Source organism: Natrix helvetica (genome assembly GCF_964273705.1).
Source record: "Natrix helvetica genome assembly, chromosome: 3".
Taxonomy (NCBI): domain Eukaryota; kingdom Metazoa; phylum Chordata; class Lepidosauria; order Squamata; family Natricidae; genus Natrix; species Natrix helvetica.
Genome location: NC_138549.1, coordinates 67172096 through 67244184, shown reverse-complemented (window position 1 = coordinate 67244184; position 72089 = coordinate 67172096).

The window sequence follows — 72089 nt, the reverse complement described above, 5'->3', positions numbered from 1 at the left end:
AAGGTTTAATAGAGCAAACTATCTTACAGCTTGCATTTCATTCATTTTATTTTCTGTGATCTTCACTCATAATGGGACAAAATACTCCCATGTCACTCTGGTAAAGTCCTTAAGTTGTCTGAAAACTACATTCCTCTGATCTAAGTAGATTATTTAGAAGGCTGACTTACCAAGCAGGCATGCATAGGAGTCTACTACCAGTATAAATATATACTTATAGTAGATTATTATGTATGCCTGCCCTGCATAGAAATAGATCGTACAATGTAAGCAAGTTGACACATCACAGTAAGTCACAGTTTTTAAAATCAAACTTGTCCAAGTAGAAAATGTCTAAGCCACAATGCACTAACCTAAAAACCAAGTACATGGCAGCATGAGTCAGATTGTACAATCAGAACTCTTTTTTTCTCTTACAACAGTGGTAGAGGAGTTGCTGCTATTCAACAGTGTGGGAGGTTATGGGCCATATTAGATCTAGTAGCTTCTCCCAAGACAAGATTTGCCTTCTTAAAAATAAAGGGAAAACCTGTATTAGTCATGCAGTGACTTCTCTTACATATTTCAGCTTTCTCGTGTTATTAAACTAGGTTTTTTTTTTAAAAAAGCAGTGAATGATAGTACTTCTGACTTTGTTCTACTTCTCAATTATCATATTTAAAAAATTCCCATACCCATAACACTCCATAGTACAGCCTTTCCTGATCTGCTGCCCAGGAAATGCCTCGTATGTAGCTAATACCTAAAATCTAGATGAAATATTTTCAAGATTATTTATGATTTGCAAATATGTTTCCCATTTTAGTGATAAAATTTCTCAAAGGTTGTCAAAACAGACAATGATGGAAAAGACTAAACTGTGCAAATCTAACACAAGTACATGAACACTAGCCATGACATTGTTACTTTGCTACTTGGGTGATGATAATAATTTATGCTTCTCAGAATCTAACCTGAACATAGCCTGAACATCTTACTTGGTAGATTTCTTTTCTCCTCTTAGAAAGGTAAAGGACATTCCAAAATACATATTGAGATTATTTTACCTCCTCAAAAGGTAAGTAAAATTCTAGGGACAGACTGACCAGGATTTAGTCACCTTTGAAGCAGAGATCACTGAGGATCTAATCCACTTTTTAAAAAATGCCTTCACATACATGTGCAGAGTTTAATTGAGGACAATCAGCACACTTGCATACTGTATAACAGATGTGCCACCAGATTCCCAGGGACAGAGAGACCCACAGAAAGAAAGAGAGCTTTAAAATATGAGAGCAGGGTCAAATAAACCTCATTCTCATTTTCCATTTTAAGACTGTAAGCAAATAGTCATGGTTTCAATTCTAGCCACCTTTCTTTATTTTCTCCCTCTACTTTTTTGCTTTGTTTCTGATTTTTTAAAAAACCTGTAGATCTCAAAAGTTTGCAGATCATTTTTTATTATCTTTAGGTTAGCCTGAAAGAATTGCTCTAATTTTGGAATTCTTATTAGAATGAATAAGGCTAGTTTGTTTTCAAGAATGCTGAATTTAGCTCTTTGATGACAAGGTTCGCTTTTTGAGAGGGAGATAATTTTATATCACTTTGGACTTTCTTTTCTTTTCTTTATATTTTTTATTTAAAAGCATACAAAATACACTCACAGAGAACTTAGACATACACTACATTTACACAATACAGTACAAACAGGAACTTCCTGTTCTTTCTCATAGGAATTTCAAATTGATACAATTCTCCTTATGTTATTTCCCCTTCTAATATATTTCATTTGCATTTCACCAGTTTTAACCCTCCTATTTTATTCATCTATCTGCTATATTGGGTGATTACCTCTAATAAATTCAAACTCTCTTGAGTGTATGTGTATGTGTATGTATGTATGAATGCATGCATCGCAGAACACAAGAACGCAGTAAGAAAAAAGGAAAAAAACTCCTCCCTTTTCCAGCACCTTAAAGCTACAGGACATGAAATTAATTTTGAAGGAACCAGGTTAATGTCCAAAACTGAACACTGCAACAAGAGAATAATTATGGAAGCTATTGAAATAGAGAAACACCCCCACAACATGAATAAATGTGATGATACCTCCTGCCTACCAGACATCTGGAAACCAACCAACAAACGAGAACCACCCACCACCCAGGCCATTATAACACGAAACAACAACGGACACATAGCCAGCACCAATCAGCACCAATCTACCAATCATGACACAACCACACAACCAATCATTCCACTTACTGAAACAAAGCCAGCACTCCACACACCTCCACCAAGATTTATAGAAAGACAGCAGCTCCGACCACGCTTTAAGCCCAAAACTCAACCTGAAGATGGCGAGTGAGACCTCGCCGAAACATTGCTAAGACACTCTCAGTCTTACATGGGAAAAGACCCGAATACAACAAGACCAGCATGTGTGTGTGTGTGTGTGTGTGTGTGTGTGTGTGTGTTGATTCTCCTTAACTTCTATTTTTGGACTTTGTTGACTTTATTTTCTAAAGGGCTATTCTTCAAGCCAATAGATAAAGAGTTGGCTTCTGTTGACATTTGCTCTGAAATTAAGTTCATTTAGAACTTTAGAGAACCTTCTGAAATAAGTTCCAAAAAACAATATTCCCCATCATTTTCATTAGGGGTTTTCATTACTACTAGAGCACAATCCTAAAATAGATCATGTTAGTTAAACCTCCCAAAATCTCCCAACCACTCCCACTCGTCTCTAGCAGTTGACATAGATTACTGGGTCCTGTCCACTTTGCAGGTTCTGCTTCTCCTTCATCACCCCAAAACAGCCAATCTCTATACTAGTGTAAAGGACTATTTAAGAGAGAACTATGTAACATTCTTCTAAACAAAAAAAGAAGTCTTACTCTGAAGTAAGACCCATGGACTTCTTAGCAAAAAGCTAAGCTAACCTTAATCCTAACATAACTTTTGAGTATGAATTTTTTTTTAAACTACCAAATACAGCTCACTTGATAGAAGATAGTTTTACTATCATCAGTGGTGAAATAACTGTGGTTCACAAACAAAATAAAAAGTATTCCAATACTACTGAACTGGTGAGGCTAAATAACATTTTGTATATTTTATTGAGATACACAATTTAAAAATCAACTGACAACTCACCTTTTTTCCCCCAATTATCAAAAGTAGCAACTAATTAAAGGTAGTTTTTGACTTATGACCATAACACAGCTTGGCCAGTACAGGTGTAAAACAGAATGGTTGTAAAGCAGATCGCCCATGTGACCAATCTGATTTCATGGGGCTTTTTCGTCGCAGTCGTAAAGCAAATGCTACAATCATAAAGGAAAACCTATTGCTAACTATCAGCCATTTTTGCTGAACACCAGAAGTGCATGCTGGTTTCAAATAAAAACATTGTAAAATGTATTCACTTCTGTAAGGAAACACTAGCCCATGAAAAGTTTAGATATACAAAAATGGCAAGTTTTAAACCAGCAAGATTTTCTTTTTCATCTTGATTTCTTTCAGCTTAGCCTCAAACCAAAGACATCATTTGGGAAAGGTATGCATATTTAAAATGTTTACCAAACCATTTTATTCTTGCCTGTTTTATTAAAATCTGTAGATATCTTTTAAAGCAAGAGATCTGAGAATAGATAAACCAAAGGCATATTAACAATTATATATCAAAAGCTTCTGAGAATGGTTGCTAGCCCTTTTGACCAGGTCTAAATGGGACACTAAGGAAGGTCCTGGAAGATCACCAAGAACTACCAGAGCATCAAAAAACCCATGAAGTCACAGGAGTCATGTTCAATTCAAGGAAGCATTTAGCTGTGTTTTATTTTTCAGTAATCCTAAAGGATCTTGCTTAAAAAATAAATTACCTTCTTATATCAGTTGTTACACAGTTATTTTACCAAAGAATTCAGCAGCTTGCAAGCATTAAATAGTTCACCAACAAACAAAAATCAGCATATATCTTCCCCGACATAGTGCCCATTAATAGCTGGGAATTACAGAAACGGAAATCCAATGGACATGGAGCAATAGGTTGGGGAAAGCTAATGATCATTCTGCCTACAAGTTTTAGTTTATATTCTCCATGAAGAAAATAAGGAGTTCAGATAGCAACTAGAAACTGGACATGCCAAACAGTAACAGGACAAATTAACAGTGACCAATTTTTCACCTAAAACATAACTATAAAGGTAAAGGTTCCCCTCGCACATATGTGCTAGTCGTTCCCGACTCTAGGGGGTGGTACTCATCTCCATTTCAAAGCCAGCACTGTCCGAAGACGTTTCCGTGGTCATGTGGCTGGCATGACTAAATGCCAAAGGCGCACGGAACGCTGTTACCTTCCCACCAAAGGTTGTTCCTATTTTTCTAATTTATTAACAATAAATTATAACTGTCTGCTTTATTTTATTTACACGTGTAAAACTGGTTTTGTATAAATGGGTTTCAGTTTATGATCACAATTGGGACTAGAATTTCAATAAGTGAATCCAGCTTATCCCATTAACCTTCCTTATCAGAAGCCAGCTGGGAAGGTCATTAATCACATGATGATGCTACTATTGCAAATACATGCTGGTTGCCAAGCGCCCAAATTTTGATCAGGTGACCATGGGAATGCAAAGTTCATAAGTGCAAGGACTGGCTGTAAATCACTTTTTTTCAGTGCTATTGTAACTTCGAATGGTCACTAAACATATGGTTGTATGTTGAGGACTACCTGTATTTATAAACTAAGATGAGATGTCTTGCTAGCACAGTTCCATTACGCAGCAGAATCTTTCAGGTTTATATTTAATTTTAATGACTGTCATGTTTCAATAACTATTATGTTTTGTATTAAAACAGATTAGAAGCTGTTTGGTAATGTTTCTTCCACCTGATTCTCAGAACCAGAACTGAGTCTGGCAGAATATGTATGTGCCAAGCATAATCTAGAGAAGCTTTCCCTAACCTGAGACCTTCCCCTGAAATTGGCCTTCAATTCTCATCATTCAGAGACCCCCAAATATGTGAGCTGGGATTCAGTACACCTAATGATGCCAGGTAAGGAAAGCTGTTTTAAAGCATTGGTCCTCAGTTGTCAGGTTAAGATGAAACCCACTACTTGTAACCCAAGAGAACTCATAATATTGACATCATCACCTCATAGATGTAAGGGAGAAGAGTTATATGTGGTGTTCAAGCAGATTCTGAGAAATCTATTCATCTTGGGGCAGTCTTGCCCAATCCAGCACATTCCAGATGCACTGTGTTAGATATCCACACAAGCTGCTGTGGTTTCCACTCCAATCCTCCATTTAGGTGGGAGTCTAGGTTTAACCTATTGGTTGAGAGGTCTGACAGCTCCCTATAAAAGGAGAGCTGTCAGACCTCACAGTTGCTGGATTGTACATACTTGTCTGTGAATAAAGAGCTGTTGTTATCTTGATCCTGAGTCTGTCCTCTCATTGCCCTGATCTAACACACTGAAATTGCAATTCCCACCATTCCCCAGCTAGCTTGTCAATTGGGGAATCCTAGAAGTTACACCCTTAACATTCCTGGAAAGTGTCTGGGTGGAAGGCTGCTTTGGAGTGTAGCCATTTTCAAAATGCAATCTTCATTACCTCATGATGCTCTCCAATATAACATGAGTCATTTGGCAACCCTCAATTGAAAAGGCTGGCACATCCACATTTTTCTTCACCTCCACAAATGAAACGGTTTGAGAGAGAGCAACTGTTTCCCAGCAGTTTGGCAAAAGCTTTTACTCTACAAGCTGCCCTGCCTAACTTGAGATTGTTACCGGTGGCAATGGCTCCAAAGAGCAGGCCTGGATTAATAATTCAGCACATGGATTCCATTTGGTAGCCATGGAAACCAGCTCTCTGACATCCAGTTGAGAAAAGGGGAAAGGGGAAGAGGCAGTGGAGAATGCACAGCTGTACACTCAAACATACATGGGGTATTAGGCTTCTCAAACTCTCTTTCTATAGAGCTTAATTCATAATAGCACTTAAAGCATTTGCATATCCCTCATTATTACCACTGCAGTCATCACATTCAAAACTTTAATCCTACCTCCCTACTGTCATTAAAAAAAAACTAAATCTGGAAAGGGGCACCCTGCTCCCTCTCTAGAAATTTGATTGTTTGGGAAAAGAAAAAGCTTCCAAGCTGTAATATATAATCTCCATTCCTTAAGGTTACATCTTTGTTTCAGAATATATATTTAATATGTGTGGTTCCTAATGATTATGGAGATTGTCTAATGCTTTTTTAAGCCATCTTGAAAACACCTGTGGGAAAAATGCAGCATATTATTACTAGTAAATACACACACACACACACACACACACACACACACAAACAAATAGCAGTCAACTATTTGTGTTGTTCCACGCCACCTTTCTCTGTTTGGAAACTAAGCTGACCTGGGCAATTTTGTGGGTCAGTTTTGGTCTGTTTTCAAAATAATATGGTGGTGAAGATATGCTTGCGGTATAAAGAGCTCTTATAGAAAAAGACTGCTTCCCCAAGAATATAACTGGAAAAACTGTACTGCAATCATTTGATAAAGCAACTAATTTCATCAGTTTTATTAATTATTACTTACTGAAATTCTTTCCCCACAAAACCATCAGCTTTTTCATTACGTTCAATACCTCCCCCACCCCCTCTCTCTCACCAGATCTTTTCCAAGTAGTCTATACCTCCACCCATGCATCCATGGTCATCTGTGAATCAGAAATGATAAGTCCTAATTAGACATCCTTAGCATCTTAGCATCGCTGGAACTTTTTTTAAAAAAATGGATAGCCATTTTTCCAGGATGATATAAAGGCTGCTGCCTTGGATAGGAGGCTGGAGTAGAAGATCCCTTCCAGCCCAATAATTCTCTGACTCTATGATTTTAGGTGTCTCCCACTCATTTGGTTCCTATTTCTTGCATTTTATTTCAGGTGTGGATGCACCCATTGCCCCTTTTGGATCCCTTACAATAGATCCCAACAGCTTCATTTACATCAGAAGTACCCATCCTCAAAAGCTTTGGGCTAAAGTCATTGCAGATATAGACAATAAATTGTTAAAACACTCAAAAGAAAAAGCTATGAAGTATGTGGGAAGTAATCATATCACATTAAACCAATTACCTACATGCACTTTTAATTCAGTATAAATCAAATTCAGTTTTTATTTTGGCCTCAGCCATTAGAGGCCTCCCTTGCTTTGATAAATAACAGAATAACAGAGTTGGGAGAGACTTTGGAGGTCTTCTAGTTCAAAGTCTTGCTCAAGCAGGAGAGCCTATACCAGGGGTTCCTGCCAGTTCTTACCTCTTCTATAAAAGAGGTTCCACAAATCTACCGTGCCATTTACAACCGGTTCCAGCTCCCTCCCCCCCCGCCCGTCCCCACCACGCTTGCCCTGCCCACCGCTCACTGATTGGCTGGCTCACCAATCGCCCCGGCCACCTCTAAGAGTCCTATCTAAACCTTAAAGTCTTAAAGCGATCAAATTTGAACATCCCTGAGGGGGGATTTCTAAAGAGTTAGGGGTGCAAGGGTCTTGTAACTTGACAGCTTTAAGACTTGCACACTTCAATGCCAGAGTTCCTGAGCCAATATGACTAGAGGAAGAATTCTGGGAGTTGAAGTCCACAAGTCTTAAAGCTGTCAGGCTTGAACACCCCTGAGAGTTTTTTTTTCTAAAGGGTTAGGGGTGCAAGGGACTTGTAACTTGACAGCTTTAAAACTTGCATGCTTCAAACGCCAGAGTTTCTGAGCCAACATTTTGGTTGCTAAGCAAGAGCGTTGTTAAGTGAGTTTCACCACATTTTACAAGTTGGCCACGCCCATCCAGTCACATGACTGCCAAGCTACTCCCACTCAGTCACATGGCTGGCAAGCCACTCCCACAAAGCAGGCCACACCTACGGAAGAGGTTCTAAAAACTTTTGAAACCCACCACTATCCTATACCCATGATAGTGAACCTATGGCACGCATGTCACAGGTGGCATGTGGAGCCATATCTGAGGGCACACAAGGCATTGCCCTATGTCAGCTCCAGAGCGCATGCATGCACTGGCCAGCTGATTTTTGGCCATCTGGAAGGATGGGGAGGCCATTTGCACCCTCCCCAGGCTTCAGGAAAGCCTCCAGAGCCTGTGGATGGCGAAAAATGGGACCAACGGGCCTACCGGAAGTTCAGAAATGAACTGGGCCATTTTTCGCCTTCTCCAGGCTTCAGGAAAGCCTCCTGTGTTTGTGTATATCTTCCAGCATAACTCTGGAACTCCTCGAGCAATTTCAACCAAACTTGGTACACAGATGACTTACTCTCTGGAAACAAATACTGTGGGAGTAAGACACCCCTAACACCCCTCTGTGTGTGTGTGAGAGAGAGAGAGTGTGTGTGTGTGTGTGTGTCCATCCATGTGTTTGTATTCCAGCATAACTCTGGAACGCCTGGGCCACTAAAATGAAAAGGACTGAATTATATCTATAATGTCAAGTCACAGTACTTTTGGCAGTGATAGTGTGCATTTTGGATTCAAGTTCTGTTAAGATTCAGACTGTTGTTCCTTAAAATGGCTTCTACTGTACAGCACAGTGGAGTTGCCATGGTAATGGCTTCGAAGTACTCCACAAGGGGCCTCCCTCTAATGCAGGATTGGGACAAATACATACCCAGGCTACACCGGGTTATCAGCTAGTTGATGATAAAATTGTAAGGCTCCTAAACCACTTTCTAGAGCAGTGTTTCTCAACCTCAGCGGCTTTACGACGGACAGATTTCAACTCCCAGAATTTCCCACCCAACATTTTAGGAGCTGAAATCCACACATGTTAAAAGTCCGCGATTGAGAAACACTGTTCTAGAGCAGCAGCCCCCAACCTTTTGGGCACCAGGGACCAGTTCTGTGGAGAGAAGTTTTTCTGCAGACCAGAGGTTGTGTGGTTTTGTGTGCTGCCTGCATCCCGCGGATGAGGCTTCGCTTGCTTGTGCAGCCCGGTTTCTGACATGCCATGGACCAGTGCCAGTCTATAGCCCGAGGATTGGGACCCCTATTCTAGAGAATATTTTAACCATAGAAAATTCCATTCTTTCTGAGATGGTAATGATGTGAGGTTAATTTTAAAAAGATCCAGAAGAAGGGGCCAATTATAGGTTTATAGATCTAGAAAGTATCAAAATTATAAGACAGATTACTTTCCAGAGATGCCTCCCCAATGCAGGAAATGATTTTGTGAAGAAAATGTATTGAGCAAATGAGCGAAATTCAAATCCCTATTCAAATCAAGGAACTCTTTTCTCCAGTTCTGGGACAATGAGCACAGAATAAAAACCCTTCTTTACCTTGCATCCAATGTACCTTTTTCTCTAGTTTTAAAAATTGAATCATTCTGTTTTATTCTATCTTCCCATGTCACACAGGGTAGTCTCTGCTACAAAAAAATGGAAAAATAATGATAATTTGTGCTGCCTTGAGGATACAGACAGACAAACAGATAAAAACAATGAGAGTTTTAGTAGAATAGATTATTTATTAAATCTGATTGCATTAGATATGATTGTACACACACATACATATATAAAATCATAAATAATTTATATACTGCTAAAACACATTATCTTATATATTCAGGTAACCATGTAATAATGTAATCTTCAGACAATCAAGATCGCTTTTCACAGGTATTTAATATTGCATAGCTGTTTCAACTGCTTTTTAGAGTTATGTGATCAATGAAAGGGCAACTTACTAATGTAATTCTTGCTCTCCTTTGGAATTGTCCTCTTATCCTGTTTTATTTTGTTTAATTTCTGTTATTTTGGCTTTTGCTATGCATGTAAGATTTCAAAATGGAGTATATCGCAAATAAACATCGTAAGTATATTGAATACAGGTACATATCTGCCACTTTATCTCTCTACCTATTAGAATCATCTTCCTACTTATAAGAAACATCTCTATTTCACCTACACATCTTTTAATACTTATACCTCAAAACATTGGAGTCCACACTCGATGAAAACATACTTGGATCTTTAAGGCATTGTTCAGAATTTCAACTTCATAGGGGAGGAGATAAGGCCTTTCTTTCTAAGAAAGAAAACAGAAACATGCATAGAAGGAAAGGCAGCCAAATGAAACGAGGGATAGGATTTGGGGTTTTTTACATAGGCATTTAATTATTGTGCAAGTGTTGGGATTTCAGCAGGAACCGGAGGTTAACGGATGCTGCAGCTGCTTCATTTCCTTCATTTCCAGTTGTGACAGACTCTGTAGCATTGGTCTCCTGTTGCATCCCATCCTTCCAGCTGAGACAGAGGCATAATCTGGAGTGGAAGAGAAAAAGAGAGTTCAAACTTCCATCTGTGCTTTTGGCTATTATGTTTTAAAAGGAAATAGCAATGTTCCATCTCTTTCTCTCTCTACTCTGGTGAAACCTTTGAACCTATATGAATTTCTCTCTTTGCCCCTTCCCGGCCTTTCTATTCTCACAGCCCATTTCTCTCCTCCAACCCTGAAAAGATCCTTTGTTGTTCATCCCAACCGTGCTGTACATCATCCACCAAAGCATCCAAATCTCCTTCACATTTATTCTTTTTTTTAATCTGCTTTTGTTTATTTATTTCCAGCATTTTTCAGGGACAAAGCAATGCTTTGGATGTTACCATGGTTACCAAAAGTGGCAAGGGGGATTGAACTCTTGGGTTTTGCTACTGAGAAGATGGCCTTTGCCTCTGTGCATTCCTCTGATCCAAACATCACTAGATTGTGTCAAATTTCTACTGGTGCTTTTAAAAGAAAGTAAAAGTGTGTGTGTTGGGGGGGGGGGAGATTGGCAAGCAGGTTCAGCGAGCAAACATGGCTTCCTCTATGTGGAATTAGACAAACCTGCTACTTGTCCACATCATTAAGACTATGGACGTGGAAGCCCAACATACAAAACGTGACCACCAAACAGTCGGAAAGGGCAGGAATGAAAGCAGAATGACAGGCTGCTGATTGCAGCATGTAATTGAGCAGGAAATTATAGCAAGGGGGGAAACAAAAGTGAATTTATCAAGGATAAATGTGTCACAGGAGCCTTCTCTGAGTCAAAAAAACAAAAACTCATGAGTGTGATTTTCACTAGAGCTTCCCAACCCACCGTGGTCCCCGTGTTAATCAGGCTCTCTCACCATCAATGGCTATTTATATTCCTTTGGCAGATGAGAAGATACACATCCATTGCCTTTAAGGAGATAGACATGGGGTTATATCTACTTCGGAACATTGGGAGTTGCTGTGTTGTTCCCCTTCGAATACTAACTGAAAGCCCTTTTAGTGCTCTACTGAGAATGACTTCCTTATTATAACTTTGTGCAAAAGTTCAAGCACTGGATATACAGTAGTGGTGCTTTGGGTTCTCCAGGAAATTCTCCTGCAATTAGCCAGAGGTGGAAACAGATACATCAAGGTTTTCACAGTAGTCATCTTTTTAAGCAATAAAATCTAAGGGGGAGAGCCAGAAACAAGATAGGAAGAAAGGTGTTTCAGATAGATTCTACAGGATAAATAGAATGGATGGATGGATGGATGGATGGATGGATGGATGGATGGATGGATGAAACAGATAGATTTGACAGCCAGCCAGACAAGAGATAGAGATAGAGATAGAGATGATAGAGATAGAGATAGAGATAGAGATAGAGATAGAGATAGAGATAGAGATAGAGATAGAGATAGAGATAGAGATAGAGAGAGAGAGAGAGAGAGAGAGAGAGAGAGAGAGAGAGAGAGAGAGAGAGATGTATTCTACCTTACTTCTACACTTGCTTTGCTTTTGTGCAAATGTTTTACATGGACATATTCAAAGTTTTTCTCTCAAAAAAAAAACTTTTTTGAAGGTCTAGATGGGGCACCAGTTTGCACATGTGGAGTGGCTGTGGATTGGTGGCAGGAGCAAGAGATGGGGGCATAAAAGGACCCATATAATTAAGATCTTGTTTAAATGAGATCAGCCAGAAAAATCTTCAGCCAACATTTTACTAATTTCTAAAGCCTGATCGGTCCCATCCCCCCCTTCTTAAACAATTTCATCATGGGCTTCTTTTCCATATCCAAAATAATTGAAGGCACTTCCTTCTCCATGCTCTCTCTAAACACTGGTGCAAATACAGATATCCAAGAATTAGCACACTATCAATAAAATACTACTTCTGATTCTTTTCCCTAAACACAAGATGCTGCTTAACATCTGGCAAGCATCTTAGGAAACATCTGTCATGCATTACATGGTCAAATACCTCTGGAAAGCCGGGTGTCAAATTACACTGAAGTCCAGATCAAAATGTCATGTGGAAATGAGAACCATGCTAAAGTGACCCATAGCATCTGGTCAGATAATTCTTTACCACATCACTAGTGATATCCTCAATGAAGCAACATAGAGTGTTTACATGACAAAACATCATCAAGTTCAAAACTGCATCACACTCCTTTTAAATTGGAACAGCTGAAGAGAAATGTAAACCCCCTTCAATATGGGTTAGGAATGAGAGCACAACATAATGAGGACATGATCTTTCAGGAATGATGATGATGATGATTATGATGATGATGATTGTCCATTGTTTTCAAAGAGGACCTTGATATCTAACAAGTTGTGGGATGTCCACGGTGTGTCCACAGGTGGCTGGTAAGGTCTATATGGGCACGGAATGTTCTGCCACATGTTGGGCAGACATGTGTGGACCCCACTATTGAGGCATTTTCAGCTCTGGCTTTGTGGAGTGCTTGCTTCTCTTGTGCTATGGATGTCCTTCTGTCTTCAAATGTCTGGTAGCCTTGGTGGATCAATGTGCGCCATGTCGATCGATCTTGTGCCAGGGTTTCCCAGGAGGTGGTGTCGATATCCAGAGACTTGAGAGAGGCTTTCAGCGTGTCTTTGTATTGCTTCCTTTGTCCCCCATGCAATCGCTTTCCTTGAGACAGCTCACCATAGAGGAGCTATTTGTGGATGTGGTGGTCTGGCATCCTTGCAACGTGGCCTGCCCAGTATGTCTGGCCTTTAATCAATAAGGTGAAGGCAGGCCTAATCTGGAGAGGACTTTTGTGACTGGCACCTTGTCCTGCCACTGGATCCTCAGAAATCTGCGAAGGCAGGTTGTGTGGAAGTGGTTCAATTGCCTGGCGTGCCTTCTGTATACAGTCCAAGTTTCACTGGCATACATCATGGTAGTTAGCACTACTTCTTAGTAGACTTTGAGCTTTGCAGCAAGGCTTATTCCATGGTGATCCCACATGTTGATCAGTAGTCCACTAAATGCAGAGCTTGCCTTGGCGATTCTGCAGTTGACCTCGATGACAATTGTCACTGCCCAGGAAAGGCTGCGAAGGTATGTAAATTGGTCCACTGCTTGCAACATTTATCCCTTCACTGTGGTGATGGGCTCTTGGTGTTGGGCATTCGGAGCTGGTTGGTGCATCACTTCAGTCTTCTTTGTGTTGATGAGGAGGCCCAAGTTGTCACATGCTACTGTGAATTTGTTCACACTGGCTTGCATTTCCTGCTCTGATCCAGCATTCAATCGTCAGCAAAAAGGAGGTCTTGTAGTACAGTCTCCTTTATCTTGGTGACAGCCTGGAGTCTTCGCAGGTTGAACAGTTTCCCATTGGTCTTATATCTCAGGCTGACTCCCAAGCAACTGTTCTGGAAGGCGTCTGACAATATGGCTGAAAACATTATGCGAACAGGGTCGGTGTGAGCACACACCCTTGCTTGACATCATTTGTGACAGGAAAGGCTTCTGAACCTTCTCTGAGAATATTTAGTTTACAAATTTACATGTAACCATTAAGGAATGTGAGGGTACACATTATGTCACACATTGCAGTGGTACCAGTGAAAAAACTCAATTTTAATATTTTCCCCCTTTGGGTTATGTTACAATAACAGAAAATAACATTTTGAATAGAAGGTGGTAGACAGAGTACCAAATCTGAAGGCCTACCATATTTCAACTGAAAAATTTGGGATGATCTTTGGTAATGATTATTTGCTATCAAGTCAATGTTAGTGTTCCAAGTAATACTATCAATGAAAGAAGACTCTAAGATTTAAAGTTCCTCAAAGTTCCATTTTATTAGAGATGTCAAATTAGCACTTCTGGGAAACCCCAAATCTGAGCGCTCTGGGGTTTCCCCACCCAAAATAAATCAAAGATCCATCCCCTGCATCCACAAGTCCATAACATGGTCCAATCAATTCACCATCCCAACTGAAGACAACCCCCAGTCACTCACATCCAGGTGCAGGCCAAATGTCCTTGACTTCCAGAGAAAGGAATGTTGTTATGGCTAATCCTACACCACTCCTTGTAATCCCCTCCTCCCATTTTTCCAGGCACTAAATGTGGCAGAACTGAAGCTCCAACAGAAAAGATGGCTTCCAGGGCTGACAGCCATTTTTGACTCCTAGAGACCATGAATTTTCACCATAACATAATTGCTGATGGTTGTCTGTCTGTCTGTCTGTCTTTCTTTCTTTCTTTCTTTCTCTTTTTCTTTCTTTCTTTCTCTTTCTTTCTTTCTTTCTTTCTTTCCTTTCCTTTCTAAAATTAGTTCCTTTTCCATAGAATTGGATATTTACCTAGTGTATCTGAAATACAATAATTTGAGCCTGATTATTTCTGCTTTGAGTAAGATGATCCATTGGTTTTCTTGGTGTTCCACTGTATTCTCAGGAGTCTTCTCCAATACCAAGGTTCAAAGGCATCAATATTCATCCTTTCTGCTTCTTTAAAATCAACTTTGATACACTGTCACAGAGAATACCATGGCTTGCCCAGTTCCTATCCTTGTATATATAAATATATTACAACATTTGAATATGTTTTCCAAAGCCCTCGTGGCTACTCTACTAGGTGATAGCCTGCAGCATTTTGGCTTTTTTTTTTACTGCTTATTCCTTTAGTGTTGATGGTTGATCCTAAAAAGCAGAATTTATCCATCAATTCAACATCTTCTTTGGGAAAGATGATCTTTAGATGACAATAAAGAGCTTTTTGTATCCATTTGGTGTTGTCATTTGAATTTTTACAGTTCAGACAGACAGCATACCAGAAATACTTCGTTTTGCTTTTTCTGACTCTTTTAAGAGACACTTCTGAGGACTAGTACCACAAATAAAGAGAAAAAAAACCTTTATTGAGGGGAGACAGAAAATATCCAGAGACAAGTAGAGAAATTGGGTGGGTGGTAGTTGATTTTTATTTTTAAAAATGTATATAATAAGTCTGAATATTTGGTAATTTAATAAATACCAAGGCTGAGCACTGTTTCCCTTTTAACAACTCTACAATAACTCCATGTTTGCCTTCCTAAATAGCATGAAGATGTAATACAAAATGGTTATCTAAGATGGTTTGGATTCCATCATAACAGAATTTGTGAATGTTAAGATGAAATATGAGTGGATTTTTTGCTTTACCTTTTTACTGATCACTTGTCTGATACGCAGACAATAAAATATTGTCACTCTGAATCATGGCATCAAAAAAGATCAGACTATTTCCAGAACAATCCAGGTCATTTTATGTCCTCAGATCAGATCAGATCACAGCAGATCAGATTGTTTCTTCCTTTACCAATGACTTTATGTCCAACTGTCTGAAGGTTTGTTTGAGCTTCCTCTGACTGTTTTTTCTTTGCTTCTTTTACATTCCAGTAAACAGAATATGAACAACTGATTTGACATCCAGCCATGAGTCCCTTATGCTTACAACTTCCTCCAACATGATGCCTGCTAGATGTGTTAGAACAACCACTGACAGAATGCTTAGGCAGTGTGATTGTTATGTGCAATGCTGGGAATCTGAGTGTTATAATTCTAATAAATCTGGAGGGCATTAGATACTGGAGAAGGTTAACCTGGGGCTAAGAGCTGAATTTCATGTTCACCAACAAAGAAGCACTCTTGTTTGGAAAAGTGGGAATTAACATTAATAAGATGTTGCAAATAAGATTAAGAGCAAAGATCTTAAACAGCAGCAATTAGCATGAATGTCCCTGACATCTGAAGATGTTGGAAATAGCATGGAAAATGATGAAAGTTGGAGATAGCAAAGTTATCTTAAAGCAAAACTAGAATGAGGATTATGTTTCTCAAAAGTAGCAAGTACACCCTGTTTGCTCCCATTGCAGGAAAAACAAACAGAAACAATGGAACACATATTCATTAAAAGATATATCAGAGGTGTATAAAGTATAAGCAAAGGGCCAAGGGGGAGGGGGTTGTTTTTTCCTGAAAGATGGATGATTAAATGAACATGACTGAAAGATGAGTATGGAGTGAAATGGAGAAACTATGAATACAATTGGAAGATAGGGACAGAAAGCTAAAAGGGAGGAGAAATCAGCTTTGTTTGCTAACAACATAAAAGAGGTTGTTAAAGAGCAAGTAAGCAAAATTAACCTCATTCACTGCATAGTTCCAAATTTAAAATCCACAATCTGAAAATCCAAGAATTCTGGAGGAAAAAGGATTACTTATATGAACTTTACAATTGTCAAATAGGAGGCATTTGAAAGGCTACATTACAATCAGGATTACAGTAATAAAAACAAAGGTGTGTATTCTTCAGACAGTTATTTGATAATGTAAATACTCCTTGAGTCAGGCTCAACACCTGGTAATTTCATGGACTCTTCCATCTGGATTTTTGTGCCGTTGCCATCTTCCCAGATGTCTTTTTCTCCCACTCTAGCTCCTGCACCCAACCATGATTTTTTTCGCTCTTTCCCTTCTTCTTGACTCATTCATTCTTCTTTCATTCATTTGTTTTGCAATTCAGTCTTCATTCATTTGGCCTCTCTGTGCAGACAAATCATTTCAATGTAACTCTTGTGGTTTGTCACTCACTTTTGCATTCAGTCCACATTCATTCAATAACCATTCATTCTTGATCCTCTCTTTTCTTATTTTGCCACGTATTTATAAAGTATCACCATTTCACTTGCATCTACATGTTACTAAAACTCTTGTGTCTGTGTGATTGTTTGTAACTTTCAGCTGGGCTAAACAGTACATCAAGGATGATGATTTTTCAACCAAGGTACCTCAATTGGGCTAGATTACAAATATCAGGACCCATTACTCCCCTGGGGATGGATATTGGGGAAATTGTGGCTGTTTTAACAGTGACACATGGCTGCTGCTTCAGCGCCACCATGCTGCCACAGTTCAACCATAGTCGTGTGATCCTCATTTCCAAAGCTGCCTGACAATTTCTCACAAGTCAGTGGGGAAGCTGACATGCATCTTTTAAAAAAATTAAAGCATGCTTTTCTCTTTAATTGTAAAACCAAAACAATAGCAAACTATCTGAGGTCATTCTGTTTCTCTGTTAAGATAAGGAAACAGGTCTGAAAGACAGAAAATTTCCATGATGATGCGCTCCAACAGGACCCAGAAAGCGTGGAAGAATAAACCTTTGGTCCCAGTGACTGACTCAGATTGGATCCTGCATGACCCAATAAGTCACGGATTGTCTATTTCTTTCTATATTTCCCCTGGCAAGCCTGACTCTCTTTCTAATTAAATTATGTTGCTTGATTGTAACCTTTTATGCACAAGCTTCTTTTTTGTCCTTCAAAAGAATATAGAATTTTGTGCCTCTTCCATGACTCATAAATGTATTGTATTATAGAATATAGTCATTCCTATTTCATTTGATATTACTGAATTTTTAAAAAAACCACATCCTTAGATAGCCATACTGAACTAATATAAAACATAATTATGTATTTATCAAAAATACATTGCCTGCTTTTCTGATATATATTTCTTATACGTTATTAACAGCAAATAACACTAAAGCAGCAGAAACATAATACATCACAGTTCAGTTAAATCATTTTATAAGCACAATGTGTCTAAGTTATTAATATTATAATTGGTTCTAATAAGCCCTCTCCTTGTAGAATTTATTTCAAATGGCTGTACTGTATTATTTAAAAGTGTATTTTAAATAATATTGTATCTTTTATTCATACTTTTAATTATTTTTGTCAGCATCTTGGAATATTTCTTAGTAGAAAAATGGAATAAAATATTAATAATATTAATAACGGTATTACTGTGATGGAAGTGTTATTATATACCAAACTGTGCATAATCATACAGTATTAACTAGATAAATCCCTGCTCTAATGAGCTTCTGTGGTAGATATTGACAGAAAGGAGAGGGTAATAAGAAAAGAGCCAGGGGAAAGGACAGTTTGATGTTTAAACTAGTTCTAGATTGGGCATCCTAAAAGCTATGTGTAACTTGTGTTTATCTCTGTCTCTGAGGGTGGGGCAGGGGTGGGCTTCAAAATTTTCAGCAATGGGTTCTCTGCTCGGCTGCTGGGTGGGTGTAGCCTAGTTGGCCTCCTGCACCATGGGGTGGAGGGTGTTTTCACCTTCCCCCAGCACCGGAGCCTTTCCTCTAGCCTCTGGGAGAGTGAAAACTGCCACTTCCGGTCTCTGGAGGCCTTCCGGGAGGTCCATTTTTCTACCTCCCCGAGCCTCCATGCAGGCCCTGAACTTACCTCACATCCAAAATGGGTCACTTGGAGACTCCTGGGAAGGGCATGGTGGGCAGGGCCAGCCAGGGATCGGATTTGGAGGTTCTCCAAACAGGCCATAACCTTAGTTATGGGTTCTCCCAAACATAGGTGAACCCATAGCAGCCCACCCCCGGGGTAGGGATGTGATCAACCCCTAGGCACCTACATATATATTTTCCAGAATCATAAGACTACAAAAGAAGTGGACAGTAGTTTGCTTCTCCTATGAGAGCTCCAGTGTTGGAGATGATGGAAGGCTGAGAGTCCACTGGATATTGTCTCCCTGTTCCTTGAGAAGCTTCGAGAGAAAAGATTACCCAAGCTCCAAGACTGTGTAATTATTTCCCTCCTCAGTGGAGGCAGTGGAAGGCAGTGGAGGCAATTAAAGAAAAGGAAAACCTTATTCAAAAAAAACCAACCCTGATTGCCGTCCATCAATTTCTAATTCTTGTTAAAAACTTTTTCAGGAACCTCTTTGCAGAACATGAACAGAATGGCCATTGCTCAAGGCCAAGTATTTCATTTTCATTTCATTTTATTAAATTTATAAGTCGCTCCCTCTCGCTAAGAGACTCGGGGCGGCGTACAATCAAAAAACGTATTACATATTACATGTTACATGTATGTTACATGGCTAGATCAAAGGGTCCAGACAGAACCATTATCAAAACACCATGCCTTCTGCATCCAAAGCTGAGAAATGATGGCCAGCAGTGTTACCGTATAAGGGTGGGAGCAAGACATATAGGATTTAAATCCTCTGATACAATCTGATATAAATATAGATTCGTTTCTAGATCTTGCATTTGCTGAACTTCTTCATGAATTAGGGATTCCTTGCTATATGCCATAAAAGACTATTGTCTGTCTAAGAAGTGTTTTTAAGTCTTGCTCTGCTATTCCTGAGTGTAGATATCAGTTTCAAGACCAACTTATATTTTCATGCTCAGGGCAAGCTGTGACAAATTGAGGGCACTTTCTATCACTTCAGGATCTACCCTTGATCCATTTATTCTCACCACATTGGTTTCTAGGAGGTATGTCTACTTACCTCTGGTTCTATTACAGTAGTAATGAACTCAGTTTTTCTTTGAAATGCCCTTTCAAGCTTTGTGCAGAAAACCTGTTGCTATGGTAAGAGAAAATCTTGTCTGGCCTTGTTTCCTGACCTCAAGTCAGCAACTGCTCTCTCCCTTCTCCTACTCAAGGCCAGGGAGGTTGAGGAACATTTTCTTGGAGCTTTCAATATCACTTACTGCATGTTAGGAAGCTGCCTCCCTTAGCACCTTCACTGCAATTGCATGACCCATATACAGTTATGGTCACTGCTATTGTGAAAAATATCTAGTTGCAAAATTGTCAAAATGGTATCATTGAAGCTGGGGGTGGGATGGTATTACTTCTCAGCCTATGGTAGTTTTAGGGGGAGCACCGCTGACTGAATGGAGTCTTTTGACTAGCTAGAGAAAGAATATGGGTTAGAAGTATTGAGTTATCTGCAAGCAATATATATATGACATGATAGCAGTGTCCCAATATCTCAGGGGTTGCCCCAAAGAAGAAAGAGTCAAGATATTTTCCAAAGCACCTGAGGGCAGGACAAGAAGCAATGGGTGGAAACTAATCAAGGAGAGAATTCAAACCAGATCTAAGGAGAAATTAGAAACCTCCAAGGTCCTGTTCAACTCTGTTATTCTATTCTACACTACTCTACTCTAGTCTAGTCTAGTCTAATATATTAACAATTACAGAGACAGGCATGGATCAATAATGAAAGTGATTCTGAGTCACTTTTAATTGTTCTGTGTAGGATTGGGAGGTGGAAATTCTGGTGATGTTAAAGGTGGGAAAGAGTCTACAGGTAATTCCTGACTTACAATAGTTCATTAAGCCACCTCTCAGTTACAATGGTACTAAAAAAAGTGACATGATCATTTTTCACACTTATGATCATTGCAGCATCCTCATGGTCACACGATTTACATTCAGATGCTTGACATTCATATTTATGACAGGTCCCAGGGTCATAAAGCTATACGTTTTCCCAAAGCTATAAAATTCAGCAATGTAGAAAATATACAAGAAAATGACAGTAGGTTCAATCACACTGCATCCCAAATTCTACATTGAATACCATTACTTTAAATTTTAAACTTCTTCACAGTTTAATTATTAAAGTAAAAAAGGCATTGTCAGACTGATAACGCTGCTAATAATGAAGCCGCTGGGTGAGATCATCCGTGGTTTTGGGGTTGAGTACCACCTGTACGCTGATGATACTCAGCTGTACATTTCAACCCCAAACCACCCCAACGAGGCTGTCGAAGTGATGTCCCGGTGTTTGGAAGCCGTCGGGGTCTGGATGGGGGACAACAGACTCAAACTCAACCCCTCCAAGACCGAGTGGCTGTGGCTACCGGCACCTCAGTTCAGCCAGCTGACACCATCGCTGGCCATAGGGGGCGAACAACTGTCCCCTGTGGAACGGGCGCGCAATTTGGGCGTCCTCCTTGATGCCCGGCTGTCAATGGAGGACCATGTGGCAGCCGTGGCAAGGGGGGCGTTCCACCAGGTCCGCCTGGTGCGCCAATTGCGCCCCCTACTGGACCGGAGTGCCCTGCGCACGGTCACTCATGCGCTGGTGACGTCTCGCCTGGACTACTGCAATGCCCTCTACATGGGGCTTCCCTTGGGACGCATCCGAAGACTGCAGCTAGTCCAGAACGCAGCCGTGCGGGTCATCATGGGGAGTACACGATACTCCCACGTAACACCTCTCCTGCGCGAGCTGCACTGGCTGCCTGTGGCCTTTCGGGTGCGTTTCAAGGTATTGATTACCATCTTTAAAGCACTCCATGGCATAGGACCTAGTTATCTGCAGGATCGCATCCTACCACACACGTCCCTACGACCAATCCGCTCACACAGGGAGGGACTCCTCCTGGTGCCGTCTGCTAGGCAATGCCAGCGGGCGACACCTAGGAGTAGGTCCTTCTCTGTGATGGGCCCAACCCTCTGGAATGACCTCCCCCCCGACATCAGAACCACCACCGACCTCCGCTCCTTCCGTCAAAAATTAAAGACTCACCTGTTTCAATTAGCTGGCCTGGCACTCTCTTAGTTTTGCCTCCCGGGGATATATTTTAACTGGGTTTGGGTATTTTAATTGGGGATGTTTTTTAGGGTTTCCATAGCATATTTATTTCTTGTACAGTCTCATCTCCTCCACCTAAATGTTTAGTATTCAATTGTTTTATATTATTTATACTGTTATTCATGTATTTTATCTGTATTTTATCTGACTGTACACCGCCCCGAGTCCCTTTTTGGGACAGGGGGCAGTTTAGGAATCTAAAGAAATAAATAAATAATAAATAAATAAATAATGTCACTTCTGATAAATAATCTGCAGTGTTAGCATCTTCATTCAACCACATCAAATTTAGTTGAAAACCAAAGTCCGCTCGGTGCCAATTTTCAGTATTATTTTGGAACCACAGAACTAATCAAGCAGTTGGATTGGTGTTTTAAATTCTTAACAAATATAGGGAAGGCATGTTGAAAGAGTTGAAAGCCCCTTCACACCACCTCGTATGACCATAGCCCATTCCATCAATTAGTTTAGGCCACTTTAATCCCATTTACCATTGGGAAAGCAATGCTTATTCATAATTAGCATATGGCTCCCAAACATCGGAAAGCTGGCCTAGGAAAGTTTTTAAAAGCATCCTGGAAAAAGGTGGTGGGAAATTGTATCTGTACTGCTGTCCCAAAAAGTAATCAATATGTCTGTAAAATCACCAACAGTTGTGCTCAGTCTCAAGGAGATGTTCTCTTTACTTATACTTATTCTCTTGTTTTTCACCAAGGAACTTGGCCCAGTTTGGGCAGTGAATCTCACTGAACATTCTTCTATCCCTTGTTGACCTACTTCCTTTTGTTATAATCATCTTTTATGGACTTCTGAATCATTTTATGACATAATTATTTAATGATGATGGGTCTGATTATGGCTTGGGTGGAGTTGCTGGAGTCCAACGTAATTGGTTATATTTAGTATCTTGATAGTTACTTACATGAAAAAGTGGAAAGGAATCTCTTTTCCAGACACACATACCAAAGGAGAAGTCACATGGTTGGGTGGTAGCGATGGGGTTGAAGACTGAATTCTATGAGAGTGGTTAACGGAGCTATGATTAGCATGAAGTATTTGTATTTATTGATTTGTCAAACATGTACAAGGTAGCAGGTATTAATATCCACATGGACATGAACGAAAGGAATGAATACAAATAAATGGGGACAGTAGGACAAGGATGATAGGATGTGAGGAGACCTAATAACATTTCTTTAAGAATTGACAGGCAATCAGAGTATTCTCCCTACATCCCAAGAGTATGATCAATAGGTAGATTTTTTTACATAGAGAAATTCAAACTTGAAGAGTTAAGATTTCCTGACCATGAGAGGTATTAAGCAATGAACAGCAAGCCTTCATGGATGTTTCATTACCAGAGGCTTTTAAATAAAGATTGGACAACAATTTGCCTGGAACAGTCTGTCAATTACTCCCCTGGCCTGGAGGTTGGATTCGAAGACCTTCAGTGAGCCTTCCAATCCTACGATCCTATGAATTATTTTCTTAAAGTTTTTTCTCCATAAATTAAATAAGTTGCTTCTCTATATATATTATCAAAATAAATATTGCCCAGAACTGCTCTAAAACTGTTGGATCTGGGCAACGAGAGAACAGACTGCGGACACGAAGTGACTTAACAGCTCTTTATTAGTAGTAGTAGTGATCCAGCTTACTCTGTGGTCGGAGGGTTCCCCTTTTATAGGGATCGGGTACGCCCCTCGACCAATCAGAACGATACCTGTTTCCCGCTGTAGCAGCGGACCAGAGAGGAGACTTCCTACGATATATGCTAATATCTAACACCCCTCCCCTCTTAGACGGAACATTGCGGTTGGTTATGTAGTCCTTAAGGTATGTTGGAGTTTGCCTTACTCGAGCGGAGCGTCGCAGTTCGGGTTGGTCAGGAGTAGTTGCAGGATCAGTTGCTTTCTTTCCTTCGAGTTCTGGTGTTTTCAGACTTTCGTTGCTTGGGCGTTTGGGGGTCTGCTCGCTTACGTTGCTTGGGGGTTGTTCTGTTTCGCGCTCGACCTCTTGCTCTGTCCTGGGCTCGCAGGTGTCGTAGTTCTCTGTGTTGGGCCTCTCGAGTGGCTGACTTTGCATTGGTAGGTAGCTCTCGTCCTCGGCTCGTAGGTCTGAGTGCGCCAGGCGACCCCGAAGTTGATCGATGTGCCTCTTCCAATTCCGCCCATCTTCCAGTTCTAACAGATACGATCGTGGACCCGTGATGCCAATGACCGTTGCCGGCATCCACAATGTTCCCCCTGCATAGTTGTGGGCGTATACCGAATCCCCTATGCTGAAACTCCGAATTTTGCTTGTGGAGTCTGGGGGTGCTGTGGCAGAGTAGTTGGGGTGAAGACGGTCCAGGTGAGACCGTAGACGGCGGCCCATGAGCATTTCAGCGGGGCTCCTTCCCGTCGTTGCACTGGGGGTAATGTGCTGAATGAGGAGGTAATGGTCTATGCGTGTTTGCCAATCACCTGGACCCATCCTAGCGAGGGCCTCTTTTGCGGATCGCACCATTCTCTCTGCCTGTCCGTTTGATGCCGGATGGAATGGCGCGACGAGGGCATGCCGAATTCCCTGACCTGCTAAAAACGTTTCGAAATGCATGGCCGTGAATTGGGGCCCATTATCGGAGACCAGGAGGTCGGGCAGGCCATGAGTGGCGAAAAGTCGCCATAGAACTTTAATGACTGCCTCTGCCATGGTTGAAGTCATTAGGACTACTTCTAGCCATTTGGAATATGCATCCACAACTATAAGGAAAGTCTGACCTTGAACTGGCCCTGCGAAGTCGGCTTTTCCCATTCCGTGGCGGGCGCTTCCGGGGGTGCTGGTCTCGATTCTTGGCATGGATCGCAAGTGGCCACCCACTCCTCTATCTCTTTGTCCATGTTTGGCCACCAAACGTAACTTCTCGCTAAAGCCTTCATCCTAACGATCCCCGGATGCCCAACATGTAATGCATCTAACACATTTTTACGTAAAGCATAAGGAATAACAACTCGATCCCCCCACAATAAACAACCTTGTAACACTGAGAGTTCGTCCCGTTTTGACCAAAACACTTTGAATTCTGGGCCCACGTTTCCCTTCGGCCACCCCCTCCAAACCCAAGTTTGAACTTGCTTTATTAAACTGTCTTTAGAGGAGAACCTTGCAACGTCGCAGGAAGAAACCGGTCCAGAGTTCAAACAGTCAATGAGCAACACCGGTACTTCGGGAGTGGGGTCTGGCAAAAGGTCCGGTAGTGGGCAACGGCTGAGTGCGTCTGCGTGTCCTAGAGTGGAGCCCGGTCGATGAATTAACTTGTAGGAGTACGCAGCCAGGAAAACAGTCCACCTGGTCATGCGCGGAGAGAGGGAGACTGGGGTGGAGCGGTTTCCCGCCAAAAGTCCCAACAGCAGTTTGTGATCAGTAATTAGTTCAAAATCGCGGCCGTAGAGGTATTCATGGAAACGTTTTACTCCAGCTACCGCAGCTAACGCTTCCCTGTCCATCTGGCTATAGTTCCTCTCGGCCGATGAAAGAGTTCTAGAGTAGAAAGCGATGGGTGCTTCTTTTCCGTCTGGCATCCTGTGGCTAAGGACTGCGCCGACTCCAAAGGGTGATGCGTCGCAGGTCAATACTAGCGGTAGTGTCTGGCTGTATTGGACTAACAGCGAGTCAGTGGTGAGCAGGCGCTTTACCCCGGCAAAAGCTGCTGCTTCGGATCGTCCCCATCTCCATGGCGCGTTTCGCTGGAGTAGTCGATGTAACGGCTCAGCAACAGTCGCCTTCTGTCTCAGAAAAACGCTGTAGAAGTTAAGTAGTCCGAGGAAGGCCTGCAGCTCGGTCTGGTTACGTGGTGTGGGGGCGTCCTGGATCGCCTTAATTTTCTTTGAAGTGGGGTGTATTCCCTGACCATCGATTCTATATCCCAGGAATTCTACGCTAGGCACGTTAATTTGGCATTTTTCTTTTTTAAGGCGGAGACCCTTCTCTCTGATTCTGGCCAAAACAGTTCTGACTCTTTTATTTAATTGCTCCTCGTTTGCAGCGGACACCAAGATGTCGTCGAAATAGGGGACGACTCCCGGTATCCCTTGCAACAGCCGTTCCATGACGCTCTGGAACAAACCTGGAGCAATGCTCACACCGAATTGCAGCCGGTTGCATTTGAATGCCCCTCTATGCGTCACTATAGTTTGGGCCTCCGCTGTGGCGCTGTCCACGGGCAATTGCTGGTAAGCTTGTGCCATGTCTAACTTTGCAAATATCTTTCCTGGCCCCAACGAGTGCAATAAGTGCTGAACTACTGGCACAGGATATGCGCTTTGTTGTAGTGCGACATTAATTGTGCATTTATAGTCCGCGCAGATGCGGACTGACCCATCTGGCTTAACTGGGGTCACAATGGGCGTTTCCCAGCGCGCGTGATCCACCGGCTCAAGGATTCCTTGTTCCACTAGCTTATCTATTTCCTTATCTATTTTTGGGCGGAGTGCAAAAGGCACTCATCTCGGTTTAAATCGGATTGGCGCCACTTTGGGGTCTAAGTTGAATGAGATTGGTTTACCCACATACTTACCAAGACCGGGGCTGAACACATCCTCGAACTCCTTAAAGATCTGCTCAGCGCTGCTGTTCTCCACGCTGTTGATCCCGGTGACTTCCAGCCTCAAGGCTTCAAACCAATCTAGTCCTAGAAGGTTCTGTAATGGTGCGGTGGCGACGGTCACGGGCAGCTGGGCTACGATGTCCTTGAAACGGATCTGGAATGTGCCCTGGCCCACGATGGGGACTTGGTTCCCCTGGTAGTCTCGCAGCAGGATGTCTGGAACACGTAGTTGGCTCTTTTTGAGGCTAGGGATAGCCTGTTTCATGGATGCCCATGAAATGATCGTCAGGGACGATCCTGTGTCAACTTCTAGCTCGCAAGGTGAGCCCTCCAAGAGGACTGTGACTTTCAGCTTTTTTGGCCGCTTGGTGCGGACCTGACTTATCGTGGTGAGATACGTTCGCAACTCCTCTCTCTGGGTCAACTCTATCTCAGCATCTGTATCCTGAAAATACTCTCGTCGAGCGTCTTGATAGAACGCTCTTTCAGCTCTTTGTGTGTAATCTCTCTGGGGATACGCCCGCTCAGCTCTTTGGGAATTTTCTCTCTGGGTAAACACTTGTGGATTTCTCTCTGGGCGCCCTTTTTGATTTCGCCAAGCCCCTGGGTTGGGCTTCTGTTGGCGGTACATGGGTGGCTGCCTTGAGGCAGGGACTTCGCTCCGGCACACTTGTGCGATGTGCCCAAGTTTGTTGCAGTGCGAACAAACAACGTTCCTGAACCTACAGGTAGACCGGGGGTGATTCCCTCCGCAGCTTGCGCAGGGCGGCAAACGGAATCCGGGTCTCCCCCCAGGTCTCACGTCACTGCTCTTCATCAGGTGACTTTCCTCGAGCTCGGGATCCTCGAAATCTGGAATGGTGTCCTCGTAGTGGACTCTGGTGTGTCTTGGCGCTGGCTGGCCTGTGTTGAATCCGCGTTGAATTGTCTCCGCTGATCTGTCTGCTGCTTCTGAAGCTCTTGCTTCGTCGAGTACAATCTGTAGGCTTAAATTGGTTTTGGCTAACAGCCGTTTTTGTAGGGAAATGTCTCTCAGCCCGCTAACGAGTCGATCCATAATCTGCTCATCCAGGTCTCTGAATCCACAATGTGTGGCTGCTTTTCGTAGAGCTGCAACGTACTGGTTGATAGATTCTCCCACCTTCTGGTTCCTCGTGTTGAATGCTTGGCGGCAAACATGGCGGGAAGGTTTTGGCACGTAATGAGTCTGTAGAGCCTGTTGCAACGCCGTCCATGATACTGCCTGTATTGGAGTAGGCGCGGTGAGGTCTCTGGCCGTGTTGAAGACTTCTTTTCCGCAGTAGCCGAGGAAGATGTTTTTCTTCCGGGCGTCGGTGATCCCCGTGTATTCGTTCGCTTCGAGAAAACACTCGAAACGAATCATGAAGGCTTCCCATTCGTCGTTCGCTGGGTCGAATGGAGCGGGGGGAGTGTGCATCGCCATCTTCTCTCGTTTGAATTTGCCGCGCTTTGGTGACCTGAGATGGCTGCCGGAATTTCTGCCGAATTCCTAGGCTGGATCAAATCCGGAGATTCTGGAGGTAGCGTTCTTCATCCTATCTGTCTCTCGATCCCACCTTCGTCGCCAATGTTGGATCTGGGCAACGAGAGAACAGACTGCGGACACGAAGTGACTTAACAGCTCTTTATTAGTAGTAGTAGTGATCCAGCTTACTCTGTGGTCGGAGGGTTCCCCTTTTATAGGGATCGGGTACGCCCCTCGACCAATCAGAACGATACCTGTTTCCCGCTGTAGCAGCGGACCAGAGAGGAGACTTCCTACGATATATGCTAATATCTAACAAAAACAAAACAAGTAAGTTGCCTTGAACTCTTATTGCTAAGAATATAAATATTTTTTTTTAAAGTTGATAAATAGTGAGAAGACATAAAAGCAGTCTTCTAATGATTTATTGTAGATGTCCCTACTTTTTAAAATAAAAACAAGACAGAGACTGGGTGCAACTTTCAGTTAATCAGCTATGTGGGGTTATTACCCTAAAGCAACAGAATGTTGACAATCCTACTTTTCAACAAAGAAAGCAGAAGAAAATAAATTTTCCCATTAGTGAGCTAATTAACACATACATTTTTTTAAAATGTCTTTTTATTTTATAACTTCTAAACAACTCAACAATGAAAGAATATCTGCCAGATTCTTCTTTGGATATTTATTATTTAATAGGAAATTAGCACTGGCATAGCATTGATCTTCGGGGATCACTTATCTTTGATCAAGAACACTGCTCTTATGATGTCCTATGCATGAAGATAGACTGCAGGACAAGCAGAAAATGCTAAATACTGAAAACATTTGTTCAGTATTATCCATGATATGTTTTATGTGTTGTTTATTTTTGTTGTTTTTAATTAGAAAGATGTCTTAGTCTTTGGTGTACTACTTGTAAAGTGTGGTAGGAAGGAAGGAATGGAGGGAGGGAGGGAGGGAGCTGTTCAAGGGCTAAGTACATCTATAAAAGGGAGGGGGAAATGAAAAAATGAGATAGGAACAATCTTAAAAAGTGTTTTGTTATTTAGCTAGGTTTTCTGCTATTGCTGAGTTCAATATCATGATGTGTTTGTGGGCATACAAATGATAACATGATACAAGCACGTTTTGTTTTGTTTTAAATAAAAAAAGAAGAGTGGGGAACTATTTTATTTTCAAAATTAGCCCAAAGTTTACATGAGTTTGTTTTGCAAAACTAGGCATTTTTGCATAAGGACTTATTGCCCTCCCTCTTCAGCACCATATCACTGCTGCCTGACACCCCACCAAGCAAGCTGTTACTTAACATCAACTGAAGTGATACTTACACTTCATACTATCCTGTAAATTTCAGCTCAAAATGTGGCAATAACAAAACAAACTGAGATCATTTGAGCAAATGTCCCAAATTTTCTTCTCTGACAACAATTGCAATGCCCCTCAATGGCACATATTTTATCCCATTGAGTTCCTGTTGCTCAATCCCTAGCTCTTACCCACCCAGGAATTCAAAACCTTGCAATATTACGAGTAGATAAATGGTTACCAGTTTGGTGGGGCGGGGAACCCAGCTGCATTCATGTGTGCAGAGAGTAGAGGCAAGCACTGGACTGGCCGGATGTGAGGCATCATAATACGAGATGAGGTAAAGCAAGACTGGCGGAGAGGCCTGGAAGACCTGCAACCTGAGCACAGCTGGTTAATTGGTGTAAAGCTAGTTGGCCCCCTGTGGCTCACCCAAGGATAGGTACACAAGTTCTGAACAGAATGAACTGGCAATCTAGGCCGTCAGGACTGCATTGTGTCTAGCTTGCAGATTTCCCTGACTGTGTATGCCATATGCTAAATAAATACACATTTAATTACTTTTGTTTTTATTAACCACACTCACAACAGACTGTCACATTCTTTAAAGCAATTTTTCATTTTTATAAGTTTTATAGGACATTCAAACCAGTGGTGGGATATAATTTATATTTTTTAATTTTTATTTATTTACAAACATGCAAAATACACACACACAAAACTTAGACGTACAACACATTTACACAATACGATATGAACAGGAACTTCCTGTTCTTTCTAATAGCAATTATCAATCGATACTGTTCTCCTTATATTATTTCCCCTTCTAGTATATTTCATTTGCATTTCACCATTCTTAACCCTCTTATTTTACTCATCTGTCTGCTATATTGGCTGATTACCTTTAGTAAATTTAAACCTCTTGGATGCATATATATGTGTTAATCAGAGGCAGGTTCCTACTGGTTCGCACCGGTTCGGTAGAGCCGGTTCGTCAAATCTACCGAACCAATTAGAAGAGGTTCCACCAGTGGACCCGGAAGTAGGTTCCACCGTTGGACTCGGAAGTAAGTTCCGGAATGCCTGCCCCAGCCCTGTCACTCACTCGCCCTGCCCGTTCAGTCACAGCTCACTCGCTCCCCCACCCGTCCACACTAAACTAGCCCAGCCAGCCAATCAGTGAGCGGGCTGGAGTCGACCCACCCACTTCTAATACCCATTTAAAAGTGCGGTGGGTCCTCACTTCATTTCATTTTGTTGTGTTTCGCTTTGCCTTCCAGCAGCTTGTTGCTTCCCTCAGGTAAGCAACTAAGCGCAAGGAGGGGCAGCAGGGGCGGCGGGAGGCTAGCTTACGCCAGTTCGCAGCTTTCACGAGGGAAGGCCTTCAGGCCTTGCCTCGCGAAAGCTGCGAGCTGCTGAAAGGATGTGGGGGGCGGCGGTGAGGCGGTGAGGGGGTGCGGCAACAGCGGCTCACAGCTTTCGCCATGTGGCTGAAAGGAGGTAGGCGGCGGCAGCAAGGGTGAGCTGTCATGCGGCGGGGGCAGCGGCGGGGGCAGCGGGAGCGGCGGGGGTGGCAGCGGGAGGCAAACTTACACCAGCTCGCGGGTTTTGCGAGGGAAGGCCTTTAGGCATACGTCGCATGGCCCAAAGAGGGTTTCTTGCTACACCCCCCAGGCCAACCCATCTCCAGCCTCTCCTAGCTGACCTGGTTGTCCCTTATCCCTTCAGTCCAGCTTACCTGCTGCCTCGTCTCCTGCCTGCTCCCTGCAGCATCCATCGCATTGGAGAACTGCTGATTCTGCCAGCTGGTAAGTGACCCGGGTTTTTTCTTTTATTCTTTTAATGTTTTTTAAAAGAATATTTTATTTATTGTGCATAGATTTTTTTTAATTGTTTTACTTAAAAGTATTGAGTAGAGAATATTTTTAAATGGTTTAGTTCAATTTATTGTGTGTAGATTCTTTTTTTAAATTGTCTTAGACTATTTAAAAAAGATTCTATCAAAAATAAATTAAAATAAACTATTTTTAAAAATTCTATACTCAATACTTTTAAATGTATTGTGTATAAAATATTTTAAAATGGTTTTATTGTAATTTATTGTATGGAATATTTTTAATGGTTTCATTTTAAATTATTGTGTGCAGAATACTTTGAAATGGTTTCGTTTTAAATTATTGTGTGTGGAATACTTTGAAATGGTTTCATTTTAAATTATTGTGTGTGGAATCTTATTTGAAATTGTGTTAGACTATTTTTAAAAAATATTCTATCAACAATAAATTAAAATAAACCATTTAAAAATATTCTATACTCAATACATTTAAAAGTATTGTGGATAGAATATTTTAAAATGGTTTTATTGTAATTTATTTTGTATAGAATATTTTTAATGGTTTTATTTTAATTTATTGTGTGTAGAATATCTTTTTTTTAATTATTTTAGGAAATTTTTGTTACTGTTTGTAGAATATGTTTATTACAAGAAATGTTATTCCTTTTTGCAAATGGTTTATTTGTGATGCAATATGTTGCTTTTAAGTGTGCAGGTTGGTGCATGGTTTATGTGTCTCAAGGTGGCTGCTTTTCTATGGGCAGGCCAGGTTGGTGCAAGGCAGCTTTGCCAGATTTTGTGTGTTTCTGTGTGATACCTGGTTGTTTAGGTAATTGTGAACTGGTTGCTTGTTCTGTGAGCTTCCTGGCACTGTCCTTTATAATTTCCCACAATACCTTGATGGTTTTTATTCCAGTGGCTTTGTCTTTCCTGTCCTTAGGGTTAGGGGAAAAAATGGTTTCATCTGCAGTCTTTTGGGGGGAAATTGTTATTTTTTGGTGTTTTCCTGGCACTGTCACAGTTTGTGGGTGTGTAATGCCCCGCAGTTATCTACACATTAATAATGATCAAGTACTAATAATATTTCCTTATACATTTTAGCGACCTTTCCTTACATAATTGGTGTTTTCTTTCATACTTTTAGATTTCTAATTTCTGTTTCTGTTAGTTAGCAATTGCTAAAACAAATCCCACGTGAAAAAGTATTCAAAGCCTTTTTGATTTTAATTGTCAATTTATTTATTCCTGCACATTCTAATATTAATTCATTTTCATATCTCTGTTTTTCCATTGTTGTGCAAACACAATTCCAGCAGCTGCTAACATGTGTAAAATTAAATATGTATTGTATTCCCTCTCAAATAGCCAACAAAATATTTCTGGTTTTAAATCCATATCTTGCTTTACCATTGCTTCTAACCACTAACTCTTGAATAGTTACTTGGACTGACCTAAGTACTGAACCTAATTCATATATTCCTGTTTATTTGAACTGAGACTAAATTTCAGAAAAAGAAATCTGTATTGCTCTGTGAATCTACCTATGGCATTCATTCTTGATCTAACTTCTTGATGAAAGACTATATCTTTCCTGTTTGTTGGGGGACATCCTTCCTGAAAAGTTTGTACATTTTGGGGTGAAAACAGAGGTCCCTTCTGTTACCAGTAGTGTAGTCCTCAGCTTACAACCACAATTGAGTCCAATATTGTTTTATTTCTTCTGCAGTTAGTATTATTTAACAGGATGAAGAGACAACAGAGTATGACTGCTAGGACAGTCATATTTCCTATGTAAGTAGCTGTTTTATTGTTTTGTATGCTTGTTTTATCCTTAATATAGTAGTGCAAGCAATTAAAGTTTTTCTTTCTGTATCTCTTTGTGCAGGCCATTCATTGGAGCAAGGTGGTCAGTGGATGACTTCAACACACAAAAGGACAGTAACCTTCCTTTTCTATTATTTTGTGTGCTTGTTTCATCCTAATGCAGTGCATGCGATTAAAGTTTTCCTTTCTGTGTCTCTTCTTTGTGCAGGTTATTGGAGCAAGGTGGTGAGGTGGTGGTGTGCAGAAGACCGGCAAGGCAGTAATCTTCCCTCTGTAAGTAGCTGTCTTTATTGTTTTGTGTGCTTGTTTCATCCTAATGCAGTCAATGCAATGGAAGAGTTCATTTCTGTGTCTCTTCTTTGTTCAGGCCATTCATTGGAGTCAGTGATACTGAAGACTGGCAAGGACAGTCATCTTTCTTCTGTAAGTAGCTCTTTTATTGTTTTGTGTACTTATTTTAATCTTATTTTGGTTTATCCATTTGGGGCAAATAATTCAGTGACATCGTCTTGGCCACTCCACCCGGTCACATGGGCGCCAAGCCACTCCCACAAAGCAGGCCACACCTACAGAAGAGGTTCTAAAAAAAATTGAAACCCACCACTGGTATTAATTCTCCTTAACTACTATTTTTGGGTTTTATTGGCTTTATCCATTTTGGCACAATCCATCACCTTTCTTATTATTATTATTTCATCTTTCTTATTATTTCATCTTCGCTTGGAATTAATTTGTTTTTCCTTTTTTGAGCGAAGGCAATCCTCGCCACCGTAATTATATGTAAAATTAAATACTGGATTTCTTTTTTATATTTTGCAGTCATTATCAGGTTTCCAATCTATTTTGGCTCCTATTATTGCCTCTAGCCAATTTTTGATCCTTTTCCCAAAAAAAATTAGCCTTCTCACAAGTCATAAGTGGTAAGATGTTCTGTGCATTGATTCACATTTTTGGAAGGTATTTGCTGAGATTTCAGCTAACCTTGTTGGTGCCAGGTGCCATCTATAAAACATTCTGTACTGGTTTTTCCTTGTATGCAACTGATAGTGTCATTTTTAAGTTTGTTCCCCAAAATTTTTCCCATTTGTCTAATTCAATATTATAGCCAAAGTTCTGTGCCCATTTTATCAATTTGTTCTTTCACGATTTCTTCTTCCAGTTTATACTTCAGGAGAAATTTATATATTCTCCCTATCATCTTTCTATCTCAGCTTTGAATTATTTTATCCAATTAGTGTGGTTCCATTTCGATGCCATTTAATTTAGTATCATTATTGTGTTTAGTTTTGATTTGCAAGTAGGTTAGCCAGTCAACTTTCATGTTTTGTTCTGCCAATTCTTCAATTGTTTTTAAATTTCCCTGTCGGTTAATTAAGTCTCTGTATCTTAGCATTTTGTTCATATCTAAAATTTGGATGGATCGTCCTTTCTGTTGGGGAAATCCCCTTTCGGCCACACAGCATACTCCAGCTCGCGACTTTCACGAGGGAAGGCTGGCATACGCTAGCCTCCCTCCCTCCACCCGCCACTGCTGCTCCCTCTCTTTCGTCCATGTGGCGTACGCCAGCTCGTGGTTTTCACGAGGGAAGCTGGCGTACACTGCATGGACGAAAGAGGAGGGCAGCGGCGGCAGCGGGAGTGAGGCTAGCATATGCCAGCTCACGCTCCCTCCCACCGGCGCTGCCTCCCACCCCCTTTCGTCCATGTGGCATATACCCCCTCATGAAAGCCACGAGCTGGAGTACGCTAGCCTCCTGCTGCCGCCACTGCACACCCCCTTTTGGCCATGCAGCGTACACCATCCTCCTGCTGCCGTCGCCGCCCCCCTCGTGCTTAGTTGCTTACCTGAGGGAAGCAGCAAGCTGCTGGAAGGCGAAGCGAAATGAAGGGAGGACCTGATCAGCAAGCACAATGCGACAGCTGCTCAGGATGTTGGGCATTAGCACCGTACTTTTAAACAGGTGTTAGAGGTGGGCGGGTTGACTCCAGCCCACTCACTGATTGGCTGAACTCCAGCCAATCAGTGAGTGGTGGTCTGGGCTAGTTTAATGCTGATGGGCGGGGGAGCAAGCGAACTGCGACGAAACAGGAGGGGTGAGTGAGCGACAGGCTGGGGCAGGCATTCTGGAACTTACTTCTGGGTCCACCGGTGGAACCTCTTCTACCCGGTACGGTAGATTTGACGAACCTCTTCTACCGAACCAGTTAGAACCGGCAGGAACCCACCTCTGAACTGTTTACTATGTTCTATAGTTCTATGTGCTGAGGCAACTACAATTTCTGATTTTATCTGTGTCAGTTATATAGATGCAAGAATGCCAGTTTTTCTTCTTTATGATTGCTATAGCAGCTACAGTATGGAGGGAGGTAAGGAGAAAGTAAATACTATTTTTTTAAAAAAAATAAAAGATCTGAGGAGCTGAGATCTAAGAAAATAAATGAAAGATTAGAATCCAAATAAAACTAGCAAGCAAGAAAGCAAGAAAAGCCCACTCAAATATTAGAAATAGCTATATTTTCTTTCCACGTTAATAAAGCGATTTTGCTTCTGTTGATATAAAAGATATGCAACCATTTCCCCCCTGCTATTCTCCTTCTTATTAAAGTGCTATTGGAAAATATTAGAACATTTTCAAGGCTCCTTCTCTTGCCTGCAATATAGCTATGCACACATGAGGTTGGGTTAGAGAAGGGGGAAAAGATCCAAAGATTTTTTGAAACGTTTCTTCTATTGAAGGAAATACTGAGGCGTGAACTTTTGCTTCAGCATCTGACAGAAACTTCTAAAGCTTTTCCCTTTAACAGTTTCATTAGGGATCTCAGAGTTTGCTTGAAAAAACGTACCACCAATTTAAGAACCATAAAGGCCATAATCGGATCCTGTTGGGCAGCAAAGGTTGCAGAGAAATTATCCATCCTGGGAAATCACACACAATGTTCAAAATTAACTGTATCATTGTAAAAAGTCCAAAGACCATGAATTTTGTATATTGGCCAAGTTTATTCCTCATTCCACTTTCTGGAGACAATTGCTGCTATTCTTCTGTTTGATCAGAAGTTCTATGCAGGTAATCCTTGACTTATGACTACAATTGGGGTCGGAACTTCATCACTAAGAGATGCGGTTGTTAAATGAGTCATCAGGTATGGCACCTGATTTAATAACCTTTTTTGCCAGGGTCATTAAGCAAATCATGCTGTGTTTAAGTGAGTCTGGCTTCACTTTTACTTCGCTACTTGGAAGCCACGTGGGAAGGTCACAATTGGTGATTGCATGACCCTGGAAGCTGGAAATATCATAAATACAGCCAAGAGCCCAACTTATGATCATGTGACCTTGGGAATGCTGTGATGGTCATAAGTGTGAGGACTGGTCATAAGTCACTTATTTCAGTGCTGCTGTGATTTTGAACAGTTGCTAAATGAATGGTCATAAATCTAGAACTACCTGTAGTACAATGCAGGCCTATAATTACAATCACCCCATTCTGAGTGGAACATGGTGAAAATTGTGGTCCACAATACTGAGAGGAATGACACTGGGGGCTGATGTAGCCTTCTTCTTACATGTCCAGGCAATTCAAAAGCTTGGCTCAAAGGCAGAATAGAGGTTCTATCATTTCAGCTAATGGTACCAAAAAACCATATTACCTCAGAAAAATTTCTGACAGGAACCTGAAGTCCAAAAGAGTCATCATTTCACTGTAAAAGAAGGCAAACCTAGCCTTGGGGATAAGGAAAAATTGAGGAAAACATTTAAACATTACTCTGTCCTGAGAAAGAGAAAAGTATGAGAAAGAAAGTCATTTTTTTATTTGGTTTTGTATAAGCTGGGACACAGAGGAACTCTGACAGGCTTTCGAGGTTCTGTTATTATATCCTCTAACAATAATGTAGCATTCCTGGAATCTTTGCTATGCCTCTTTTCTTCACTGTGTCTACCTTGAAGCTTTGACATCAATCCTGAAAAACTGTCAGAGCCAGATCTACATTGCTTTAAAATTCCTAGTCTGGTGTTCTTCAGATAGGTCTAGATAGATATATTAGATATTCTATTCTAGAATTTTGTGGCTGCATAGCTTAAGCACATCAGGAAGATAAGAGGCTGGGAAGATGACCCTAAACCTGTGGTCTTTAATTGACAAGTGACCACCAACTGAAAAAAAAGTGTCAACACTAATAGCCAAAGTTAAGAAGGGGTTCTTTAAATACAGTTCTTGAATTTGAATTTGAATTTATTAGCGCTTATAGACCACCCCCTCTCCCGAAAGGGACTCGGGGCGGTGTACAGTCCATGTCAAAGAACAAAATTAAAACAATTAAGATTACTAAATGGACAATATATATATACAAATATAAAATAGATGGATAAGAGGAGGATAAAAGATGTGCAGGACTGTATTGCTAATAAATGATTAAAATAAACAGACATTAAAATCCCAATACCCAATAAAATTAAGTCTACAGAATAATCCCCTTAAAAAACCAGTAAAAATATAAATGCCAGGAGATAGGCGTTGAAATTATGCCAGGCCAGCCAGTCGGAACAGGTGAGTCTTTAGTTTCTGCCGGAAGGAGCGGAAGTCGGTGGTGGTTCTAATGTCAGGGGGGAGGTCATTCCAGAGGGTTGGGCCCATCACAGAGAAGGCCCTACTCCTTGGCGTCGCCTGCTGGCATTGCCTAGCAGACGGCACCAGGAGAAGCCCCTCCCTGTGAGAGCGAATTGGCCGCTGGGATGTATGTGGGAGGACGCGATCCCGCAGGTAACTGGGCCCTATGCCATGGAGCGCTTTAAAGATGGTGGTCAAAACCTTGAAACGCACCCGAAAGACCACAGGCAGCCAGTGCAGGTCGCGCAGGAGCGGTGTTACATGGGAGTACCTGGTACTCCCCATGACTGCCCGCGCGGCTGCGTTCTGAACTAGCTGCAGTCTTTGGGCGCGTCCCAAGGGAAGCCCCATGTAGAGAGCATTACAGTAGTCCAGGCGAGACGTCACCAGTGCATGAGTGACCGTGCGTAGGGCATCCCGGTCCAGGAGGGGGCGCAATTGGCGCACCAGGCGAACCTCGTGGAACGCCCCCCTTGCCACGGCTGCCACATGGTCATCCATTGACAGCCGGGCATCTAGGAGGACGCCCAAATTGCGCGCCCGTTCCACAGGGGGCAGCTGTTCGCCCCCTATGGCCAGCGCTGGAATCAGCTGACTGAACCGAGGTGCCGGTAGCCACAGCCACTGAGTCTTGGAGGGGTTGAGTTAGAGTCTGTTGTCCCCCATCCAGACCCCGACGGCTTCCAAACACCGGGACATCACTTCGACAGCCTCACTGGGGTGGTTTGGGGTTGAAACGTACAGCTGAGTGTCATCAGCGTACAGATGGTATTCAACCCCAAAACCACGGATGATCTCCCCCAGCGGCTTCACATATGCGTTGAACAGGAGGGGCGAAAGGACCGATCCCTGCGGCACCCCACAAGTGAGTGACCTCAGGGTCGACCTCTGCCCCCCCCCCCGTCAACACACATTGCGACCGGTCGGAGAGGTAGGAGCCGAACCACCGTAAAACGGTGCCTCCGACTCCCATCCCCTCCAGCCGGCGCAATAGGATACCATGGTCGATGGTATCAAAAGCCGCTGAGAGGTCTAATAGGACCAGGATAGAGGAGCAACCTCTATCTCTGGCCCTCCAGAGTTCATCAACCAGCGCGACCAAGGCTGTCTCTGTGCTGTGCCCGGGTCGGAAGCCGGACTGGCGTGGGTCTAGATATTTGGATTCGTCAAGGTGTCATGGAAATTGCTGCGCCACCACATTCTCAACAACCTTCGCTAAAAAAGGAAGGTTGGAGACTGGACGATAATTAGCCAGCTCCATTGGGTCCAGTGAAGGCCTCTTGAGTAAGGGCCTCACCACCGCCTCTTTCAAGGCAGTTGGTAAGGATCCCTCACCCAATGAAGCGTTCACCAGGCCCAGAAGCCAGCCTCGTGTCACCTCCCAGGATGCCAGTACCAGCCAGGAGGGACACGGGTCCATTAAACATGTGGTGGGCCGCAGCCGTCCACGCAACCTGTCCAAATCCTTTGGGGCAACAGAGTCAAACTCCTCCCAGAGTGGTCTTACAAGACTCACTGTTGACGGCTCGTCCGGGCCCCTGGAGGGAGCCCATCCACTCTGGATCTGAGCGACTTTGTCCTGCAGATATTCCCCAAACTCCTCTGCTCTACCCTGCAAGGGCGCCACCCGCGCCCCCTGTGATAGGAGGGAGTGGGTCACCCTAAACAGGGCGGCAGGGCGGTTATCCGCAGATGCAATAAGAGCGGCACAATGTCTGCGTTTGGCCGCTCTCAATGCCACAAGGTAGGTCCGTAAATAGGATCTTACCTGTGTTCGATCAGACTCGGAGCGTGAGGACCTCCACCTGCTCTCTAGACGTCTCCTATGGCGCTTCATCGCCCTCAGCTCCTCGGTGTACCAAGGGGCTCGGGCGGATCGCTGCCGCAGGAGAGGTCGCAAAGGCGCAACCCGGTCCAAGGCCCCAGCCGTCGCCATATTCCAGGCGGCCACTAGGTCCTCCGACCGAGCGCGGGTCAGGGCTACAGGTAGCGGCCCAAGCTCCGTCTGGAACCTCTCCGGTTCCATCAGGTGCTTGGGGCGGTACCAGCTTGGACGAGCTGGCTCCGCCTCCTCGCAGTGAGGGGTAGCGACAGGGAAGTCGAGCCGGAGACATGAGTGATCTGACCATGACAGGGGAGTAATAACTAGGTCCCCTATTCCCAGATCACTCGTCCACTGTTCAGATACAAAAATAAGGTCCAGTGTGTGACCACCCTCGTGTGTGGGGCCCTGAATTAGTTGGGTCAGGCCCATGGCTGTCATGGAAGCCATGAACTCCCGAGCCACCTCAGATGCTGCTCCCGTCGACGGCAGTTTGAAGTCCCCCATGACCATAAGCCTGGGGATCTCAACCGCCGTCTCTGAGATCAGCTCGAGGAGCTCGGGCAGGGCCGCTGATGCATAGCGAGGAGCCAAGTATACAATCAGCAGGCCCAACTGCCTCCCTGGGCCCCATTTAACACCTAGGGACTCACAACCGGGTATCTGAGGAACAGTGAACTCTCTCGGTTCTAGACTCTCCCGAATAACTACCGCCACCCCGCCACCCTTACCCAGGGCCCGGGGCTGATGGAATGCACGGAAACCCGGTGGGCACATTTCCACAAGGGGTAAGCCACCCTCGTGGCCCAACCAGGTCTCCGTTATCCCTGCAAGGTCCAGCTCCCCCTCTGAGATCAACTCACTAATGAGGGGGGCCTTGTTGGTTACGGACCTTGCATTGCACAGCATCAGCCGCATGCCCTGGCCCTGTAGTTCCTGACCACCCAGTCTGCGGGGGTTGGTACAAACGACCGGGCGTAGCCAACAGCCACGGTCTCCCAACCGACCTTGTGATTTTCTCCTGTCCTCGCATCCCCCCCTCCCCGCGACCGATGTAATGAAACAACCCTCTACTGGAATGGCTTGTTCCCTCTCCCCCCCCCACCCCGCTCACTCCCCTCCTTGACTCACCTGCTCGACTGGTGCTGGCTTCCCTCCCGGCCTGGTTAACCCACCCTCCCTCCCTGGAACCCCCTAAGAACAATGTAAAACATTTCGATAAAAAGCCCCTCAGCTTCCGTTTCTTCCACCTCTCGGGGTTCACAAACCCGTCATCAAGGCAGGCCCTTGAAAGCGCCAAGGGCCATACCTGCGAGAGAGGGGCCTCTCGCAGGCGGAGCAGGTCTAGCCTTGAATAGATTGATAAAATATTAAAACCCAATTGGGTAAGGGTGCAGATGGTAAAAGTTAATAGTTCATAGCCGGAGGCTAAGATATTACTGGGGAGCTGGAGGGGAAAATGTTCCAAATATTTCCAGAACGTGAAGGTGAAGCAGGTGGAGATATCATAAAAATCATAAAAATGGGGGACAGTCCAAGGTGGTTGAAAGTAGATGTAGTTACAGATGTGGGTTCCTTAGTGAATGGGGGGTGGCCTTCTAAGCCCAGCTGTTCTTAGTCTTAGTCTTAGTCTGGGCAGTCAGTTAGGCTCATCCATGGCCCTAACACGGGTCTCCAGTGACCTCTAAGGTTCCAGTGACCTCTAAGGTTCCAGGCCATCCCCAACCATTATTTAAGGTCTTCTTCTTCCTACTGGTTCCCAACATCCTCACCTTGACCCCCCCATCCGGCGTCTCAGTTCTCAGTTCTCTTAACATTCGCAGCAGTTTGGGGAAACGCTTCCAAGATTATCAAGACACCAGAGCAAGTTCCCGGGAGCATGGGAGCAGCCAGGATACGGCCAGCTGTTATGGGGGAGTCCCTGGCTGCGGTTCTTTCCACACATCCTTAGGCTAAGGATGTGTTCTCTGTTTTAAAAGTTGTACACCAAAGTATAAAGTGAAAATACAAAGAAACTAGATCATGGAGTAGCAATTGTTATTCTGGCATGAATTATTTAATTCAAGTATGTCGTCCATGTTGCAAATTATAGTAGTTGACTTATTTTAAAAGTAGAATCAGTTTGTCAGTATCTGAGCAATGATCCACATGTCTCCATAATTTTCTGCAGAATTCCAGGTGAGTCACTCTAGAACCCATGATTCTTGTTATTGGGCTGAATTTTTTTAAACTTTCAGCAAGTATGTTCCCCAGCTTCCAATTAAAAAAAAAACATTACCAAAAGAATACCATTTTGACAAAGGTTAATGTATATTTATTAGAGCACAAGCTTATGGTTTGGTGAGCTAGTGGGATACTGGAATATTTAATTATGTCTGAGTATGAAGCCAACTGGTTCGCTTTGGGTCAATCATTTTCTCTCAGCCATAGCAAGAACATAGCAAGAACAAAATAGCAAACTACTTGTGAAAATGTTGCCAAGAAAACTTCAAGATCTAATCCAGACAATGGCCAGGAATCAAGAGTGATTGAAAGTACAAGCACACATAAGCATGAAAGTTGCATGATTTACATGATTTACATTCTTGTGGCACTGTTTTAATACTTTCTTTACCATGCTCTATTTAAGTACCACATTAGAACCAGGAAGTATTAAAACAACAAGAGAGCTAGCAGCAAAGGCGTTCTTCTATTCCAACCCCTATATAAATAGTTATCTTCACAAAAATTTATTTACATATTCAACTACTGATGATTGGTTCCTAAAAAGAGTAAATCTAAGTACTAATCGTTAATGCCCTTGAAACTGACCAATTTTAACCAGCTGCATATTTCCCTGTTTCTAGAAGTGGCAGTTTATATTTAGCACAATATGAATAACAATTATTTGAATATTTGAAATTTTTGTTGTTGTTATATTAGGGGAGAGTTTGACTTTCATTATTCATTTGCTATCTTACTTTTCTTGTATTCTTGTTGGTTTCTCTGGCCACTTGTTTTGGGTGGAAATCTACAGTATAAATATGATCCATTAATCTTTTTTTTTTAAAGGAAAGAATCTTCCCACATTGGACTTTCAAGTTTAGATGATTATTCAACAGAGAGAGGTGTCTATTTCTAGATACAGAGTTTTGAGGGAAAGAGGGGAGAAGGCAGTGTTAGAAAATTACAAATCATTCATAGGGAATAGATTTTTATGTAACCCAAGTAACCTGTTTAATTGGACCATGATGGAAAGAAGCAATGAAAGGAAGCAATGCGTTTTTCAGTGTCACATTTCTTTACTCCCTGAAGGGTTCTGTGAAATCTAAAAGATTGTTGACTTCTTGTATCAAACTTTGGGGTCAATAAGCATTTGAAGGATTTGGGAGGGGGGGATCAGTATACATTGAAAACTTTAGTTTACATTCAGTCGCTTACATTTAGAATGGCAGAGTTATATGTGTCTTAGTAAACAGTTTTCCAGTTTCCATTAAGACCCACAAGAGGCAAATGCCTCCCTGGAAAAAAAAAATCCATCCAATTTTTGTTGAAAACTGCAAAAACATAAATCAATTCTTACTATTTTTCCCACTTATGGCATTTGTCATAAGAGGGCTAAAAGAAAGATAAGAAAGAAGGAAAAAATAGCAGCATCTGTAAGGCAGTTTCTCTCATGAGCATCTCACAGAGAGACCAATTCTATGACTGTTAATAACACAAATGGTTCTGTTTGTGCTCACCAGAACGGAAGTGTGTGAATATGTGGCCTTAGATGGGGCCAAATGAGACATGTCTGTGAACAAACAATGGAAACAAGGAAGCAACAATTAGTCAGGGCCTAAGGGACTAACTATGTGTCACTTGCTAATATATTTTATTGTGCCCACACACTTTTCTTAAGCAAGCACGTGTTCAAAGTGACAAAAGTTTAAAATGTAGAAATGGTGATACCTAGAAGGCATGTTTAGTTCTTTCCTCACCCATCCTTTCAGTGCTCAAAATGAAATATTTATTGGTGGTCCGATGGTAATGGGTTCAAAGGTTCATCTACATGGAGGGAGGAGGAGCTTCCTAGGAGAATGGCGGTCTACCTCTGAGCTCCCTTTGATCATGGGGGCTCTTCGACGGGGTAGGGGGTGCTGCCGGCCCTCTTTACCATCCTGAGGGCCGGGAATTTATTTAGCAACCACCCTGGCTCTTTTTAAGATCAATTTGGACCTCCAGGGTGGTCAGACAGCCAGGAGGAAGGAGGAAAGAGGAGGAACGTACCGGAGATGGAGCTGGAAGCAAAGGCCCGAGCAGCGGAGAAGCGGTTTGAGCGGCTGCTGGAGCGGCGGAGCGGCGGTTCGGCGGAGAAACGGCTGGGGGAATGGCAAGGACGTTCCGGGCGACCCAGGCGGCGACGGCGCCCGACCCTGCAACCCGAGCGGCGAAGGAGACGGTGTGGCGTCAGGAAACATCGAGCGCCATTTTTTTCGGCCGTGGTGAGCTGTTTAGATCGGATGGGAGGCCGGCGAGGGTCGTGCGAGAGCCGCGGGAGAGACAAGCGAGGCTGGGGCGCCGGGGGCCGCTGGAGGCCACTGGAGGCCGTTAGAAGATCAGCAGGACAAGAGGCGGAGGGTGAGGGTCTATTCCTGAGCTTCCCGACTTCTTTACCCTGCCCTCGCTGTTAATATGTCCCCCCCGCCGAACTGGGATCTCCGCCTTATTGCCTTCACGAACTGCTTCCTGGCTCCTACTGTGGACGTTCGCTTTCTCCCCTCTTTCTTATGGGAGCCCTGACTTATTGACTTATACCAGCATTATAATACCCTATCATGAGCTAAACCCTGTTACAGCCAAAGATCGCGATTTACCTGAGGTCAGACCTGCTACGGCTGCGAGAGTCCCCCTCTCGCAGGTATGCCCCCCTGCCCTTTCTAGGGCCCACCTTGATGACGGGTTCATTAACCCAGAGGTGGAGGAAGCGGGGAATTAGGGGTTTTTTAATTAAATGTTTTTTAAATATTTTAGGGGGCTCTAGGGTGGGGGGAGGGTTATACAGGCCAGGAGTGTGGTTAGAGCCAGGCGAACAGGTGTGGTCAGGAGGGAAGTGAGCGGAGCGGGGGAGGGGAGGGAAAATAACATTCCTATAGAGGGCTCTGTGATACCTACAGTCGTAGGGAGGGGCAGGTGCGAGGACAGTCGAAGAACATGTAGTCGGTTGGGAGACCGTGGTCGTTGGACACGCCCGGTCATTTGTACCAACCCACGCATTCTAGGTGGTCAGGTTCTACAGAGCCAGGGCCTCAGGCTGATGTTGTGTAATGCGAGGTCCGTGGTTAACAAGGCCCCCCTCATTAACGATCTGATTTCAGAGGGGGAGCCGGACCTCGCAGGAATAACGGAAACCTGGTTGGGCCATGAGGGAGGTTTGCCCCTCGTAGACATGTGCCCACCAGGCTACCGTGTATTCCACCAGCCACGGGCCCAGGGCAGGGGTGGTGGGGTAGCGGTAATTATACGGGAGAATCTGGAACCAAGAGAATTCACTGTGCCGCAGATATCCAGGTGTGAGTCTCTGGGCGTGAGATGGGGCCCAGGGAGACAGTTGGGCCTGCTGTTTGTCTACTTGGCTCCTTGCTATACATCAGCGGCCCTGCCCGAACTCCTCGAGCGGATCACTGAGATGGCGGTTGAAACCCCCAAACTTTTAGTTATGGGGGACTTCAACCTGCTGTCGATGGGAGAAGTATCCGAGGCAGTTCGGGAGTTCATGGCTTCCATGGCAGCCATGGATCTGACTCAAGTAATTCAGGGCCCCACGCACGAAGGAGGCCACACACTGGATCTTGTGTTTGTCTCCGACCAGTGGATGAGTGATCTAGGAGTAGGGGATCTAGCCATCACGCCCCTGTCATGGTCAGATCACTCACTTCTCCGGCTTGATTTCCCTGGCTCTACCCCCTGCCACGGGGAGGCGGAACCAGATCGTCCTAGATGGTTCCGCCCCAGGCGTCTGATGGAACCGGATAGGTTCCAGACGGAGCTTGGGCCACTTCCTGTGGACCTGACCCGCTCCCGGATGGAGGACTTGGTGGCTGCATGGAATAGTGCGGCTGCCGGGGCCTTAGACCGGGTTGCGCCTTTGCGGCCTCTCCGGTGGCAACGTACTGCCCTGGCTCCCTGGTTTAACAAGGAGCTAAGGGCGATGAAACGCCACAAGAGACGCCTAGAGAGCAGATGGAGATCCTCTCGCTCCGAATTTGATCGAACACAGGTAAGAACCTACTTGAGGACTTACCTTGTGGCATTAAGAGTGGCCAAACGTCGATACTGCGCCACTCTTATTGCGTCCGGAGAGAACCGCCCTGCCGCCCTGTTTCAGGGGACCCACTCCCTCTTGTCACAGAGGCAGCGGGAGCCCCCTTTGCAGGGCAGGGCAGAGGAATTTGGGGAATATCTGCAGGATAAAATCGCTCAAATCCAGAGGGAATGGGCCCCCTTCAGTGTTCCAGGGGGGACGTCTGAGGCGACTCTTGAGAGACCATGCTGGGAGGAGTTTGACTCTGTTGCCACCGAGGATTTGGACAGGCTGCGTGGGCGACTGCGAGCCACCACATGTTTATTGGACCCGTGTCCCTCCTGGCTTGTACTGGCATCCTGGGAGGTCACACGAGGCTGGCTATTGGGACTTGTGAACACTTCATTGAATGAGGGTTTCCTGCCAGCCGTCTTGAAAGAGGCGGTTGTGAGGCCCTTGCTCAAGAAGCCTTCTCTGGACCCAATGGAGCTAGCAAATTATCGTCCTGTCTCCAACCTTCCTTTTTTAACGAAGGTTGTAGAGAGTGTGGTGGCTCAGCAGTTCCCATGTCACCTGGAGGAATCTGATTATCTAGACCCACGCCAGTCCGGCTTCCGGCCCGGGCACAGCACAGAGACGGCCTTGGTCGCGTTGGTGGATGATCTCTGGAGGGCCAGAGATAGGGGTTGTTCCTCTATCCTGGTCCTATTAGACCTCTCAGCGGCTTTTGATACCATCGACCATGGTATCCTACTGCGCCGGCTGGAGGGGTTGGGGGTAAGGGGCACCGTGTTGCGGTGGTTCTGCTCCTACCTCTCCGACCGGACGCAATGTGTGTTGGCAGGGGAGCAGAGGTCGACCCTGAGGCCGCTCACTTGTGGGGTGCCACAGGGGTCGGTCCTCTCGCCTCTCCTGTTCAACACATATATGAAGCCACTGGGCGAGATCATCCGTGGTTTTGGGGTGGGATACCATCTGTACGCTGATGATACGCAGCTGTACATTTCCACCCCAAACCACCCCAACGAGGCCGTCAAAGTGATGTCCCGGTGTTTGGAAGCCGTATGGGTCTGGATGGGAGACAACAGACTCAGACTCAACCCCTCCAAGACGGAGTGGCTGTGGCTACCGGCCCCCCGGTTCAACCAGTGTATTCCATCGCTGGCCATTGTGGGTGAGCAACTGGCCCCCGTGGAGCGGGCGCGCAATTTGGGTGTCCTCCTAGACGCCCTCCTAAATTGTTTTAACTGTCTTAACTTATTGCTATTTATTTTAACCTAGTGGCTTTTCATTTGTATCTGATTTGTTAAACATTGATGTTACCTCCTCCATGCCACACCTGTTTATTTGATTTGATTGTACGTTGCCCCGAGTCCCTTTGCGGAGAGGGGGCGACTGATAAATCGAATAAATAAATAATAAAATAAATAAATAAATAAATAAATAAATAAATAAATAAATAAATAAATAAATAAATAAATAAATAAAGGTATGCAGTGGAGTACCCCAAGGCTCTGTTTTAGGCCCAGTACTCTTCAACATCTTCATCAATGATTTGGATGAGGGAATAAATGGGGAACTCATCAAATTTGCAGATGACACCAAGCTGACAGGAATAGCCAACACTCCAGAAGACAGGCTTAAGATACAGAAGGATCTTGACAAACTTGAACATTGGGCACTATCTAATAAAATGAAATTCAATGGTGAAAAGAGTAAGGTTCTACATTTAGGCAACAAAAACGGAATGCACAGGTACAGTATAGGTGGTACCTTGCTCAGTAGTAGTAACTGTGAAAGGGATCTTGGAGTCCTAATGGACAACCATTTAAATATGAGCCAGCAGTGTGCAGCAGCTGCCAAAAAAGCCAACACAGTCCTAGACTGCATCAACAGAGGGATAGAATCAAGATCACGTGAAGTGTTAATACCAATTTATAATGCCTTGGTAAGCCCACACTTGGAATACTGCATTCAGTTCTGGTCGCTACGATGTAAAAAAGATGTGGAGACTCTAGAAAGAGTGCAGAAAAGAGCAACAAAGATGATTAGGGGACTGGAGACTAAAACATATGAAGAACGGTTGCTGGAACTGGGTATGTTTAGCTTATGAGAAAGAAGGACTAGGGGAGACATGATAGCATTGTTCCAATATCTCAGGGGTTGCCACAAAGAAGAGGGCGTCAAACTATTCTCCAAGGCACCTGAGGGTAGAACAAGAAGCAATGGGTGGAAACTAATCAAGGAGAGAAGCAACTTAGAACTGAGGAGAAATTTCCTGACAGTTAGAAGAATTAATCAGTGGAACAGCTTGCCTCCAGAAGTTGTGAATGCCCCAACACTGGAAGTCTTTAAGAAGATGTTGGATAGCTATTTGTCTGAAACAGTATAGGGTTTCCTGCCTAGGCAGGGGGTTGGACTAGAAGACCTCCAAGGTCCCTTCCAATTCTACTATTGTATATTGTGAAGATAAGAGTGCTGGAAGGGCTTTGAATTGCTCACCAGTCTGTTCTCAAAGTACTGTTGGATCTCTTTTTTACCTCAATCAAAATGCTACTGGACTAATGACAAATCTATTGCTGAAGATGCAACAGTCCATGTAGATACATGACTACTGACAAACATTACAAATTACTACAGCTAGTATAGCATTGGAGATCCAGGCGTTAGTCTAAACTCATTTTTTGGTGGCTTTGGGTTACTCATTCTATCTCAGACCAACCTACCTCAAAGGGTTGGTATGCAGGAAAAATGGATCTTTTATTGTTTTCAGGTATGAGTACATATTAAGTAAAAATGCTAAATACCTTTTAAAGGAAGTAGGATTCAGCAAGGCCCAAAGAATCCCAATTCTAGGAATTTCTCAAAGATACGTTTTCAGAAACCAATGCATTTAAAATGACACTGTTTCAATTTTTTCTTTCAATAAACCCCAACTATCCATATCCCCAAATTTTGTACCCATCTTGTACATTATTTGTTTATTTCACAGTTTGTATGTCATGTACTCACCAGGCTCTGAGTTAGCTTACACCATTAAAAACATAAGACTATAGTTCTTGCAGGGAACCAATGATGCTCCCATGAATGCATGTTACTCTAATGAACCTGTTAGCCCCAGTTAGTAAGTAAGCAGCTGTGTTCTGTGCTGGCAGCAATTTGTAGGTCATCTTCAAGGCCAGCCTCCAGCAGAATTGTTTAGTCTGATAAATGATAAGGGCATGAGTCATTGTGTTTGATGCCTTCTGGAAAACTAGGCTACCATTGGATTCAGTCAATGGTTGTCTTGGCCATGGTCTCCTGTTCTATCATATGTTTCTCCAGAGGAATTTTGCACACCTTGCCCTCCTATAATAAAGTGATCTATCAGTTTCTTTGAGTGATACTGTTCTTACTTTTCAGTGTTTTTTAAAGTCAAAATTGTGAATTCCTTTGGGTAGTTCACCTTTCAGAATTAAGCAGAGTCTTGCCATAAGCAAAAAGAATACTCAATTATGTATGAAATTAAATGACTTGATAGGATCATGATCCATGGCAAAATCTGACAGAATTTTGAGGAGGAATGCCTTCAAAGAATGAGTGAGAGAAGTAAGGAAAAACCATGCACGCACAGACAAAAAAAGAATGTGAGGAAAGACAAGAGCTGTCCAAGGAAGTTGAACCTAGGAAATATCCCTTGTTACCTACGGAGTACCCTATGTTTTTCAGCAAAGTTGATCTTTGCGAGAGTATTATTGACCATTATTTTTTTCTTGGGCCATCCAGAATGTGTGTGCATACTTACTCACCTACTTCATTGTCTTCATACTCCATCTTACATTCTTACATTCTAGCCAAGGGACTCCTGCAAATCTATGCCTCAACTCAAACGTATCTACGGCCACATACTGAATGTACACATATATTTCCAACAACATATACATGTCGTAAATTCTCACATTCCTCTAAGGTTCAGTTCAAGAACTATGGAACAACTCCTCACCCAGTTCTTTGACTATGATCCTTCTGTCCTGTAGGCAACATTTTTAGTGTGGAAAAATAAAAAGAAGATTTAACAAATAGCAACAAAATTCTCTTGTGAAGCCATATCCATAGAAGTATCTCACAGCTGGCAGGCAGACTGCATAAAGAGGGTATTTTCTTGAAATGTAGACAGCTCCAGGGGAAGGCACTGTGTGCAACAAAACAGTACAGAATAAATAATGTTTTGGTTCAGGGCATACCTCACAAAAGGAGAGAAAAGCAGGTTTGTTAGATCAATAGGCTTACAGACAATGACTATTTCACCCCAGCCTTCCCTAGGAGTTAGATAAGCTTCAGAAGAGAGATATAATAGTATAATATAATATAGTATATAAGATTATAATATAATATATACATATAAATATATAAATTTATGTGTTTTATAACAATATAATATGTAAGGAAAAGCTCTATGATGGCTGAATAAATAATATTTTCCCTTATGTGCTTATATTGCTCATTTATAATCATTTACGTATTCCATAAGACAGGGATCCATTTCTTCAGGTTAATGAATCAGAAAGGAAAGCATCTGGATTTTCTACCACATTGTTTCCCTAATCAAATTGAAAGAACATTGCTCTTAACCAGCTTCTAGAGACCAGCTTCTAATACAAAAATGTGCCATCAGGTGCCATTCATAAGGTTGCAGCATAGACAATTTATTCAAGCCTATTTACGAGAATCTGGTTCACCTAAGTTCAACACTAAATTGGCACCAGATAAGAGTCAACAGGGATGTGGTGGCTCCATGGCTAAGACACTGAGCTTGTCGATCAGAAAGGTCAGCAGTTTGGTGGTTCAAATCCTTAGCGCCGCGTAACAGAGTTACATGTGCATTCAGCATTTAGTCATGCTGGCCACATGACCACAGAGATGTCTTCGTACAGCGCTGGCTCTTCGGCTTTGAAACGGAGATGAGCACTGCCCCCTAGAGTCTGGGATGAGTAGCACATATGTGCAAGATGAACCTTTACCTTAAGGGTCAACAGTATTCAGGAAGGGTAGGACTCGGAGCACTTGTGAGAACACAAAGACTCTACCCTGATGATGTGCTTAACTCCACCACCACCACCACCAGTTCTGCCTGCACTTCTCCTTCATGTGCTTTATTTCATATGTTTTGGTAGAGAAGGGGGGATGCAAACCAGTCATTTCAGGCTACAACAATGTTTCAGGTGTTACTTTCTGTTGGAGCTGCTTTGACTGGAAGTACTTTTATCGCTTGCAATTGGGAAGTTACCTTTTGAATATTCCTGTCTGAGTCAGCACCTAATGTTTAGTTGCTTATGTACCCCCGGTTATAAATTGGTGGTGGGAGGTTGATCTGGGGGAATTTGGGGGCAAAGCAGCAGGCCACTAACGATTGTATTGTAGAGTGAGGGGACAATTCTGGATCTCATTGGTGTTGGAGCAAAGTAGAGAGGAAAACATTGTGGTGAGAAATGTTGAACTCAGCACTAGGCCAGGATTTCTGCAGGAATACAGTGTTTGCTGGTGGTTATGTATCTACCTGTCTGCCTCTCAAGAATCTCATTTTATTTCTGTTTCCCTTTTCTTTCATTTCAGCTTGCATTAGTATGAGAGGATGGAAGGCGGGGAGGATAATTTGAAGGGAAAAAGAGAGAAAGATAAAAAGAATTCCCTAACCTCTCCTATTCCTTGCTTTCAATCTCTGCTCCCTTTTGACTTTGAAGGATGTTTTCCTACCTCCAACCCCTCCTCTCCCTCAAATAAACCTGTTGGTTTAATTGGGGGAAATCAACGTGTCAATTACTTTTGCCTGTGTGCACTGGCACTGACAGCATTGCTGCTTGCTAGAGACATCTAGGCACACACTAAAAAGAGTCCTTCTTTTTTTCTCTTTTAGAAAAAAAGAGGCTATCTGCACACATGCTCTAAGCCAAGAGTTCCCAATCTTGGCAACTTTAAGACACATGGACTTCAACTTGCAGAATTTCCCAGTCAGCTAGGCTTCAAATTGCCAAATTTGGGGACCCCTGCTCTAAACCAGCATTCCCCAACATTTCCAGGTTGGCAGCCTGGCACTGGAAGGAGGGGAGAAAGTGGGGGTAGTTTTGTGCGAAGGGCAGGCTCATGCACAACATGCACGCTCAGCTTCATTTGTGCAAGTGCGGCTGCAAACACTGGTGCAAACACTTGCACAAGTGGGCCCATGGCACATGCTGGTCTGCCACTCATGCTGCCCAGTTGTAAATAGGCCATGGGTCAATAGTGGCACACAGGTTGGGAACCCCTGCTCTAAACCATCTCAGTCCACCCAAAAAAACTCCTATTCTGGACAGGTTAAGGATAAGCAAGCAGAACCACTTACACAGGGTTATTCATAGGGTGAGCAGAGCAGATTGGGAGGGGAGTGACTGATGTAAGGAGGGCTGTTTTTAGTTCCATGTCTGGAGTTAGCAATGATACTATCTGGCCTGTGGTGGGAGACTTTGAGGAAGGGTCCAAATCTGGGGAGGGAACAGGAAGGAACCAACCCCCTCTCCCTCCTTCACCCCCTTTCTCAAGTAGAGGCTCAATTGCTGTTGATGTTTAAGGCAGTCAGCCCGCTCCTCTCTGTTAGCAACCCCAAAGTTGAGCAGGAACATCAGAAGAAAGGAACTAACCTCTCCAGAATTGGATTCCAGAGCATATGATGATAATTGATATCCCAGAAGTACCAGTAGATCATTCAGGATCTCAAAAAAAAGTATTTGAAGACCCATGCCATTTGGACTGCAATCATTGCGACACATGGATCAACCAAGGAAGAAGCTGAAGAACTGTATCTGTATAGGTATCATCCAGGTGTCCTCCCCATCTTTTCCAGCACTAGGCAACCAGTGTTGCTAATTAGCATCTGCTTTCTAGCAGAGCAAAATGCCCACACAATGGTTGAAGCATATAGCAAGTGACAGATGGTCCAAACTCATAAGAAGTGATGTGTGTTATTGTGCAGAGGATGGCTTTGAATAGCTAACCATTTAATATGGTAAAAAGAACGCCAAATTCTGACACCTCCTTCATCAGGTTGCCCCTGAGTACTAAGTTGCTTCATGCTCCATCTTTGGGAGGTAGGCCCTCCCTGTTTCACTGATGCAAGGAGGGATGTCATCTTATTCTCAGACATTTGGTGTGCTGAACATTTGGTGTGCTGAACATGCAAAATGCAACCTGTCAGGCATAATAGTACAGCAGATATGATATTTGCCCTGAGGAAAGTCCAGGAGAACAATCTTCTTTACTCTGTCTTCATTGACTCAACAGAGGCCTGGATGATGGGAGTATGGGTTTTAATTATATGGTGGATTTTTTTTAAAAAAAATTGTGAACCACCTGGAGTCACCTGTGATTAATTTGGATGGCCATATAGATTTGTTTAATTAATAAATAAATACACACATTTTTCACTGCAAACAGGGAAGCTCTCCAGACCATCCTGAAAGGTTATGGATACCCGAGGAAATTTATGAAGTGATTCAACTACTCCGCAATGGAATGACAGGACAGGTTCTTTAAAGAGTGATGCATCCAATTGGAAGTACCAATTGGAAGGTTCTCTCTGTGACCTTTGCTGCTTGAATGCATGGACGAGGTGTCTCCATAGTCATTTAGAAATGCTTTTCGCTGATGACTATGCATGCACTCTTGGTGCATAAAGACAGCGATCTACAGTTGATGCTGAACAAATTCTCCAAACCTGCTATGCTCTTGGCCTAAACAAACAACTTTACCATCTCATGTCAAATACCAAGCCCATGGAACCAAACCTTCTGCTGATTCTACTGTCACCTTGATGGGTAGAACAAACTAATCAAAATTAAATAGTGAGAGAAAAACTAAACTCAAGAGATATGAACAAGGCAAATCAGTAAAGACCGAAGTAGTTAGTCATCCATTGTCAACTGAAATATCACACTATTTTCAAATAACCAGTTTACACATTTAACTTCAGTCATCAAGAAAACAATGCAAACAATTTATCTATGCTAAGTAACAGAAAAATGATATGCTTGTGCCCCTGTAAATCAGAAAGGGTAAAACTTGTCTTGAGGACATTTTTATACCTTTGTTTATTATAATTAGAGTCTAGATGGGTGAACATTCTTCACCCTCCAAGAAATTGGGACTACAGAATAGGGGAAATGTGTATAAGACTTCCTTTATTTATAGCAAAGAAAATTTCCATGGATAGATGGAATATAAATGTGGCCTTTATAGTAATCTGTCAAATAAGGTTTTTGCAACGGCTGCTTTGCAGTATTTTTTCTCCCCAGTATTGTGCCATAAATTCCTTATTTTTTAAATGAAACTATAGCAATCATAAACAGAACTCCCCGAAGTTGATACAGTAAATTCCAATTCAGGAAATGGTGAGTTTTCATACAGACACCGTGTAAAACAAATCTGTTTCTGCATCAAGCTTTTTCTTGATTATTTTCTCTTCTTATTCAGATTTGGTCTCCTGAACAGGAAATTATGTCTACAATGAGATCATCTATGTTACCCAGTAAGCTGTGGAAGGGGTTCCTCCTTCCAAACAACATATGTTACCAAAGCAGCATATGAAGAGTCCTTCCCTTCAGTTTCTGACCTCCATCCCAAATATAGTCGATATGATAGTCAATCATACAAAATGCACATCTCAGCTGTTATTTGACACTTACATTTGTTATTTGACACTTACATTGAAGGCAGCATTTAAGCCTTTCTAGGTGTGGTGCCAGGCCAGGTAAACAAGGACAATAAAAGGTTCCCTTCACCCTTCCCAGCTGTTTTTATGCTCAGTGCGTAGTATATATATTACGACTAAAAATATTTCTGTCTCTCTCAATACATCCTAAATGGTGCTGCCTTTTTTTCTGCTCTTATTTTCGAGAGAGGTTGTAAATGTTTTTTAAGACATGGAGTTAATCATTTCGAGTTTCTCAGGGGTGAGTTCCTGTACTGGTTGGTACTGGTTCACTTTGTGTGCGTGCTGCACGTTGCTTGTTGCATGCGCAGTTGACTGAAAATTGTTCTGCGCATGCACAGAAACATGCCGGGAACAGCAGAAGAGAGCAGGGAACTGGTTCAGGGGCGTGGCCAGCCTGGGTCACTGCCAATTCTGCGACCGAGGTCAGATCAGCCGAACTGGGCTGAACCGGGAGCAACCCACCTCTGAACAGCCTGCCACAGCTCTTTACTTTAGTAAGAACATCAAGCATTATATCTGTTTTTTCCCTATGTGTTTTAGTGATATGGACTAATAAAATCTTTCCTTGGAGATAGAATAGCAAAAAATTGCCAAAGCAATGCATTGGGGAAGCCACACAGCTGCTTAATAATATTCTGCAGGATATGCAGAATAGCTCACTGCTCATTTTGGAGTAAGACAGAGGCTGGTTTCTAATCCACTGATAAATTATCAGTGTTTACCCCCAGATGCAAAGGTAGCAATGCCTCTGGAAACCAAATATATAAAATTAGGGAAGCTGAATTATAATTAAGCCTTTAAAGGGTGCATTGGTGCTAATGTTCACTGCTACTGATTTTAATCACAATTTAGGTTTGCTTTCTGAAAAGGCTGAAGGTTTTGTTGAAGTCCCGTGGGAGCTTTGTGAAAAGGCATCACCAGGAGAATAACAGAATTATAGAAATAGTCTTAGAGCTGGACTTTGTGCAGGTATGCAGGTACATACGTATGATCTCTGTCTCTATTGATACACACATAGAACATTCAAGTTTATCCCTTTTGATAGAAAGGTAATATAAACATGTACATCTTTTAATAAAATGCATTAATCTAAAAAGGTAATACAGGTAGTCCTCAGCTTACAACAGTTCATTTGGTGACTGTTCGAAGTTACAACGACAGTGAAAAAAGTGACTGTTTTCCACACTTACGACTGTGGCAGCATCCCCAGAGTCACACGATCAAAATTCAGACGCTTGGCAACTGACTTATGATGGTTGCTGTGTTCCGGGGTCATATAATAATCTTTTGTGACAAGCAAAATTCGGTCAAGCAAAGTCAATGGGGAAGCCTGCTTCACTTAACAACTCTGTTGCTAACTTAACAACTGCAGTGATTCACGTAACCCAGGGGTGTCCAAACTTGGGAACTTTAAGACTTGTGGACTTCAACTAATAATAATAATAACAATAAATATTTATTTCTTAGCCGCACCCTCTCCCGAAGGACTCAGGGCGGCGTACAATGAAACATATGAAATAAATATGTGGACAAAACAAACATATAACAGAGACATATACCGAGACATACACAAGGAGGAGGTCGGCTGATGAATAAAAAACAATTAGAATACAGTATTTAAAAACCCCTAGATAATTAAATATAATTAAAATACCCAATTAAAAACCCGTCAGGAGCGATATGGTTAGATCAAAGTTGAGCCAGGCCAGCTGCTTGGAATAGGTGGGTCTTAAGCTTAATACGAAAGGAGCGGAGGTCAGAGGTATTCCTAATATCCGGAGGGAGGTCATTCCACAGGGCTGGGCCCGCCACAGAAAAGGCTCTACTCCTAGGCACCGCCCCCCGACACTGTCTAGTGGACGGCACCTGGAGGAGGCCCTCTCTGTGCGAGCGGATTGGTCGCAGGGATGTATGGGGCAGAATACGATCCCGCAAGTAACTAGGTCCTGAGCCATGGAGCGCTTTAAAGATTGTTATCAAAACCTTGAAACGCACCCGATAGACCACAGGAAGCCAGTGCAGCTTGCGCAGGAACGGTGTCACATGGGAGTACCTAGTACTCCCCATAATTACCCGCGCGGCTGCGTTCTGGACCAACTGTAGCCTCCGGGTGCATTTCAAGGGAAGCCCCATGTAGAGAGCGTTACAGTAGTCCAAGCGAGACGTCACCAGCGCATGGGTGACTGTGCGTAAGGCGTCCCGGTCCAGTAGGGGGCGCAATTGGCGCACCAGGCGAACCTGGTGGAACGCCCCCCTTGCCACGGCTGTCACATGGTCATCCATGGACAGCCGGGCATCCAGGAGGACGCCCAAATTGCGCGCCCGCTCCACGGGGGCAAGTTGAATGCCCCCAATGGCCAATGATGGAATTAATTGGCTGAACCGGGGAGCTGGTACCCACAGCCACTCCGTCTTGGAGGGGTTGAGCTTGAGCATGGCTGGCTGGGGAATTCTGGGAGTTGAAGTTCACAAGTCTTAAAGTTCCCAAGTTTGGACACCCCTGACGTTAACCACTGTGGCAAGAAAGGTGGTAAAATGGGGCAAAACTCATTAATAACTGTCTCGCTTAGCAACAGAAATTTTGGGTTCAAGTCAAGGACTATCTGTACCAGACTCCTCCTGGTTTTTGGCTTCCATAGATGAACAGTCTCTCCTACAAAAATTGTAGCTCAGGCAGCAACTCACTATAAAAAGGCACTCACCAATCTGCATGATTCTTGGTAACGCTCTTCACCCTAAATTATTAGACAGGCCAACCGTAGTTTGCATTTCAGAACTGAATCCATGGATATTCATTGGCTCTAGTAACTGATACATTCTGCATTCTGGAAAAGAACTGTGTTGTTGTGGCTTTTGCACTTCCCTTCTTCCTCCTCTTTAACCTTTAATTTAGACAATAAGAAGAGAAAATAAATATTTTGTTAACCATCTGTCCCCAACCTAAAGCCTTCCAGTTATGATATTTTTCGTGTTGCAACCAATACCAGCTGGAAATTCTAGAGGTTGCAGGGTGAATATGTCTGGAGGGCCTTATGGAAAGCTGTTAGAGACATTGACAAGAGCTTGTGGCTTGAATAAATTCAAGAGGTGACAGATTGCTTGGTTTATGAAATAATACCCAAAGCATCACACAAATTGAAAAGGAAATTCTTGGCAAGAGAATACACTTTAAGGCTCAGCAACAGCTCTGCATAACAAGGGCCATGGGGTTTTGGGGGGGGGGGGATTGGAGGGGTTTGTGGGGGCAGGCAGCACAAATAGACATGTGGAATGGCTAAATTAATACATCTTCCCAGGTGGTCCAGCTTTTGTATGACTGGTCATTTTGCATTGTTCCTACCCTGAAATTAAGAGAAATAGAGTTATTGATGAGCTGTTTTGTTCAGCTTCTGATTACATTTCTCTTCTCAGATGATCTATTTTGTAATTTGCTGAAAGGAGGAGGAAAAAATCCTCTGTGTTCTTTAAGAAAAAGGAGAGGCAGGGAAAGGCATCAAGCACTCCATTATTGCTGTTTTCAAATCAGAATGCACACACGTTTGCCCTGCATTTATTTTTCTTGGACTTCCTTTCGATGCATCAAGATGATTCCACATGGAAATGTTCTTCTCTGCCTTTTCCTCTGTCCTCATGACTATGTGAGACTTGGAAAATGATGCTTGTTAACTCAGATCCTGTCCCCAAGGAAACACTTTGAGAATAGTTTTGCCACATCCCTTCTACCTTTGTGGGTCAGGCAAGCTCCCATTGAAAGGAAGAAGTCCACTACTTGTTTCATGCAGAAGGGATGTTTAGCCTCCCTTCTGTAACAGCAGTGCCACATTACCTACTGTTGAATGTTGAAGGAGCAAAGCCAGTCTGAACGTTTTCTGTGAGAGGAACAAGCACATGGCGACTTGTGCTCTCAACACCTTACCTATACACTACGGAAAGTCCTCAGCTTACAATCATTTGTTTAGCAACTGTTCAAAGTTACAATGGCACTGAAAAAGAACGACTTACAACCAGTCCTTCTGCTTATGAGCTTTGCAGCATCCCCACAATCACGTGATCAAAACTCAGACGCCAGGTAACCAACAATGCATTTATGACCATTAGTAGCATCCCAGGATCATGTGATAGCCTTTCGCGACCTTCCCAGCCGGCTTCTGACAAGCAAAGTCAATGGGGTAGGCCATATTCTCATAACCACCACAAGGTTCATGTAAGCTGCCCAGAGTTACCTTGAACTAAGATGGATGGCCAATAAATTTTACAAATAAAGAAACAAAATAAAGAAACAAGTGCTGTGAATCACTTAGCCCCGGTGATAAGAAAGGTCATAAAGTCAGGTACAACTCATTCAACACCCTCCTTACTTAGCAATAGAAATTCTAGTTCCAGTTATGGCCATAGGTTGAGGTCTACCTGTATTGCAGCAAGCTTTGCAAGTGGCTGTCATGGAGAATAACTGAGGATCTGAAATTGGTTCAAAATGCTAACAGAAAGGATTCGCACTAGACCTGTGATGAGGTCACTGCATTGATACTGATTCACTTCCAGGCCCAATTTTTAGCCTCTAAAACCAAACATGAGTTCCCACCCTTGACCTCTTCTGGTGAGAATCAGCCCACTTAGAAAACCTCTAAAGGAGGGCTGCTGAAGTTCTCCACCCTCTGTAAGGTTTAAGGACAAGGTACTCAGAGACGGCCTTCTCAGTGGTGGCCCCCTTGTTAATAGAATAGCGTTGGAAGGGACCTTGGAGGTCTTCTAGTCCAACCTCCTGCTCAAGCAGGAGACTGTAAACCATTTCAGACAAATGGTTGTCTAATCACTTCTTAAAAGCCTCCAGTGATGGAGCACTCAACTTCTGAAGGCAAGCTAGTTAATTGTCCTCACTGTTAATTGACTGTCACCTGGAAGTAAGGGGAGTCCCCACTTGCCTTTTGCCAACTTGTGAAGGTCATCCTGATTATCAGGCTTTGAATACAAACAGCCGACCTGGCTGCTTCTGTAATATATTGCTGTGTTGCATCCATGTGACTGATGGACTTATTCTGTAAAATTGTAAAATCACCGTGCGCCAGGGGAAGCAATCCAGTAGAATAATGCCAGACTAAATAAATAAATTAAGTAGATAAGTAAGTAATATACTGCCTCTTGTAAGTTTCATTGTCATCTGTTAAGAATAATATATGTACCATAATAATGTCCAATCAAAATTATGCACTTTTTTTTTACTTTTAAATCATACAAACAGGCTGTACACTTATGAAATACCCAGTGGGAAGCTGGGACTCATTTGCCAAAGGCAGTAATCCATAGGGAGCCAAGGAAAGACTTTATCACAGCTATGAATATTTTCAGATTTGCATGATCCTAATGGGGCCAACTTGTTACAAAACAGCTAGAGGACAGTCTGAGATTTATCTTCTCCAAAGTGATTCTGCTCTCTTGACTTACTTTATAGTTCTTTTGCATTGTTGCTGCTGCTGATAGTGTAAGAAAGGAAGAGGGTGAAGGAAGACAAGTCATTTAGCATAACTTTGAATCCCTCAAATTAATTTCATTTAGGCATTAATTACTTAATTTAATGCCTAATTTCAAAGTTTTTAAGGCAGACTTTTGGTAAGAGCTGTCTATCATTTCCTATACAGGTGGTCCTCAACTTACGACCACGGTTGAGCCCAAGATTTCTGTTCCTAAGCAAGACAGTTGTTAAGTGAATTGTGCCTCATTTTACAAGCTTTCTTGCCACAGTTGTTAAGTGAATCAGTGCAGTTATTACCATATTTTTCGGAGTAAAAGACGCACCTTTTTTCCTCAAAAAAGAGGCTGAAAATCTGGGTGCATCTTATACAACGAATATAGCAAATTTTTTTGCCACCAGAAGCCCCTCCCCTTCACCAAAATGGCTGTGCATACCCTTATGGAGGCTTTCAGGGAGCTCCTGGGGGAGGGCACAAATGAGCAAAAAACTGGCCGTTCCCCCCCCCCAGCCCCCAGCAGCACTCTATAAGCCTCCATAAGGCTATGCATGCAATTTTTTGACAAAAAACAGGGCTGTGTTTGCAAAAACAGGCCGTTTTTTGCTCATTTTTGCCCCCCACACCACCCCCTCAGGAGCACTTTGCAAGCCCCCCCAAGGCTATTCATGCCTTTTCTTGAAAAAAAATGGGCCCATTTCTGTGAAAAACGGGCTGTTTTTGAGAGGTTTGCAGAGTGCAAAAACTTTTTTTCCTTTATGAAAGCTCTTTAACTGATTGATGAGAATTACACTGATCAAGTGCTGTGCCAGCAGAAACACCTACCTATCTACTGTATTTCTCTCTATCTCTATTTCTCTCTATATATCCATCTACCTACCTACACACACTCTCTCTCCCTACCTACCTACTGTATTTCTCTATCTCTATTTCTCTCTCTCTCTCTCTCTCTATCTATCTATCTATCTATCTATCTATCTATCTATCTATCTATCTATCTATATATATATATATATATATATATATATATATATTCCTTTATCTACCTACCTACCTACCTACCTAACTACTCTCTCTCTCTGTCTCTCCCTACCTATCTACTGTATTTCTCTCTCTCTATTTCTCTCTCTCTATCCCTCTCCCTACCTACCTACTGTATTTCTCTCCCTCTCTCTCTCTTTCTCTCTCTATATCCCTTTATCTATCTACCTACCTACCTACCTACCTTCTCTCTCTCTCCCTACCAATCTATTTCTCTCTCCCTCTCTATTTCTCTCTCTCTATCCCTCTACCTACCAACTACCTACTCTCTCTCTCCCTACCTTATTGTATTTCTCTCTATCTCTTTCTGTTTCTCTCTCCCTATCCCTCTACTTACCTACACTCACTCTCTCTCTATCTCTCTCTATTTCTCTCTCTCTATCCCTCTACCTACCGTGTTTCCTCGAAAATAAGACAGGGTCTTATTTTCTTTTGACCCATGAAATAAGCGCTTAGCCTTATTTTTGGGGAGGTCTTACGATTTTTGAGGTGCAGGAGGCAGCAAGTGAGCTTCCGCTGTGTTGCAATATTTTCAGGGAGGGCTTATTTTGGGGGGAGAGCTTATTTTAGTGCATGCGTTCAAAAGCACGATTGGGCTTATTATCTGGGGAGGTCTTATTTTCAGGGAAACTCTCTATCTCTCTCTATTTCTCTCTCTCTATCCCTTTATCTACTTACCTACCTAACTATTCTCTCTCCCTCCCTACCTACTGTATTTCTTTCTTACCCTGTCTATCCCTCTATCTACCTACCTCCTTTTTAAAAAATTTGCCTCTTCAAAACCTTGGTGCGTCTTATACTCTGAAAAATAAAGTGAGTTACTAATATAGTTGCTAAGTGAATCTGGCTTCCCTATTGACTTTGCTAATCAGAAACTCAGAAAATGAGAAATACCCTTCCTGGTTCCAATACCCCTTCCAACCTATTTCTAAGGAAGTGGGACCTTCAGTAGAACCTGTCCTCTCTCACTTTAAGAAGCAGGAATGTCCAGCACCCACATGTCCATCACAGGCACCGACCAAAACTGGAGATGCCTCCCAGTCACCTCATCACAGCTGGGCAAGGTGTCCTTGACTCTCTGAGAAAAGAATGTTATTTTGACTATATATCTCCCATATGCCATATAATCCCCCCTCCCATTTTCCCACAGTGGAAAATGTAGCAGGCCTGAAGGCCCAATGTAAAAGATGGCTTCCAGGTCTCTGACACAGGAATGTCTAGCTAAGCCAGATCAGTATCTTCTTGGGAAGCTGACTAGAAACTATGCAGAAAGTATTTTGGAGGGCCATATCAGCTTGGCTCTACCTCTTGTCCTCTTACTCTGCTTTTGTGGGGTGTAGCCCGAAACGCTCCTGGCTTTTCAGGGAGCTGCTATGGCAACCAAGGACCTTGCCTGAGCGAGGCTTCTTCTGTGCTTATTTCCGTCAAAGACACAGCATAAACAAATGACACACAGCAGATTTACAGCAGATGCGAATCACATAACCCTCTGTTTTGAGGATAGTTAAAATGATTCCAGAACTTTCAGCTTTGGTACCCGGATCTAAAAGAGGAGGGATTGATGGGGTAACATTTGAATTTTTGTTTGAAAAAAAGACTACCTAAACATCTGGGTGTCTGTGTTAAATTATTAGATAATTTACAGTTGTGGGAAGGGAGGGAGGGAAGGATAGAAAGGATCTGGGATTAAAAAATTTATTTAAAGCAGTAGCCTAAGCATACTTGCATTATGTTCAGATCCACTGGTTTCTGACTGCCAGTGCTGTACCAGAGAATTTAGCCACTTTGCTAGAGATTTCATGGTCTGGCTCATTTAATAAGAAAGGCAATTGCCTTTTGGGACCAGTCCTGGTAATTTATCAGTAGAGAAGAAATTAACTTTGTCCTCTGGGGTGAAATAGAGCATTTCAAGAGTACATGCACAACCACCTCAATTTTAGTGTCAAAATATGTACATACTGTATTGTACCCACTTTGGAGAATAGTAAATACAATCTCCTTAGGTTTTGTATGGTTAAGTTCTGATGCTAGTATATACATCTCCATTTGGAATACAGAGAAGGCAACATCAGCACTGGCATATAATCATATTAAAATTGGGCTATGAGCTAAGGATGGAAAGTGGAATTTGATTCCAGTGAAAGTAAGGACAATGTTGTTAAACTAGAAATTCAATAATAGAGGTGCCAGGATACATCTCTGTTGGACTATCTTGGATCAGAAGAGGTACAATTAGTTCTCTGTTTTTCACATACAGGTAATCCTTGATTTACAACCATTCATTAACTGATCATTTGAAGTTACAGCAGCAATGAAAAAAATGACTTATGACCATTTTTTACACATGACCGTTGCGGCTTCCCCATGGTCACCTGATCAGAATTCAGATGCTTGGAAACTGACTTCTATTTATTGACGTGTCCCTGAGTCTTGTGATCACCTTTTGTGATCTTCTGACAAAGGGGAGGTCAGATTCACTTAACAACTGTTTTACAAAATTAACAACTTAACAACTGTGGCAAGAAAGGTCATGAAATGGGGCAAAACTCACTTAACAATTGTCTTGCTAAGCAACTGAAATTTTGGGCTTAATTGTGATCATAAATCAAGGACTAGCTGTATCTGCCCTGCACTGTGATCAGTTTAAGTAGCATCATTATTAATAAGGGGAGTTGATCAATAAAGATTGCCAGTGTTCACTATGATTTCAGTCAATTTTTTCAGTTCTATATAAGCTACATACAATCGGTACACCTGTTTAGGTCAAAATGATGTTTCTGGAGAAAGGTTTGAATCATCTGTGTGGATTTGCTGGTTGCCCTTTATTTAAATTATATATTTATTTGAATTACACATTTCATTGTATATCATAAAGACAGAATGTGGACTTTGTCAGCTTCCTATGTGCAGGGTTATTGATGGAAGGCATGCATATCTTGCTAAAAAGAAACACTTGTAAGCCAATAACTCAGCACTTCAGCTCAGTAAAATGTGTACCTTGGTGTCTGTTTTGTTACTTCAGCATTTCATTTCACAATTATACAGTTACAAAACACTATATAAAATAATGGGTATGCAATACTAATTGATAGCGACAAGTTCTATGTCTGCCGTCCAAAAGCAAGCATTCTTTTTTAGGTTCTTGGTGTATTGGTTAGATAATATTGCAAATGCATGGGGGAATGAGGCTTCCGGTTCTGGCGGCTGATGGCGACGGGCAAGCTTTGCTCGCCCCGCGCTTTCCCGGTGGGCTCCCCACTCCTTGGGGGGCACAGGACGCCCCGTAGAGGCTCCTACCGGAGGAGCGGCACTGCGGGGGATCCCCTGGATCGACAGCGGCCGGGGGGGGCGCCTTGCTCTAGGCACTGCGGAGCATGATGGGGGATGCTCCGGCGTCTTCGCTGCGAGGCTGACGGAAGAAAAAAAACAAGCAGAAGGACGCGGCTGCGGTGCGGTGAGGCGAAACCTCCCTCTCATTCCCTTTACTAACTTGTGCTGTCTTTCTTGATGGGGGCATTATTTCTTGCTTTTTGCTGTTTGAATGAGGTATTGATTTTTCTGTAATTATTCCTGTGTACCTGATGCCACTTCCTGCTTCAATGGGTTTTGGTTAATAATATGTGATGGCAAAAAATGAACGTGGTTCTTTTAGCCCCGTCCTTGAAATTTGATTGTTTCCTTTTTTTAATAGCTTATCAAATATCATCAATATGCTGATGACTGGAGGCACTGAGCTTTTGAATAGAGAGGAAGAAGCTCAGGCTGAGTGTCTATGGGTGTTTGAGCCTCTGGTGTTTGGGAATATTCCATCTCTGATCTTCAGCAGGGTCAGACTATTCTGTCTGGATCCAGTGTATAACCTGAACTCACAGCACCTGCTTGACATAGGTCAGGGGTGAAATTCATCAGGTTCTAACCAGTTCTGGAGAACCGGTAGCGGAAATTTTGAATAATTCGAAGAACCGGCAAATACCACCTCTAGCTGGTTCAAGAGTGGGGAGGGAATGGGGATTTTGCAGTAACCTTCTCCTGGAGTGGGGAGGGAATGGGGATTTTGCAGTAACCTTCTCCTGGAGTGGGGAGGGAATGGGGATTTTGCAGTAACCTTCTCCTGGAGTGGGGAGGGAATGGGGATTTTGCAGTAACCTTCTCCTGGAGTGGGGAGGGAATGAGGATTTTGCAGTAACCTTCCCCTGACCTACCAATGAGTTCTGGAGTGGGGAGGGAATGAGGATTTTGCAGTATCCTTCCCCTGCCATGCTCACCAAGCCACGCCCACAGGACCGGTAGTAAAAAAAAATGAACTTCCCCATTGAAATAGTTGTAACAATTGGGGCTAGTAGGAACTTTGCACAGGTGTAGGTGTGCCTATCCCTGAACTAAGCGATGCTTTTTACAGTCACTCATGCCTTGGTCACCTCACAATTGACTGCAATATCCTTGAAATCATAAACCACAGCTGATAGAGAATGCAGAAGCATGAACAGTGGTGAGCAGGCCACACCATGACCGATACCCACGTTTCATAAACTGGTATAATTCAGATACTAGCTTTCACCTTTAAATCCCCAAATGGTGTAAGAACTACAGTAATTATTTTAGGAGCTGTTAGTCTCCAGTGGTTTCTGCTCACCTGATCAAGTCTGCAAGACCTGGGTCTTTCTCCTGGTCCCCTCTATTGAACAATGACATTTAGTAGGAATTGGGATTGGGCCCTGTCTATCACAGCACCTGCTTTCTGGATGAACATCCCACTGCCCACCAAAGACTTGCCCAACATTGCCTGCCCATGGTAGACCTGTATAAAGGCAAGGAAATTTTGGCTACAAAGTCATATGTGCTTAGGAAAAATGACTGGAGAACATATAGTTTAAGCCAGAATTGTTTTTATTAGACTGTCAGGCATGCCTCCTTCAATATCCAAGAAAGAAAAACCTCAACTCCATGTTAATAGAGATAAAGTACTTTTACTAGATATGAAGTGAAAGCAGCTAAAGGAGAGCAAGATCTGAGCTAGAAAGGCAGGAACATATAAATATCAAATGTTTACCCAGCACCCTCCCCCAATTCCCCAACCCAGTGTCCAATTTGCAACTCCCTAAGGTGTCATGTGGGATGCATCTTCAAACAGCCTCATCAAGTTGTATGCAAAACGGTTGGCCTTGACCAAGTCCAAACATCAGCCACCAGCATGCGCAGATGATGGTGAGAACAAGACTCCTCCAGTACAATATAATTCCCTCCCAAATACCATGCCCCCTCCCATTCCAATGGCAGCCAATAGTAAGCAAGCGTAGCAAAGCAGCCGTAAGCAAGAAAGCAAAACAGAGGCTGACATCCGGCCCTCCTTCAGAAAGAGATCCCTGCAGAAAAAGAGAGAGGGGAAAAACAATACAAAATAACAAGATAGTATATACATCTATCAATAAATCAAGGTGTCAGGCCTGCAATTATATTCCTTTTTAGGATCTTTGGCCTGCCACACTTTCTATTATTTCACTGTGCTGTTTCATTAGTGTAGTAGTTGGGAGGGGGAATAGAAAGGAGTAGAATTGTGGGATGTGTTGTTGTCATTCTTTTCTAGAAGCCAAGGTCATCTTTTGTCTCCGCACCTCTGCACCAGACCAGAACCAGCTGGGTGGAGATGCCAGAGTGGCTGAAGAAGATTGGACCATGTGATGGATTTATGGGTGTGGGGATAAGATCATGAACTTTAAATTGGGTGGAATCCCAGGAAGTTTTTCAGATTTGGGATTCCACAGTTTGTTGCCAACATGTCTGTCTTATTAAATTGGAATTTAAGGATACCTCTGCCTTGGACTCTGATTTAATTCTGGATGATATTTGGAACACTGACATTATCACAAATCTCTCTTTAAAATAAATCACCAGCACCCCGGCACGAGGGCTGGTGAGGGGTGCTGATTTCCCAACGCTGACCAGGTCAGCATAAAATATCAGCGAACAATTAAGAGAAAGCCTTTTGAGATAAGAAGCTGAGATGAAACGTTTCTCTACATCTCTCCCAAGCAGCAAAGGAATTTGTGGGAGAGGGAAATTTCAAATAAATAACGTCTGGGAAGATGTGACTGGAGGAGGAAACTAATTCACCACACGGAGGGAGAATGAAAGTCCCAGATCAACTTGAGCAACTAAACATGAGTGCATGCTCCCCCTCCTTCCCCCCAGCTTGGAAGCAAGTCTTGGAAAAAAACTGGAGTGGAGATTTTGACTCCTTCCAAACAGCGATAAATGAAATGACCCATTACCCTGCAACTGAGTTGAAGACAGTTCCCCTATCAAAATGGGAAATTCAACCCAGCCAGCAAGAAGGGATTTGGCCAGCATCTTTCACTTGCCAGCCACCGGAAATTGGGCTGCAGCTTGTGAATGAAGTACCACCAAATTGGGCTTTCTTTCCAGAGTATGGATGGAAAAGATGCCAGTGGGCAACTCCTTGGCCATCAACATGGGAAAATCCTCCAAGCCAGCAGTGGGGCCCTTGGCCCACAACTCCTCCAAGCCAGCAGAGGGGCCTTGGTACATAACCCCCTCTGCCAGCCATTGTTGGTTGAACTGTAACCTGTGAATCAGGAACCCCTGGGATTGGTCTTAACCCCAGGTCATGGATGGAAGGGATGCCAGTGGGCACCTGCCCTCCCTCAGCAGATGGCACCATGGCAGATAACTGGGCAGTGGCCAACCAAGGGATTGACCTCCCCTCCAGTTCCAATCTCCCCTGCAATGCCCCAACAGGTTCTTACCCCACCTTTCTACAGAGAAGAGTTCTCAATAAGAGAAGAAGGGATTACCAAGGGGGAAGCTGCAGAATGGATAGCAGAACAATGTGAAGAAGTGGTTCCTAAGTTTAGAGATGTAACTAGGTTCCTTCCTTCATGGGGGCCAATAAAATGCCACCATTGCTATCAACTTGGCCACAGAGCATCAGAATGCTTGGCTCCAGCCCCAATGCCACAAACATGTGCACCAACTGCCACGGCAGTAAAGAGAAGGCCCCAAATGCCACCAGAAAAGGGTCATCTGGGCCAACAACCTCTGGAAGAGGATTCCCCAACTTAAGGTGATGAAAAGTCCTACCAAGGGGGAAGCCTCGGAGGAGGAAAAGGGCCAACAACCTCTGGAAGAGGATCCCCAACCTAAGGTGATGAAAAGTCCTACCAAGGGGGAGGCCTTGGAGGAGGAAAAGGGCCAGCCAGGGATGATTGAATCCAAGAGCCCAGAACCTGCAGCATCTGCAGCAGAAACAAAAACCCCAGGGGTCCAACAAGTACCAAAAAACTTGTTGGGGATGCTTTGTCGAGAAAACTGCAGTATGACAGAAATGGAAGCCAGGAGAAGCTGATGACAGCTATGAAATTGGCACTCCCAACAGACCAGTGGCTCAACAATAACCAGGAAATCCTAACGATGGGAAATGGATTAGCCTGAAAAGGGTCTAAACTGTATGTCCCTGCAGGGTTGAGGCTGGAAGTTCTACAGCGAAGCCATGAGGCGGAACTAGGAGGACACTTTGGATTCCTAAAAATGCTCCACCTCGCCAGGTGTCAATTTTGGTGGCCAAATATGGGATCGGAGGTGGAAGATTAGAAAGGAGTAGAATTGTGGAATGTGTTGTTGTCATTTTTTTCTAGAAGCCAAGGTCATCTTTTGTCTCCGCACCTCTGCCCCTGACCGGAACCAGCTGGGTGGAGATGCCAGCATGCCGAAGAAGATTGGACCATGGGATGAATTTATGGATGTGGGGATAAGATCATGAACTTTAAACTGGGTGGAATCCCAGGAAGTTTTTCAGATTTGTGATTCCACAGTTTGTTGCCAACATGTCTGTCTTATTAAATTGGAACTTTAAGGATAGCTCTGCCTTGGACTCTGATTTAATTCTGCATGATATTTGGAACGCTGACACAAGGCTTATCAGGATAACTGGTGTAGAACTTCTGCAAAAGTCTGGGAGCCCTAATATGAGATTTGTCAACCTATTCAGCCTGGGAAGGTGGGAAATGTTTCCAGGAGACCAAATATTGAATGCGATCCCTATGTTTTCTGGAGTCCAAGATTTCTTTAACCTCAAAATGTTGCTCTTCGCTGGAGGTGAAGGGTTGAGGCGGACGAAAGGAAGAAGTGTCCTCTGGTTTCAACAGGTTCACATGAAACACAGGATAAATTCTGCTAAGGTTTTTCAGCAGGTCCAACTTCACCGATACCAGATTTATGATTTTTACAATAGGGAAGGGACCCACATACTTCAGCCCCAACTTCTTCGACTTTTGGGTAGTTTGCAGAAACTTGTGGACAAAAACACTCTATCCCCAACTTGGTACTCTTTCGGCTTAACCCTTCTCTTATCCGCTTATTGTTTGTGAGCCTGGTGGGCCACATCTAACGCTTTGCGGGTCATGGGCCAAAACTGCCAAAGTTGATCATGCCATTCAGACAAGGATAAAATTTGCAGTATTTCTTGAGGCAATTCAGGAATTGGCATAAAGTCCTGACCAAACACAACTTTTAAAGGGGTCATGCCAGTACTGCTGTGTACAGAATTATTGTATGTCACCTCTGCATGTGGTAACAGTTCAGCCCAATTATCCTGTTGATAATTTATGAAACATCGGAGATACTGCTCCAAAACCGAGTTAGTCTATTCAAAAGCCCCATTAGTCTGAGGATGGTAGGTGCAGCTTAACCCCTGGGCGGGGCCAATCAATTTCAGAAACTCTTTCCAAAAGAAGGAGGTGAATTGGACCCACCTGTCCGAAATAATGCATTCAGGCACTCCATGTAACCTATATACATGTAAAATAAACAATTTAGCCAACAACTTCACTGATGGGATCTTGAAGCAAGGCACAAAATGAACCTGTTTGGAAAACAGATCGGTGATAATCCAAATAACGGTATTCCCCAGACTTTCTGATAACTCAACAATAAAGTCCATTGATATCTCCTTCCATGGGGCCCCAGGATGGGCAACACTTCGGAGGAGACCTTGGGACTTCCCTGGTAGTCTTTTTGCAGCCGCACAGACAGAACAACTGGCTATGTAGGACTCAATATCTTTTTTCAATGAAGGCCACAAAAATTGCCTCTTAATCAAATGCAAAGTCTTTACAAATCCAAACTGGCCCGCCATTCTCGAATCGTGGGCCCATTGAAGAACAACAGGTTTCAGGTTAGCAGGAACATCCAGTTTAGCTCCTACCCAAGCCAGTCCATTCTTCATGGTGCATTTATCAGAATGTTCCTTGAACCAGTCATCGGATTCAAGGCCCTCTTTGAGTTTGTCCAGTAGCTCCATAGTCACATCAAAGTCCACTGGACCTTGACTCCTAGTAACCATTGGGGCTGCCAGATTTTTAGCTGGGATGACTGGATGAACCATGCTCAACCTAGAGCTGTTGTACTGGGGAAGCCTGGACAAGGCATCAGCCATAAAGTTGTTCCCCCAGGGGATGTACTTGAGGGTAAAGTTAAAACGGTTGAAGTGCTGTGCCCAACGCACTTGTTTAGGTGACAGCTCACATGGGGTCTTCAATGCTTCTAAATTCTTATGATCAGTCCATACTTCAAAAGGGTGTTTCACTCCCTCTAGGAAGTGTCGCCAGGTCATCAAAGCCCATCTGACAGCAAAATCTTCCCTCTCCTTTCTGTCTCTGTAAGCTTACATGAGGTGTAAGCGCATGGTTACAATTTACCCTCGGCGTTCGTTTGAAATAATACTGCCCCCACCGCCACATCACTGGCATCAGTTTGTACCACGAATGGCGCATCCATATCAGGGTGTTTCAAAACCGGTTCTGCTGCAAAGAGTCGCTTTAATTTCTCGAGAGCGGCTTGACACTCCATAGTCCAGTTCAAAGGCTTGCTCGGCCTAGATTTGGTTTCTCCCTTTGATTTTAGGAGATTTGTAATGGGCAGTGCAATGCTAGCGAATGAGGGAATAAATTGATGATAAAAATTTGCAAATCCCAGAAAATTTTGCAGTTGCTTGCGGGTGCGAGGAGGTGCCCAGTCAGTGATAGCTTCGACTTTTGCTGGGTCCATCTCGATGCCTTTGTGGGAGATGCAGTATCCTAGGAATTTCCTGATGAAAGTCACATTTAGATAATTTGGCATAAAGTTCAGCAGCCCGGAGTTTTTTGAGGACTGAGTGCACCAAAGTCACATGTTCATCGCGTGTTTCCATGTAGATAAGGATGTCATCAAGGTAGACTAACACACCCTTGTACAGGTGTTCATGCAAAACTTCATTTATTAATTGCATGAAAACTGCTGGCATCCCCTGTAGTCCAAACGGGAATACTCTGAACTGGAAGCATCCCAGAGGGCAGTTGAAAGCAGTTTTCCACTCATCTCCCTCTTTGATTCTGACTCTGTAATAGGCCTCCCTTAGGTCCAACTTCATGAAAATCTTCCCCTTCCCCAAGTGGGCCAACATATCCTCCCGTGATTGACTCATCCAACTGGCAAAAGGCAATGGGCACTTTCAAAGTTCTCAGTCTTAAACCCATTTTCTCCACCACCTCCGGGCTGATTACACATCAGGTGCATCCTGAGTCTAAAAGGGCCAGCATCTTCCCCTGGGCTCCAGTTGATGGCACTTTTAATTCTACTGGCATGGTCATGGGGCCCAATCAGGGACTCACCAAGTGGTCATCATCTGAATCATTTTCACTTTCTCCCATGGAAGAGGAGGGTTCCTTCTCCTCCTGGTCTGGAGGAAGGACATCAGCACCTTCCACGCCTTCCAGGGCAGTTTCACAGCGTCTCCCTAGCTGCCAGCCAGGTTCCTCCCCACCAGTCGGGGTCAGCATATACACAAACAGCTCACGAAACTCCTGTGTGTACTCAACCTCAGGCCTCCCCTCCTGGGTTAAGGGTTTCATCCTGCTTTTCACCTTTTGATTTAGGAGTGGGTCATCAAAACGTTTCCTCAGGGCAGTCATAAACCCCTTGCAATCCCTCAGCAGGACGGGAATCATCATTACGCAAGGCTAACATCCAGGCAGCCGCTTTGCCTCCCAAAGCCGTAGTAACACTTCTCACTTTGGCAACTTCTGATGAGAAAACTTCCCCATTCTCTTGCATGTAATCCCAAACTTGCAGTAAAAAAAAACCCAGTTCTTTGGGATCTCCTCTGTAGTTCACTCCAAGTGGAGGAATCTGAAGCCTTTGGTGCCTTCGGGGGTTTTCCCCCCTCCTTGGGGGAGCTCGAACTGCTGCTGCTGGGGCTGGGGCCGCTCCCTCTTGCCAAGCTCAGTAAGCTGTTCCCAGGGACGTTTCAGGGCTAACCAGGTCTTCTGCTCCCCCCTCCACCTGCTCGGCTAATCCACTCTCCCTTTCAGTGAGACTTACCTGGGCGCACCG